Source organism: Dioscorea cayenensis, chromosome 3 (genome assembly GCF_009730915.1).
Source record: "Dioscorea cayenensis subsp. rotundata cultivar TDr96_F1 chromosome 3, TDr96_F1_v2_PseudoChromosome.rev07_lg8_w22 25.fasta, whole genome shotgun sequence".
Taxonomy (NCBI): Eukaryota; Viridiplantae; Streptophyta; class Magnoliopsida; order Dioscoreales; family Dioscoreaceae; genus Dioscorea; species Dioscorea cayenensis.
In genome coordinates, this window is record NC_052473.1 from 5,317,573 (window position 1) to 5,389,661 (window position 72,089).

General features: G+C 32.7%; 4 protein-coding genes, 1 non-coding gene and 2 pseudogenes across 7 annotated transcripts in view; 4 read left to right on the forward strand and 3 right to left on the reverse strand.

The window, feature by feature from the left end:
- LOC120256497 (RNA polymerase II C-terminal domain phosphatase-like 4) overlaps positions 1–1,681 on the forward strand; it is a 7,218-nt gene extending 5,537 nt beyond the window's left edge. For both annotated transcript variants that reach the window (XM_039264183.1, XM_039264190.1), the window contains 3 exons: positions 421–609; positions 719–757; positions 1,258–1,681. In XM_039264183.1, coding sequence (XP_039120117.1) covers positions 421–609; positions 719–757; positions 1,258–1,551 — 522 coding nt within the window. In that variant the 3' untranslated portion in view covers positions 1,552–1,681. The remainder of the gene's footprint in view (positions 1–420; positions 610–718; positions 758–1,257) is intronic.
- Positions 1,682–17,748: 16,067 nt separating this feature from the next.
- On the reverse strand, positions 17,749–27,784 carry LOC120257669 (tRNA-dihydrouridine(20/20a) synthase-like). The gene is made up of 13 exons (XM_039265107.1): positions 27,706–27,784; positions 26,394–26,637; positions 26,180–26,306; positions 21,537–21,664; positions 21,381–21,450; positions 21,162–21,264; positions 20,286–20,403; positions 19,655–19,736; positions 19,334–19,395; positions 19,177–19,249; positions 19,018–19,101; positions 18,618–18,698; positions 17,749–18,099 (listed from the first exon to the last, which is right to left on the reverse strand). Exons 2-13 carry the CDS (start codon positions 26,594–26,596, stop codon positions 17,902–17,904), a joined length of 1,329 nt encoding a protein of 442 aa, XP_039121041.1. The 5' UTR covers positions 26,597–26,637; positions 27,706–27,784; the 3' UTR covers positions 17,749–17,901.
- A 7,258-nt stretch (positions 27,785–35,042) lies between these two features.
- Positions 35,043–37,362, forward strand: LOC120253077 (probable xyloglucan endotransglucosylase/hydrolase protein 23). Its single transcript, XM_039261352.1, has 3 exons — positions 35,043–35,375; positions 35,973–36,166; positions 36,814–37,362. Exons 1-3 carry the CDS (start codon positions 35,115–35,117, stop codon positions 37,199–37,201), a joined length of 843 nt encoding a protein of 280 aa, XP_039117286.1. The 5' UTR covers positions 35,043–35,114; the 3' UTR covers positions 37,202–37,362.
- Positions 37,363–37,577: 215 nt separating this feature from the next.
- On the reverse strand, positions 37,578–39,743 carry LOC120253087 (annotated as a pseudogene).
- A 1,596-nt stretch (positions 39,744–41,339) lies between these two features.
- LOC120283316 (probable carbohydrate esterase At4g34215) lies at positions 41,340–46,743 on the reverse strand. Of its 2 annotated transcripts, none has more exons than XM_039289966.1 (2): positions 46,183–46,743; positions 41,340–41,707 (listed from the first exon to the last, which is right to left on the reverse strand). In XM_039289966.1, the coding sequence occupies exons 1-2, from the start codon at positions 46,705–46,707 to the stop codon at positions 41,501–41,503; spliced, it is 732 nt and encodes a 243-aa protein (XP_039145900.1). In that variant the 5' UTR covers positions 46,708–46,743; the 3' UTR covers positions 41,340–41,500. The 2 variants fall into 2 exon arrangements, with proteins under 2 accessions (XP_039145900.1, XP_039145909.1); XM_039289975.1 differs by lacking the exon at positions 41,340–41,707 and adding an exon at positions 44,937–45,037 and having other exon boundaries at positions 46,183–46,742.
- Positions 46,744–47,730: 987 nt separating this feature from the next.
- On the forward strand, positions 47,731–47,803 carry TRNAA-CGC. The gene has a single exon. It is a non-coding gene; the product is annotated as a tRNA-Ala (tRNA).
- A 9,179-nt stretch (positions 47,804–56,982) lies between these two features.
- LOC120249830 lies at positions 56,983–62,951 on the forward strand (annotated as a pseudogene).
- The last annotated feature ends 9,138 nt before the right edge of the window (positions 62,952–72,089 follow it).

Consider the following 72,089-nt stretch of genomic DNA (forward strand, 5'->3'; position numbering starts at 1 on the left):
TTGCCCTTTCAAGCTCCATCTTAAGTTCTTGACACATTCAGTAGGCATATGAGCACAAGTTAATGAAATCATAATCACCAGTTTATTGAATTTTTGAAAGATTCTTGAATGATTCATGAATTTTGGGACATATGAATTGTCCTCTATATAGTTCTGATGTTCCTTTTTTTTTATTTCACTATTTGTTCATCATGTTCTTGAATAATTAAAAAACCTGTGATGAATTCTCATTTACCTATAAACAATAATATCATACTTAAAAATTCCCTATGTATGTTGGCTAAAATTTTTTTTTATTCCTTTAATTTGTTTGTTTATAGATTCTGATAGGAACATTTCTGGAAACCACCAAATTTTCATACTTATTTTTGTCAGTTCATTTATTATTTTTCTCATGTTTGAGATCGTTTGCTCATGAAGGTGTGGCAAAAACACAAGGATAACCTAATTGTGATGGAAAGATATCACTATTTTGCTTCAAGTTGTCATCAGTTTGGATTCAACATGAAATCCTTATCTCAGTGTAAGAAAGACGAGAGCGATACAGAGGGTGCTCTTGCAAATGTACTAAATGATCTCAAGCATGTTCACCACATATTCTTTGATCCAGTTAAGTTTGGTTTATTTTTGCTTTTTTTTTACATCTTATTCTTGTAGTAGGTGCAATTTTTATCACCTAATATCTATTATATCTTTATACATTTTCAATGCTTCTCAGGCTCTAGATACTGACCTTTCATCCAGAGATGTTAGAGAGGTAAAAACCTTTGCAACCATGTGATTTGTATTCTTTTCCTCCATCATGCCACAACACAATCATTGATGATACATTTGCTAAAGTTCCATTCTTCTCTAATTTGGACATTTTTCATACTTTATATTAGATTTGATCCAATATCAGATTATATCCGGTTTTCACTTTAGAAAATGCAAATAAACATGTTATGCATCACTTCAGACTACTAGATGTGTTTTCGAGATGATAGTCTATCCTGAGTGTCATTAACTTCATAACTTCACCTATAACTGAAGAATGTGAATATTGTTTGCAATTTCATTTAACTTGGAGGTGAAAGTTTTTGCCACCTTGTTTTGCCATAACATGATAATGAGTTTTGACTTTCACCTCATCAGTAAAAACTACCATCTTTAGTTCTATCTATCCATTGTAAAAACTACCATCTTTAGTTCTATCTATCGATTGATCACTTCGAAAAGAGCTGACATGTCATGTTTCACATGGGATTCACTCTGTAGATGCTCAAGAAAGTACGGCAGGATGTTTTGCATGGTTGTAAGATAGCATTCAGCCGTGTATTTCCATCGACAGTACGAGCTGCAGATCAACATATTTGGAGGATAGCAGAGCAATTAGGGGCACTCTGCACAACCGATGTCGATTCATCTGTAACACATGTAGTCTCAACAGATACTGGAACTGCGAAAGCTCGATGGGCTGTGCAAAATGAGAAGTTCCTTGTGAATCCTCGCTGGGTTGAAGCAGCCAATTATTTTTGGTGTCGACAAAAGGAGGATGATTATGTTGTTTGAATATTTTTTTTTCCTAGAATGATTAATTCTGATGTCAAATCTGTAGGTGTTTGTTTTTTAGCCACATATACTTCCTAGAAGTTTTGTCTTTCTGTATATATATTCAGCAAAAAATTGAGATTTTCCTTTACATATGTCCATCATTTATTAGACAGGATCATTATACTAATTGCCCATGTTAGTCTCATGTTAGCCTACCCTGGTAAAATTTTTAGGGAAAGTTTAGCCATTGTCCTTTTCTTTTGGCATTCATGTGGGGCGAAGCTTGTTTTGTTGTCATTTGTCCAAAAAAAATAAAATAAATCAATACATGAAATTATCAAAATAATTTATGAAAATGATTATTATTATTATTTTTTTTTTTCTCAGGGGCGGGTCAAGGATGAGGGTTTGAAAATAGTTGCTTTATGTATTTCTACAGTAGGGGCATTATTAATTAAAAATCTTTAGGGCCCGTTTGGTAGACATGATAAAGGCTATAGGATATGATAGACTATTATATCCTATTATTTTTCTTTGTTTGGTGCGCCAATAAAACATGATAATATTATCCTATTTACTCAATTTATTCTACCGGGACATGATATTAAATCCTGTGGGGGAAGTCAGGATATAAACAAGTAAAATATGATAAAATTTTAAATTTACTTTTTTACCATATTTATGATTTATTAAATTCATTCAGGATTTGATTATATGCTTTCTTTCCATCTTTTGATGCTTGGGACAAAAAGCTTATCAACAACTAAATAGGATGCTAATTTCACTAAGTAGGGTTTTTAGGATCCGAAGTGGTTGAAGAGTTTCTCTGTCGATTTTGTGCTTGAACAAATTATTTTTTATCTAAATATCATTTGTTATTTTGTCTTAGTTTTTCTAATTGGATGATTTTTTTTTTAATTAATTTCGATGCGATGTATTTAATTTGCTATATTTATAGATTTTTGGTTATTTTCCTTTGTGTATGATTTTCTCCAAGAAAATAAGTATGAAGTATAATTTTTGCAAGTTGGTGAATTATGATCTATATATTTGTAGGCATTATTTATAGGTTTTTTAAATAATTTAATAGAAACTCATAAAGATACTGATAAGTAAATCATTAAAGAAAAAAATTAAAACAAAAGTCTATTTTGAAAAATAATATATAATTATATTATAAAGGATAATTTTGTTTATTTATATATCATTCGTCCACTTCAAATATAAAATAGGATAATAAATGCTATCTAATAGCTTATTTGGTGCGCATAGAATATGAGCTTATCATGACATATCCTTTCTACTCCTAAGTCCTCATATCATATCTGTCCATATCCTATGTCCACCAAACATGCCCTTAATTTTTAATAATAATTTTGAAAGCCTCATAATAATTAATTATTATAGTTAATTATGATTTCAATTTTTTTTTACTTTAATGTTTAATTTATCTTATGTTATCTTAACAAACTTTTTTTTAAAATTTAGAATGATATTTTTAAAAATCCAAATCAAGGTAATTGAATCTAGGCTTTTTTAATAAATTTTAAATATACTTTAATTTGGTTGGATTTAAAAAAGATAGAATATATTTTTTCGGCCTTGTTAAACAATTTCTGTCCCTCTCACACAGATATTCTTCTTCTTTTCAGTTTTTCTCCAGATATTGTATCAATGTCCGGAGAAAAAAATAAAGGTAGAGTGTAAAAGAAAGAGGAAAGAATCATCTATGGGCATCGGATATCTATGTATATGATTTTTGTTTTGGAGAAGATCCAAAATCTTATTTCAAAACCAATGCAAAGTGAATCCAAAAAGAAAGAGGAAAGAGGAAGAAAGTTTTAAGATTCTTTTTTGACTTATATATAAAAAAAAAGTCACTACATGAGTGATGGCATATCTGTGAGAGTGTGAGTAGTGGTTGTGTGCGGGTGATCCCAGCTCTCATGTGCGCGTGCGCTCTGCCCCCATTTTGCTCCGCCGAGGTTTGTGCATGCCCCCCTAACAGCTCATCTTAACAAAAAAAAAAAGTAATTTCACAAACTGATTGCACTCAAAGGCATCAATAAGGACTTGATGTGGTGCTTGGAGTTGTAAGTGTAGTTGTGATACTTGATAATACAAAATTTGTAAGTGAAATTTCTTAAAAATTATTGCCGGGCTTTTGTTTCAATAGATTTTTAGGGCCCGTTTGGTGGACAAGATAGGATATGGATGGATATAATATGAGGACTGGATAGAAGTAGGAAAGGATATGGGCATGATAAGCTCATATCCTATTTTATGTTTGATGCGCACCGGATAAGTCATTGGATATCATTTCTTATCTTATTTTACGTTTGAATGAACCAGATAATGACATGATATGAATGATATGTAAATAGACAAAATTACCCTTTATAATATAATTATATATTATTTTTCAAAAAATATATTTTTTTTATTTTTTTCCTTAATGATTTACTTATAGGTATCTTTATGAGTTTCTATTAAATTATTAAAAATACCTAATGCCCACAAATATATAGATCATAATATCACAAACTTGCAAAAATTATACTTTATACCTATTTTTTTTTGGAGAAAATCATACACAAAATCATTAATATGGTAAAAAGCTAGTAATAAACCCATTAATGAAAAACAAAGTCCTCTGTTCAAGCACAAGATCGACGGAGAAACTCTTCAACCACTTCGAATGCGAAAAACCCTACTTAGTGAAATTAATAAGCTTTTTGTCCCAAGCATCAAAAGATGGAAAGAAGACATATAATCAAACCCAAGATGAGTTTAATAAATCAAAAATAGGGTAAAAAGTAAATTTAAAATTTTATCATATCCTACCTGTCTATATCCTGACTCCCCCCACAGGATTTAATATCATGTCACCGGTAGGATAAATTGGGTCAATAGGATAATATTATCATATCCTATTGGTACACCAAACAAATAAAAATAATAGGATATGATAATCTATCATATCCTATGCCCCTTATCATGTCTATCAAACGGGCCCTTAATTTATTAACGTTCATGTCTTGCTATCTATTCACTAGATTTTATTCACCAATTTTTTATTCATACGGGAATATGACTGGATGCAGTTTGTTGGTTGGTTATTTCCTGCTCAAATGATGATATTTGTTGTTTTAAAAAAACATCATTACATGAAATTATAAATTAATTTATGAAATTGATTTTTTTTGAAAAAGTAGTTTTTATGTTTAAAAATTCAAATGAATCTAGGTTTTTTTAATAAATTTTAAATTTTTTATCTTATATTCAAGATATTTCATGATATGATTTTTGCTAGATTTAAAAAGGTTAAACATATTTTTTAGCCTTTTATTGTTAATAAATTTTATTTTTATATCTTAAAGTAGTTTTTATTTTTAAAAATTCAGATAAAATTGATTGAATCTAGGTTTTGTTAATAAATTTAAATTTTTATCTTATGTTTCAAGATTTTTTAGGATATGATTTTGCTGAATTTAAAAAGGTAGAACATATATTTTGGTCTTTTATATATACTTAGATAATATTTAGAATAAACAAATTTCTCTCCCTCTGTCACCTATCTTCTTCTTTTGCTGCCATTGTTTCTCTAAACTCCATATGTTGTATCAATGTCTAGAGAAACATAGAAACAAAAGAGGAAGGCGGAGTGTAAAAGAAAGAGTGGAGTGTAAAAGAAAGAGAAAGCAAGCAGCAACAAGTAATGATGTTTTTGTTGGCTTTTTTTAAAGTTTGCTTTTAAGAATCAGAGCACTCAAAATACCTAGCCAATAAAGCGATCGTTGTCCTCAGCCCAACATCATCCAGGATCCTTCACCAAAAGCTCCCCGGTTTCCCTAAAACTCTTGCTCCTACTCCTTTTCCCTCCGCCATCCACCTTGATCGCCGATCACGAGAGCTCCATTAGTCAGTACTGGCGATCAACGATCTAAACCTCGATCTGAGAGTGGCGAGAGAATATATAATTTAATGAAGGTGAGCCCTTCCAAACTCCATCTCTTTAAGTTCTTGGACACATTCAGTAGGGATATGACCACAAGTGAATGGGACGATCATTGTCCCCGGTTTATTGAATCTTTGAAAGATTCTTGAGAGATTCATGAATTTTTGAACATATGAATTGTCCTCTGTATAGTCAATCTGCTTTTCCTTTTTTTTTTATTTCAGTAATTGTTCATCATGTTCTTGAATAATTAAAAAACCTATGATGAATTCTCATTTATCTATAAACTATAATATCATACTTAAAATATTCCTTATGTACGTTGTCTAAATTTTTTTTTTATTCCTTTATTTTTTTTGTTTATAGATTCTTATAGGAATATTTCTAGAAACCACCAAATTTTCATATTTATTTTTGTCAGTTCATATCATATTTTTCTCAACTAATTTTTTTTTTTTTTAAATTTCACTAGATATAATATCTTAATTTTGAGTAGGTGAAATTATTATCAACTTTTAATTTTTTTCTTGAAAAAAAGTAGTTTTTTTATTTTTTTAAAAAAATACAAATCAAGTTGAATCTAGGCTTTGCTGATAAATTTTAAATTTTTGTCTTATCTTTCAAGATATTTCAAGATATGATTTGACTGGATTTAAAAAGATAGAACATATTTTTTAGCTTAGTTAGTTTGTAATAGTTAGAATAAACAATTTTCTCTTTCAAACACACATCATCTTCTTTTTTTCCACTTTTTCTCCAGACATTGGAGAAACATGCAGAAAAAAAAAGAAGGCGGAGTGTAAAAGAAAGAAAAAGGAAGTAGCAGCAAGTGGTGGTGTTTTTGTTCTTATTTTTTTCTAAAGAATTGCTTTTGACTCTTGGATAAAGAACTGACAACTTTTTCGTTTATGGGCACCGAATAACTTTGTAAATGATTTTTTTTTTTAGAGAAGACCCAAAATTTTATCCCAAAACCAACACAAGATGAACCCCAAAGAGGAAAGAGGAAGAAAGTTTTAAGATTTTTTTACCTTTAGGGGGAATCAAGAACCACTTTGTCAAATCTCTGTGTTGGATTTTTATTTCAGGGAAGACCTAAGATCATACCTCAAAATCCATGTAAGATGAGAGCATGTTTTTGACTTTCCGGATGTTTGCAATCTATTTATAATAAAAAAATGAAAAATAAAATAAAATCCTTTTAGGCGAAGAAAACCAAATAGAAGAGAAGCGATGGCGGGACTAATGTTTGTAGAAAATCACACCCTTTTTGGCTCATCCTCGATGGTTGCTTCAAGAACCTCGAGCTCTTTCATGGCACTGCAGTGAAGGCTTCAAGAATCTCAACTGCTCACGTCAGTCTTTGTTATGTGTGGCACCATGCAACTCCGTTCGACTATGACATGCTTGATCAAGCTCAAGAACCAAATTCAACTCTTCATCTTCGATTGTCTCGACCTCTGTGAACTTTGTATCTGAAAGGGATTGATTTTATTCATCAGAAAAGAGAGCTATAAATAGCCTTACAAAAACAAGAATAACAACCCACGAACAACATGAAGAAGACAATTCACTCTATCTTTTCCTAAAGACTAGAACTTCCTCGAGACAAGGACAAACAACTCAAAACAATTTATTCAAAGTAAATAACCAACATTCAAAGTAAATAACCAACAATCCCTCCCTTAAGCTAATTCGTCTGAACTTAGCTTACTTCAGCAACATCAACCACTCCAAGCATATTACGAAGCCGCTCGAATTGCTCCTTTTTCAATGGTTTTGTCATGATATCTGCAATTTGACTCTCAGACGTGCAGTAGCTTAGCTTGACAACTCCATCATTCACCAGATCTCTAAGAAAATGAAATTTCACATCTATATGCTTACTCTTTCCATGGAAGACTGGATTTTTGGACAGCTGTATGGTAGAGCTATTATCACACATGATGACAGTTCCTGACTTCTCTGCAACTCCAATTTGTTCTAACACTCTTCTGAGCCAAACACATTGACATGCACACAAAGCTGCTGCTATATATTCTGCCTCCGTAGTGGAAAGAGCGACTACTAGTTGTTTCTTTGATGCGCAAGAAATAGCTCCTAACCCCATCTTAAACACAAATCCAAAAGTACTTCTTCGATCATCTAAATCTCCGGCATAATCACTATAAGTGAAGGCCAATAGCTTCAAATTGCTTCCTCCTTTTCTATAAAAAATTCCCATATTAATTGTACCTTTTAAGTACCTTAGGATTCTTTTTGCTGCAAGCCAGTGCGACATTTTGGGACTAGCCATGAACCTGCTTAACAAACTGATACTGTACATTAGATCAGGTCTAGTTACAGTTAAATACATGAGACTTCCAACCAATTGTTTAAATAAAGTTTCATCAACTCTAACACCATTTTCATCTTTACACAACTTTGTACCCGGCACTATTGGATTTTTCACAGCATTACAATCCTCCATACCAAATCTTGTTAATACTTCTTTAGCATATCTCCTTAGACAAATAAAAATACCATATGGGCACTGCTTCAACTCCACTCCAAGAAAATGCTTCATCCTTCCCAAGTCAGTCATATCAAACTCCAACATCATTGATTTTTTAAACTCTTCACACATGCTTCTATCATTTCCAGTAAAAATTAAGTCATCAACATAAAGGCTGACAATTAACAAATTACCTCCTTTTGACTTTGTGAACAATGTATGTTTACTGGGGCATCTTTCGAAACCTCCTTGTATAAAATAGGCTTCAATTATGCTGTACCAAGCTCGCGGTGCCTGTTTAAGGCCATAGAGGGCCTTTTTCAGCTAGTAAATTTTATCTTCTTCTCCTTTCTTTATAAATCCCTCAGGTTGCTGCATAAACACTTTTTCTTTGATCTCTCCATGAAGAAAGGCACTCTTTACATCAAGTTGAAAAACTGCCCAATTAAACTCTGCAGCTACAGAAATAATTGCACGAATGGTGTCAAGTCTTGCTATAAGAGCAAACACTTCAGTGTAGTCTATTCCATGGCGTTGAGCATATCCCTTTGCTACCAATCTCGCTTTAAACTTTTCTACATCTCCATTTTCATGAAGTTTCGTTTTGAATACCCACTTGACTCCAATGGGTTTGATTCCTTTAGGCAAGTCGGCGAGCTTCCAGGTTTGATTCCTCTCAATGGCTTCAATTTCTGATGACATTGCTTCTCTCCATTTTTTGCTTTTTACTGCCTTTTCAAACGAAGTTGGGTCATCTTCAATCATCATCATCATCATCACATTCAAATTTTCTTTTTCAGAAAAAACTTCACCTGTTTCATAATCTTGCATCCATGCTGGTGCTCTTCTTTCTCGCACACCTCTTCCTAATCCGTTATCATCAGAGTCTGGATCATTTGGAGTTGAGTTGGAGCTGCTGTATGAACTGCTTGAGCAGTAGTTTGGATTGCTTGCAATATCTAAACTACTGCTTGAATTAGTTCCTTCTTCATGCTGGTGATCAGCTTCATTATCATCCTTTCCCCATTCAAGTATTTCATGCCTTATTTCTTCATCAGATCTGCCCCAGTCCCAACTCTTTCCTTCCTCAAGAACAACATCTCTGCTAGTAATTACTTTCTTCAAAACTAGATCATACAACCTCCACGCCTTAGACTCATCGCTAACCCCAAGGAAAAGAATTTTTTTGCTTTTGTCATCTAGTTTATTCCTCCTTTGATCTGGTATGTGTACATGAGCTACACAACCAAAAATTTAGAAATACTCCACTGATGGTTTTTCTCCACTCCATGCCTCCTCTGGGGTTTTGTTTACAACTGCTACAGTTGGGCTCCGATTCTGAATATGTACACACCATCTTGCAGCTTCGGACCAGAAGATTTTTGGAACTTGCTTGTCATGTAGCATGGATCAAACAACATTCATAATTGTCCTGTTTTTTCTCTCGGCGACTCCGTTTTGCTGAGGCGTATAGGATGCTGTTAATTGCCTACTAATGCCTTGTGATTTACAGAATTCTTCAAACTCATTTGAAGTGAACTCACCAACCCTATCTATCCTCAAACAGATAATAAATTCACCTGTCTCTTTCTCAACACTAGCTTTATAGTTTTTAACATTAACAAAAGCTTCTGACTTTTCATGTAAGAAATAAATCCAAGTTTTATGAGTAAGATCATCAATAAAACTTAGAATATACCTCTTATTACTGTGTGATGCTGGTTTGATGGGACCACATATATCTGAAAGTACCAGTTGCAGTCGTTTTGATGCTCTCCATAAACTCTTCTTTGGTATGGATTCTCTGTGTTGTTTTCCAGTCAAGCACATAGTGCAGATCTCCTTGGTAAGTTTTAGAGAGGGTAGGTCCACCACCATCTTGTTGTAAGACAAGGTTTTTAACCCCTTGTGATTCAAATGCCCAAATCGACAGTGCCATATATGAGCTTCTTTCTTTGATACCTCTTCAGTCTGTAAACACATAGAATGCTTTTGCGCCATGGATGCTAGCAGATAAAACATACTATTTCCACTCATATTTGTTTGCATTATTAATCCCCTCCTAGAATGAAACACCTTACAGGTTCCATCTTGAATCAAAATGGCTAACCCCTTTTCTTGAAGTTGTCCTATGCTTAATAGGTTACTTTTAAGCTCAGGAATATAGTAGACATCAGATATTACCTGGATTATGCCATTTATTTGCATCATTATACTTCCTTTTGCTACTACTTCCATCCTTGTATCATTTCCAATCTTCACCATCTAATTGAAATCTTCTTGTAAATGTGAGAACCATTCTTTGTTCCCTATCATATGATTATTGCATTCCGAATCAAGGAACCAAATTTCTTCTCTCTTACCTTGATGGAGCTCTACATAGGACATCAACAAAAGCACTTCCTCTTCTTTTACTTCAGCATAGTTAGCCTTCTTGTCCCAATTAGGACACTCATATTGAAAGTGTCCTAAGTTGTGACACTTAAAACATTCAATGGTTGCTTTGTGCAAGGGTTGTCGTCCTCTTCCTCTGCTGCGTTCACCTCTCAACATGTTTAGACCCCTTCCTCTGCCTGATCTAATGTATTGAGTCACTTTTAGCACTTGTTCCTCTTCTTGGTAGCCTCGCATCCTTTGTTCATGAACAAGGAGACTCCTATGTACTTCATCAATGCTCATGGTACTTAAATCATTTAACTTCTCAATCGAGCAAACGACGTAGTCAAAGTCTAGAGTTAATGATCTAAGTACCTTGCTAACGACCATACTTTGCTCCATTGTCTCACCATTTGACTTCATCTTGTTCACCAAAGTCAAGGTACGCCCCAAGAAGCTGTCTATCTTCTCTCCTTCTTTCATGGTGAGCAACTCAAACTCCCTTCTCAAGGCTTGGAGTTGTGCCCTTCTTACCTTTGTGGACCCTTGATACTTTTGTTTCATTGAATCCCAAATTGCCTTTGATGTTCTCTTGTCAAGAATTGTTTCCAGAATCTCTCTATCAATCGTCTGGAATAGAAAGTTCTTGACTTTCAGGTCCTTGAGTTTGGCTTCTTCCACCGTTTTCCTCTGTGCTTCACTTACTGCTGATGCCCCAATTGCAGCTGGAGGAATTCCTTCATTCACCAGACTCCACATCTCCTTGCTTCTCAGGAAATTTTCCATTATCATCGACCAATGATCATAATAACCATCAAACTTTGGAATTGATGGCTGCACAAGATTCTCAGTGGTGGTGGACATTTTCCCTCGTGTTTAACTCACACTTTCTCAATATCACTCACCCAATTTGGCCTTTTCCTATCTCTGATACCAAATGTGAAATACAGAAACTTTGTATCTGAAAGGGATTGATTTTATTCATCAGAAAAGAGAGCTATAAATAACCTTACAAAAACAAGAATAACAACCCACTAACAACATGAAGAAGACAATTCTAAAAAAAAAAAAAAACTCTATCTTTTCCTAAAGACTAGAACTTCCTAGAGACAAGGACAAACAACTCAAAACAATTTATTCAAAGTAAATAACCAACAATTGATCAACTGTGACATGCTTGATCAAACTCAAGAACCAAATTCAACTCTTCATCTTCAATTGTCTCGACCTCATCATATGCTTCCATTAAAATTCCTCACAAGTGATAAGAATTTGAATTATGGGTGAGGGCACATCTTTGAGATTGTGAGAAATAATTGTGGACGAATGGTGTGCTGATGGTTCCAGTGCCTACGTATGATTTTGTGCGGATGGTTCTAGTGCCCATGTGAGCTCCGCTAAAGTTTATACATACTCGACAAAAAAAAGATGAACCTCTCCACAACTAGAGGGGGCGCAGGCTGACTTTTGGCCCGGCCCGTCCAAACCCACCGGGTCAGTCAACCCGCTGGGTTGACCCGGTCAACTCGGAGGGTTGATTCATTTTTAAAAATTTCAAACTTTTTATTTTTATTAAAAAATTATTGGTTATTGTGTTATTCATGGGATCTGAACCCATGACCTTTTATTGGAGATACAAAACATCAACCACTTGAGCTATAACTTAATTTGGTGCTTTTAGAGGGAAAAGTATATATATATATATATATATATATATAGAGAGAGAGAGAGAGAGAGAGAGAGAGAGAGAGAGAGAGAGAGAGAGAGAGAGAGAGAGAGAGAGAATGTTATTTGCACACTTTCCATTTATTTAAGCTCATATAAATATCAATTTCAATGTTTTAAATACTAGTACCTGATGAGACTCACACTATATTTATTTTGATTAATTATAAAATATATTTTGGTGTTCATGTTGAAAAACCTTCCGTCTAATAATTTTTTATTTAATAACAACATAATGAGTACAACGATAACAAATTTTAGAATTCAAAACTAAATTTAAGAACAAAAGTCAATCTCATTTGTAATGGATAAATAAATAGATGACAATTTTGATCTAAATAAAAAGAGAAAAAAAATATAAATAAACCTCATTTAATTTTTGCAGCAAGTTAACCACTAGACCCTTTAGTCTTTTTTGAAAAATAATAAAACTATAAATCTCTAACAATTTTTATTTTTCAAATTTTCTTATAATCTATGTGTATGCTCCTCTTGATCCAATTATTTTATATTTAATATTATTTTATTTACTTTAATTGTTATTAACATAGAGAAAATATTCATCATTCAATATTAAAATTTATTAATCATCTCCATTATTGAAATTATTTAAAAAAATATAATTTATATCAAATTATTTATGAAAAATATAATTATATAAAACGACATAATTTCATTTGATGTGATGTACTATAAAATGATCCTAGAAAAAATTAAAATTTAGTTCCATATCAGATAATATTGGTTTTAAAAATATTGCCAACAACATTTAATAATGAACATTTAACAAAATAAATTAGCAACTTTAAAATTTTTTAATAATGTAATTTTTTAAAAATTATCTTAAATATTTATTGAATTTTATAAAAAATGGGAAAAAAAAAATTGGTTGGCAAGGATTGAACTTGAGACACGAGCATTGTTTTGAATTTTAAAACGACTACTTTAGCCAACCCACCTATAAATAATTTATAAAAATGGTTTCTTTACAAAAATATATAATTAATATATAAATCTTAAGTTATTGACATTTAGTCCCACATCGACTATTTTATGAAAAACAATCTAATAATTGCCTATAAAATGAGTGATGGTCATCCTGACCATCTATTTGAGTTTTATTTATTTTAAATTATTTTTAAATTATGTTTCATAATTTAATTTTTTAAAATAAAAAATTAAAACAAAACCTGGCGGGCCGACCCGAAACCGGCGGGTTTCGGCCCGGCCCGCCGGTTTGGGGGAGTGGCCCGGGCCGGGTTCGGGTCAGGTTCTGAGTGGCTCGGAACTGCCGGGTTTGCCAGGTCAACCCGGCCCGCCGGTCCGGCACTGTTGGTCGGGCCTGTTCCGGGGCGGTCTTTGGCCTACCCGGAACTGCTGGGTCGGGCCCGGCGGGCCCTACTAACCGGGCCCCCCCCTCTCTTCTATCCACAACCGCAACTGCATTTTGTCATTATGTGTGTACACATGATAATTATAATATTATTAACGTATTTTAAAAAAAAAATTGTGGGATCATAGGACCCCAAAAAAAAAATGTGGATCCGCCCCTTATAGCACCTAATCTTGACCGTTGGAAATACCATTTTATGTTTCTCAATTTTCACCATGCTGGCTATGAAATTTTATGCATGACAATGACAATGAGTTGACTTTAGATATTGCAGCTGGCCAAGCTTTCTTTTTTCATTCAGATGATCTGTTCTTTGGATGAATGAAATTTCTCCAGTAACACTTGGGCCTGAATTTCATGATGTTGTCTTTGATTTATAACCTACTTGACCTTCTAGAGATCCAATCTACACTTATCATTCAATCATTCATGTACCCTGTTTTCATATATGAAACAATTCTGTTCTAGACTTCATCATATTTATAATAGTTTGTTATAGAATAATATCAGGGTTTTTTTCTTCATGTTATCTAAGAACTTCATTGTAGGAGATACTACACAAAGGATATAACCCTAAGAATTTGGAGTATGCAAAATTACTTTACTGAGTTCTACGAGGACTTGAATATTGGAGATATTACTAATTAAAAACCATAGTGTATTTTTTTTCCGAGTAAATATTTTGGTGAGCACTATACTATAGTAATTTTTCATTTGGAACATCAAACTTCCATTTGTATCATTTTTATTACTCAACTTTAATTTTTGTTTACCGAGAGAATACCAAGGGGATTCCGGAAAGAATTTCAAGACATAAGTTAGGTTTACTATATCAATACTAGTTTATTGGTTTATGCACTTTTTCAAAAACACTAATTTTCCGCGTCATTAATATGCGCAGACATAATATATGACCGAAAAGAACTACGTCACTACTCTTGTTGACACAACACATGCCGACTAAGTGATCAATAAGAGTGTCCATGTGGCTTTCTTTGATGATGTAATATATTTGCATATGACACATCAAATTGGTGTTGACTTGGCTAATCCGTTGTATATGTTATTAAATTATCCCAGGATCTTTCTAATATCCTCTCGGTGAACACAAATTAAAACTAAATGACCAAAATGATAAAAAATAAAATTTAATGCTCAAAATGAAAAATGACCATAGTATAGTATGATACCACTTAAAAATATTACCCATTTTCTTTTAGGAAGCTAACTGAAGCTAGTAATGTGCCGATTCATAGCCCAATACATCTCTGCCATGAATGTGACAACCAAACTTGGAAAATAATCTTGCATGTTCTTTGAAAATAAAGGAAGCCTAATGCAAGTATTCTAGTTATGCCTTCTTCTCAAAAATTGGAAATTTATGAAAGTATTTGAATATTTTAACATGTAACAAACTTTTATTTGTTGGCAGTAAAGGATGGAATGCTAGCTGTAAAATTGTTGGCCAAACCTATTAGGGTATCTTGAATATATTGCAAGAAAGAAAAAAGCTTATTCGGATTAATATACTGTTAAATTAACACAATCTCTTGAAAAATAACCCAATAAAAAAAAAATAAAACTACATGGAGGTTAGATAATATTGGCTACTTATAGCAATACTATAACAGTCCATATGATCTCACAAATTCAAAATGTGCCCCATATCCAACTTACAAATGTAATTTCTGTACTTCAATACACATGAAAAATTCATGTGAGAGATCAAGCATGTGCATGATGCTTAACAAGGCACAGAAAACAAACTTCATAAATTAGGGAAATACTGATAATCACTATATAGATAGTTCAGATCTATCTGATCAAGTTTCTTATAGAAATAAACTTGAAAAACTCAAACACTTGATCAGGAATATCACTGATCAAACTTATGCAACTGCTTTAACAGACTTTCAAACATGGGAAAATACTGACATACCCTCTACTTCTTATCAAATGACACCAGGACACACTGAGCTGCAACTTCACTGCTTCTTCTCTGCAATTGTACTTGATCTTCAATCAATTTCAACAAATACAAGAGAAAAAAAATGGATATTATCTTTATATATTCTTTTTCACTTGAGAACATATTTGGAATTCAATAAATTTGACAAAAGTTGCAAAACCAAATGAAATATGTTATCACATGTACAATAATCATATGGAAAACTTGCATGATCAATAGTGAATCCGTTACAAGCCAAAACTGTGTAACATATACTTCTAATAATGTTGAATTATAATGTGAAGGAACATGATTCCAATGGAATTCTGGCTTTATAGCAAAAACATGAGAAAAAAAGAAAAGAGTATATATTTTTCCAAAAGTATCAGCAGTACTTTAAAGGTATAATACCCGAATTGATCTCTCAATTTTTCTCTCTCTTCCCTTTTGATCCCTCTACTCAGAAATGCCACCAACTAGTCCCTTAACTCTTGAAAATTTAGAGACTAGTTGGCCTATTTTCAAGAGTAGAAGGGACTAAGTGGGCCAATTTTCAATAGTAGAGAGATTAGTTGGAAGCAATTGTGAGTAGAGAGATCAGAAGAGAAGAGAGAGAAAAGTAGAGAGACCAATTAGAGTATTAAACCTACTTTAAAGTGAGCAAAACAAATTGGAGACAACACTCTAATAAGTAAGTATTCCTTCTTATCAAATGCAAACTTAGTGCAACTTAATAAAAAAACATAAGGAATTAGACATGCAACATATAATCTTTAAGGTAATGCATATTTCTATAGAGAACAACTAATCAGCAAGATTTACTTTGCAATTAGAGTAAACTACAAAGTGAGGTTGTTTACCTTTAACTTGCCTCAAAAACTGAAAAGAGAACCCTTTTGAGTCAACTGTAACTACAATGTGAGGTGGAAATGAGATCTCTGCTTCAACCTCTTCTGTCACATCCAAAATCTAGTATTACAGTTAAAAACCAAACATGCTCAATTAGAAGGTTCTTATGCAAAGAATTCCATTGACAATAAGTTCACTCTGATTTTGTTAAATTATGGCAACAACTGACATAGACCCATAACTGAGATATTCTCCATTGGAAACAGAGACTTCAATCTTCTTTGTGCATCAAAGCTGTAAATAAGAACGGTAAAGTTGATACAAACATCAACAAAATTGAACATAAAAAAAAAAAAGAACAAGAATAAGCTAGTGAATTTGTATGAGAGGGTCTAACAAGAACGAAGTAAATTACAAGTATGATAGTACTTAATATGGTAACTTGTATTTCGAATCCCTTAAAACACATGGTTTCAGAAAAAAAACAAAAACTGCACAAAATGCAGAAACATAAGCTATGGATATGAATCTGCCAAACAAGAAGAAGTAACTTACTGTAATTATGGTAACTTTGGTTTCCCATCCTTAAACAAATATTTAAAAAAAAACAATAGAAATATTCACTAAAAATAAGACTCTGCAAACTACAGAAGCATGGACTATGTCTTGAATGTGCCTAACAGGGACAAAATGAAATATAATAATTATAAGAGTAAATTACAACTGATCCAAGTCTGGCTAACATAATTATAATAACTTACCATTCCAATTCATTAAAACACATACAAAACAATACAAGCAAATCAATAAAAATGAAGACTGTTCAAAATCATCAAGAAAATGAGCTATAAATCACAAATGTGTGCCTCATAAGAACTAAATGAAGTACATAACAAGAATAATACAAAGATTCGAATGCACGTGCATGAACTACAGATTTGAATGATCCTAGCGCAAAAAAACAAAATGAATTATAATCATTCAGCATTTCAGTTCCTTGAATCAGACCACTGAAGAGCAGTGACAACAACAGTAATAGTTGAAGTTTCCAAGTCCTCCGTTCATATGGGATTCCTCCTAGCCAAGCAAACAATTCTCATTACTCCCCTCCAAACAGGATGATGTGTCCTTAGCAATAATTACCTTCATCCAAACACTCATAATCAAGGCATACCAACTAACAAAGGTTGATCCAAGTAAATAAATAAATCTTAATTACTTAACTAAGTTTGAGTTCAAATCTTTATATACATGCAAGCAAATAAATAAATAAATAAATCTACTGAGAGAAATTTACCCCTTACGGGCCTTTCAGTATCTTGTGTAGACTCGTTTTTAGCTTGTACTCCTTGGAAACGAATTGGTCAAAAAAAAAGTCATCAAAGCATTCTAAGCAGATCCTTGCCATTATCCACTATGACTAAAAAATAATAATAATAGAAAAAAAAATCATGTCATCAGCATACTTCGGTTTCGAAGTTATTTTTGGTGCTGCCTCATAGTGCAAATTGCTTGAAATTTAAATTTTACACAAGTATTCTAGCAATTAAAATATTTATAATTTGCTTAATCAATGAAGAAAGATGAATTAATACAGGTAAAAAAAATACAAAATTCATATTTCTTTAAGCAGTACATAGTAATGGAGAAGCTTTCTGGTCATTCAAACTATGCAATTGTTGTTCACATCTGTAAGGAGGTGGCAACAAGCCATCAAGATCAACAAAATCACCGTCAGATTCGGGTGTGTTTCTTTCAGGGACTGAATCCAACACAGTGTCGGGAATCTCCGACAATGTCTCCTCCAAGAAGGATTTCATCGTCTGCATAGAATACAAGTTTCCCTCAACTTAGAACGAGAACATTACGGTTCAATAAAAGATAATACCATGTGATTTTAATTAGTTAATCAAAAGCGTTTAACTTGCAAGCAAGTGAAAAACTATTTATTTTGCACATATTCTTCGCAGGACCTATGACAGTGGTGCTTCTGAGACAAACAGTTAAAGAGATTTATAAACGTAACATCGTTTTTTGTCACACAAAAAATCGTAATACTTGCTCACAGGGAACATCGATTAACTTAAATTTTTTTCGCAGGAAGAATTCACAGAAAACTTCGTATAAATGCTTCTTTTACGGAAGTCAATCATGAAAACAGGCTCTTACGGTCTTACTAAGCATTTATCGATCTAATAAGGTAGGCGAATGAAGGAATACCGAGTAGGTTGTGTAAAGCATTTGCTTTGATGTTTAAGCGACAATCAAGAACAATTTGTTCACGAGTGAATGTTAAGAAAATAATATAAAATATGTGCTTAATAATTGATCTTTAGCATACCGTGCAATGGTGTAATGCGGTATCAGCTTTGCGCTTCCAAAGGCCATTTCCCCGTTCCCCGTGGAACAAGTTCAACAGTGGCTGCATCAGAAAGTCGGTAATAACAAAACAATAACATATCAAACATGAACAAATCATTTTGTTTTCAAGCTAATTTTTCAGGGATACAGGCAGACAGTCAGTTTCAGTAACCTAGTTCATAGTATTAGCTAAAAGACGAAAAATCAAGAAATGAGAAACAATTGCAAAGCTGATCCTATAGTAGACATCAAACAGATTTTTCACTGAACTGGAAGTACACAAAACGGACATGAACTGACTCAATTTTGATAAACCACTGATCTAACTTGTCACTGAATCAATTGAAATTATACAATAATTAGCTAATGTAATAACAAACCTTAACAAGTTGTCTGACATTTGGCTTTTTGCGTCCATCCTCCTTGAGAATTGAGTCACCATAAATCTGAAACTGTTCAAGGACCTATACCAAATAAAGACTTGTCAGAAGAAAAGAAGTGAAACTCATGTATTTAAGTTATTTAACATGTGACAGGACCTGTCGGCGTGAAAGAACAGAAGGCGGCAATCCATATATTGCGCTATCGACATGGCCAAGCATATGCCATGGGCTGAAAAAGGTGTTTCTTAACAATATTTAAAACCAAGACATATTAAAGGGTTTCGAATGTATGATAGAGGATAACAATTCTCACTTATTATAAGCGGCACGACCAACCATGACATTGTGAGCTCCTTGCCTTCTAGCAGCAGCAACCTGTTAAGACACAATGAAACATGTCTTGATGAAGAATTTCAGTCTGAAAAATAGAGGCAGACAAGCTTAATAACATGATCACATGCAGAAAAGGAGGAAATCGGGTAAACAAAGAGCACTGATCAATGAAAAGTATATACTGCTTAAGCAAAAGATCTTGATGATTCTAGGTTCTTAACACAGGCTTCAAATATAAATTGAAGTTCTGAAATCATGTTTCATTTCTGCATGAAATATTGGTGATGGTGCCCGTGGTTACCTGATCAATGCAAGTGATGCCCCCATTTAGAGTGAATTGCAGATCTGGGAAGTCGCGTAATAATGCAAAGTAATATTCATATCTGTAGGAAAAAGAAACTAGATCTCAATGCTAAATCATATTTAATAAACAAGTGGAAATAGGAAGAGAAAACTACTTGATGACCAAGGAACCTAAAAACAGGATATTCTACCACATATATCGGCATCATATGCTCACCATACATGAACCAAAGTGACTTTTAACTTTAAATGGTTAGCCTAGTTGTATTGTTTTATACAAAGAAATCTACTTACATTGTCGATGAAAACTCCGCACACAGATAATATCAGCAACAATATTGTATCATGCTAAAATTATACAGGAATTAATTACAATAACAGGCTGATAGAAAGTGATAAAAAACTTCAACAAACAAAACCAGACAAATTGTACATAAAAGGAACATTTAAAAGTTGATAATTACAGCAAGGGTTACAAAATTACCATCCCAGCCTAAAGAGAGAAGATATTCATTTTAACCAAGAAGAAAGTAGTGTGAATCACTAAGAAAGCACTTCCTTTGAATCATGTATGGCAAATTGCATAGAACCAAGAATTAAGAAAATGAGAACCATGAAAAGAGACTTACTTCAAAGGGGGTATCGTCCTATTCTCAGCAGGACTAAGACCATTAAGCAATGCCTTACGTGCATGAATAATGAAATGCTTGGTCGGTGATTTTGAAGAAACAGTATAAACAAATTCACCTGCAAAAACAAAATGACTTAGCCCACAATATTTCAACACTAAGATTAATATATATGCTGGAGAAGACATCAAAGTGTAAGAATTTCATCAAAAGTGAGGTACACGTGCCCTACTTTCTTGGACAGGAAAAAGCCAGATGCACATTTAAGCTCTAATATGAGCATCAATATTTATGTTATCAGGTCTAAGACTAATCGTGATAGCTCATAACATTTCTTAGGACAAAATAACAGATATATAAAATATAGAACTATCCATACATAAGATATCTTCTAAGTGACATGCTGCATTAAGAGAACAAATACACAATGTGTTTAGGCATTTAGTGCACCAACCAAAGTTGATTATATACCTGGAATTTTCATCACACCACACACTATTTCAACATTGAAAGTTTCATCTACAAAATTAATGATTTACTTTTATTAGTTTTAACAAGACCAAGATGTCACTCTACAAAGGGATCGAAGCAATACTAATTTTTATGTTGTTCATAGATAATATAGTCAATTAGCAGACTTTCGCATGACAATAATAAGATGCGAGAAAGAAGAGTGTTAAGGAAGAATATTAGAAGCTATTCAAACAAGAAACCTAACATAGATTCCCTCAATATGAACAGATATCATATTTCCTGTCACAGATAGTTTTATTAAAGGACTCAAAAATTAACATCATCTGATGAACTCGTTTACATTTAACTAAATCAGTGCCCTCAAAATTATATAAAAGAAACAAGGAGTGCGTAGAACCTCACAAAGTTCATTATATGAATCACGATCATCAACCCCTATTCGGCATTTTACACTGACTGGAGCATCACAATTGGTGGCAATGGTTGACATGGCATCCCCAACAAACTTGTGAAAGTAAGAGGTCAATTCAGCATATGGTAGAAAAGAGAAGCTCCTACTGACAACAAGAACTAAGCAAGTAAACAGATAACAGAAATTGATTTTTGTAATATCAATATCACCTTTGGATCAAACATGAGGCGTGCACCAAAGCATCCATGACCAGCAACTTTTCCACTAGGGCATCCGCAACTAATACACATCAACAAAGAATTCTCAGACAATCATAATAAATGTACTATAAACTACAGATTTTCAAAGGAAGGTATGATATTGACTTGAGGTTAATTTCATCATAATCATAAGCATTTGCAAGTTCAGCAGCTTTTGCTAGGTTATCCAGATTGCTCCCACCAATTTGAAGAACAATAGGGTGTTGTTCTGGAGGAAATGCCAAGAACCTGTCCTGCAAAGAATTTTCAAAATTATCAGTGCCCAATGTTTTTTAAGTGCATATTGTAAGAATAAAAGGGGTTTGATTTGGTCCAAAGCACATTTATATGTTATCTAATCCTCACAATTTTACCAAAATAATGTCATCACCTTTTAAAGGTTTGTGCTTAGCTTCTTATTCCCATGCTCAAACCCATAATCAAGAAATCAAATCTGAAAACTCAAGATAAGAGCAAGTTTATAAAAAAAATAATAACCTATATGGTCTTTTCAATCAATTGAAGAAAATGAGTTTATTCAAGATCATGATAAAACCATGGGAGGAGCAGATAAAATAAACAGACATGGTGAAGTGAAAAAAGGAAAATAATATTCCACACATGTGTGACACAAGTCACTCATGCTTATAATATCTATGATGGAATTTGTAAATATCAAGACCTAAACAAATTGTGCCTGACCTTTCCATCTTGATTTGGCATCTAGTTATATGGGGTGTTATATATACTTTAAACACAAACTTTTATATCTTCACAATTTTTCAAATTTGGCTAAACTTATCAAATTTGACACAAGTATCAAGCATATGGTGACTTTTACTAATTAAGAAGACATGTTCACTGCATCCACCAATTATCATACATAGTTCAACATACATAAGGCAAAAGATCCAAGACAAGATATCACTGGATTACCAAGTATGATTATGGCCTTATTTAAACCTATTAATCAAAATTTGTAATTGGTATAGGAAACAATCATGAACCAATAATGTAAACGTTTATATATATATATATATATATATCTACACAACTACGCACATTTACATTCCTTTGTCATCAATTATATTCTTTTATTTTCTTACCTCTTCTTATGTTTCTTTACCCTCAACCACAACATGAATGCTAAGCAATCAAAACAAAATAGTGAAGGGACTACCTATCATGAGTCCTAAAAGTTATAGCAGAGCTCTCAAACATTATTTGTTGAATAGTCAGAAAGGTAGAATGTGCTTGATAAATGATAATACTCAAAAGAACTCTCTAAGTTCTAAGATAGACCTTCCAAGTGTTTGATGTAAACTAAACATATTAATTGGGCCCAACTTAACCAAAAGTTTAAGGTAATTGGATAGGAGATCCAAAAATATACTCGGGTCTATATTTACCAAATTAATCAATGTGGAACTATTAATTACCCTAATACGCCCTCTTAATATGTATTAGTCTATTTAACAAGTCACATTGCAAACAAATCAAGCTCTGATACCATATTAGATGCATATATTATTTGAGCTCGATTCAACCCAAAGACTTAAAAGCTAACAAGATGGAAAATTGCAATTTATATATTCAAATCTATTAATTACCTTAATATGCCATCTTGATAAGTGCTAACTTATTTTAACTAGCCACATTGCAAACAAACTAAACAAACCAAAACATTTGCTTTTCTTCTTTTCATTGACATTCTCATCTTTTTACAAGAAACACTACGTTGTCTTTCTTCGCTACCGGGAGCTCCAAACCCTTCTTTAATGGCAATTACCATGACAAAGCTTCTCAAGAACTCTTTTCTTGCTAGCCGTAAGAACGGTCCCTTCTCTTAGCCCCATTAACACCACCTTTACTTCACTAACACCTTGCTTGAATGGGGTGTAATGAGGGTTCATAGAGTAAGGGAAAGGAAGGGAAATGGTGTGTTCAACTCATACCTTACTTGGGGCAGAGGTAAGGTAAAGGAAGGTTATTAACCCTTTTGTGTTTGGTTTGAAGAAAATGGAAGGTAAGGTTATATACTAACATTACCAAAATAGTCTCAAATGTTATATAATGATAAACAATATATCAATAAACAAAATATGATCTTCTGAGAAAGGTTTAACAACAGTGCCCTTGATAAATTTTGATTTTTAAAATAAAATATATTTATCTTGAATTGTTTAAACTAGTTTGACATATAAGTATCATGTGATCTAATACAATTTTGTTTTATAAACTAATTAATATTGCAAAAGCATTCATATAGTCAAATGTTCAAATTCATATAGTAAAAAGAAATATTGCAAGGCTCTTTATTGATACCACACAATTGAACTCCCAATTAATGTTAAAACAAGGATATTTGTTTTAGCTTACTAATACTACCCAAATTGCAAGTGTTCTTATCATGTAGTTTAGGAACCACAAACGGAATGGACCTTGTCATTATACTTAACAAAAGCCGCTCCCTTGAGAATTTTTATCTAGAAATTTACAACCATAAGCACCTAGTAATCATTGTCATACAAAGTAAAATTGCAAGGCTCACAAAGTATAGTGTGTTGTTGTATACTCACAGACAGAGAAAAAGCATAGAAATCAACATTATATGTGAGGAAATGTATGTCAGCATTTTGACTTCCCAAGTTAGATCATCACATGATAAAGCATGTATCCAAGAACAACATATTGCGGTGTTAAAACACAAATCCAGCTACCAACAAGAACATAAAACACAAAACAAGATATGAGAGAAGCTATTGAAAAGTACTAAATACCATTCAGCACGCCACAAAATGCACCTAATTCAAAATAAAAGAATATATAACCATAAACAATTAGCTTTGTCCCTAACCAAATTATTTCTTAATAATTCATATTTCTTCAAAACATTCTCATACAATATTTTTTTCAACTACAATATAAATTCATCTAGCCATGAACAACCAAATGAAAAATAACTGCAGTATAATGACACTTTGAGAAGATAAGCAACCAAATGAAAAATAACAAAAACCTATGATTTTAGCACTAGAATCTCAACATATTTCAGCATCTCTCTCCATCTAGCCTAAGCTTTATCCACTTTAACCAACAGAGACCTAAACCAAACAAAATTCCAAGATTTAAGAAACTAAATTCCAACAAATCCAACCAGCAAAGTCCTTCTATTACACAAGTTTCACAAAAAAAATATCAAATAGAGAGCAAATCAAAGAATCAAGCAAAAGAAATCCCACACACTCAAACAACAATGATGATCATTAATTCATATCCGCAAGTGTTGAGCAACAATCCCCAATGAAAAACCAACGCACAGATCGAGAGTAGTGAGTGTGAAAGAAAATGGGAATTTGGGATCCTGAGAGGAGAGGAAGCTTAGGCTAGGTTTTATTTTCATTTCACCCTGAACACATAGTAAAATGGGTAAAGGATATCATTGGTCATTAGACAATTAAAACAAGGGTAACGTTGTCCAATAAAACTATCAACCCTCCTCTTTTACCTCCCAAACTCTTACCTCTCCCTTAACATTTCTCCCCAAGCAAAGGTTGAGGAAACCTTTACCTCCTAAACCCTTCAAAACACCCCCTCAACCTTTCTTCCCAAGCAAAACCTAAGGTAGTTGCAGTGAAGGCCTATGAATATCGGAAGTCTCTTTATGAGGAGATCACTCATAGGGTAGTGTTCATCAATGTTGTTAGCACCTGGCCAATGACTCAGATTTATAAAAAAATTGGAAAGAAATATAAGGTCAAGTACTTTGAGGATAAGATTCTAGATCGGTATCAACAAGCAGCTTTAGAGATAATCTCAGCTTAGGCCTACTCTTAATGAAGATTATTTTTCCATTATATTCAAGTCCTAGATAAATCTTGCCTTAATTCCTCACTCTTAGTTCTAAAAGTCTCATCCAAACTATTTTAAATTTTAGTTTTCAATCATGGGGCCATATTTTGCTCATTGGCTTGTCATAAGTTGTTGAAGAGCTTGGTCAAACTATCTACATTATAAACAAACCTAAAAAACAAATTACCAAGCTCTGATACCATGTTAGATGCAAACCAAACATACTATTTGGGCTTGATTCAACCCGCAAACTAAAGATCAAAAGATGGAAGACCTAAACTTACATTTTCATATCCATATTTGCCAAATTAATCAAGGTGAAGCACTCAATTACTCTAATACCAAGCAACCCCAAAATCACTCAAATTGTATAGTGTTAATATTGTGAAAAATATGAGCAAATCAGTCAAGGAGAAAGGTCCATATGATCCTAAAGGATATTTAGAGCTTGTTAGTAACGCACATTAGAGGCGCCACATTAAAAATGAGGTTAAGCAGTGAATCATCCTTTAGAACCAAAGAAAAATATAGGGAAAGATAGACTATGACATGATGTATCTTTCCATGCCCATTCTTAGTCATGATAGTGTGTTGTTTAATAAAACCCATAATAGTAATTGGAGGTACATAGATAGTTCAATGTTGAAACAATGGCAAAACATGCTCAAAGATTATCAATTCATTAGATAGTATAGTGATCTAATTAACAAAAGCAACAAATTATGTGAGGGGAACTTTAAGGTTTTGAGGTTTTGAGGTTTTGAGTAGTGGTGTGAGGGTTTCTAATTACTTGAATATCAAACCAAAGAGAGAACAAAATAGAGATAAGAATTGCCCAGTATATACAAAATTATAGTATGTATCGACAGTATTTTTCCTATACACTGGCTCATTATAAGGCACTTTAAATTTCTTACCAAGTTGTCCTTTTGGTGAACAATGGTTTCTGCTACAACCATCTCTGTGAAAAGCCATGCACGCTTTGATATTAATCGGGCAAGAAATCTATAATGATTATCTGTCCAATCCATCATTGGAGCAACACTGCAAAACAAAGTCACCATGATTTTGTTAAACTGAAAAAAATTGCATGCCACTTGCTTATTATTGACCTATTCTTTGTACAGCTACCTGAACCAAGGAGGAGGATACTGTCCATTAACCTTATCCTTTTCGGAGAAAATTGGGCCTTTCCCATTAGAAGAATTAAATCTTCTAAATTGACTAGAAAAGGTACGTAATCTACCAATGGATTGACTATGATGGTGGTTCAAGCTCCCTTGTTGAAGAGGAACCAAACTACTAAGCAGGTTATGTCTTGCATACTTCATCATGATAAAGCTAAGCTAAGATAATGACATTTTTTCAGCAGAACCTGCAGCAACGAAACCAATAACAATTACCCAAATAGAAAAATGTAAGGGAAGTGATTATTATATATATGAATCTAAAGCCAGCAGCTAAAATTGTTTCATAAAGCTCTTTAGTACAGACCCACTTGTCCAGATTAGTTCAGCTATATAACTATGCAAACCACAAGCCATAAAAAATCTTATGTGAATGACAGATAATATTGAAAGAAAACCGAGGAAGAGAAAAAGAAAAATGTTTACAGAGAAGAACACGAATTTTAAGATTAAGACTAAACCAAAATCAATACTTAAATCTAAACAGTGAATCACCAACAGAATGCACAATTAGGTCCTGGAATTAGAAAAGAACCAAATTAGAAGAAAGATGGAAATCTTGATATAGAAATCCATAAATATACAAGAAAAAAGCAAGCTTCAAACATTGTTGCATGTCTTCACAATAAATTATCTTCTAAAGAATACAAATTACCAAAAAGTAAAAGACTTCCACAGAAAGAACACAGAGATTTAAAGATCCAGACTCAACCCAAAACCAACATGCACTTTGCACTAAATGAGAAGAAAGACAATCTAATACATGAATCTATAAAGACATCAAAATACACAAAAAAAACAAATACAAGCTTTAAACTCCAATGCATATCTTCATAAGACTCTATCATCTGCTGTCACATTGCCAAGCTTTTCAACCAGTAAAAATCAAAATCCAGACTTCTCCCCAACAAGCACTATGTCTTTCAAAACTAAGCTAGGAATGTATGAAAAATCAAATTAACATTCTTTTGCACAGATGAACAATAGCAAAATTTTGTGTTCAAAATTATGTTTTTTTATAAAAAAATCAGTACATCAACACAAACTAAAATAAATAAAGAAACAAAAAGAAAAAAAAAACACATTTTACTGCATGTCAATTACTTCCATATATTGTCAAAAAAGTTCACAGGAACTTGCTTCAAGGAAATGGACGCAATAATCAAACAAGCAATGAACGAACATGTATGATTTCAAGGATGGAAATCAAAAGGCAAGGAAAGAGAAAAGAAGATAAGGAGGAGATTAGAAATCACCGAGATTGGATGGTGCCGTCCCGCCGTCAAACCGGTCGGCGGCGGCTTCAGAAACAGAGACGGAGGGAATGAAGCTAAACCAAAGAACACAGATAAACTTTGATTTATTTATTTATTTTATTTATTCAGCATCTAATTAATTAATAATTTTATTTAGCTTTAATTGATGTACAAGTCCCTATAATTGTGTACTTTCTGCCCTTTTAATCCTTGTAATATTTTTAAGCACAATTAAGTCCTCATACTTAGTCAAGTTGGGTCATTCTAGTCCGCGGTATAGATGGACAAGTGTAAATTGTAAGGACTTAATTATACCTAAAAATATTGTCGTGGACTATAACGACCCAACTCGATCAAATATGAGGACATAATTGTACCTAAAAATATTAGAAGGACTAAAAAAGTAAAAATACATAATTATAGGGACTTGTACGACAATTAAACCTTTTATTTAATATCAATTATGTGTTTAACATGGGAAAATTTTTTCTAAAAATAGTTGTTCTTACCATAGTTTTTGAAAGTAATATATTATTATTATTAGTGTGGGCAAATAAGAGACAACCACCTCCATTTGAGGGAAGTTTGGAATGAAGTCAGGACTAGCACAGATATAAAGTATAACTGCAAACTCAATAAATACCATCATCTAGCATGAGTTTTCTAGTTAATTTTTGAGTTTTTTTATAAACAATTTACTCAAAATATCTAGTGTCAATAGGTCAAGAAGTTGTAGGTAAATTAGTATATTAATAGATAATATATGTTAAAATATATAATTTAAATTAAAATTAATAATTTTAAAATTTAATGTGGGTTTTCAATCTTAAAGTGAATTGGTTTGATTATTTATTCAAATATATTTTTTCAAGAAACACTTTAAATTTTTGAAAGTAAAAATATATGTAAAGAATTTAATTATGTTATTTTATTATTATATATTTTTTAATATGTGAATTTTGTAGTAAAAATTATTGAACTAAAAAACCCTTACATGTTCAAATGCTCTAATGAACCTACCACTTAGCTTAATACTTTAATAACCCGACCGGTATGATTATGTGATTCTAACAATTCGAGTACATTTGTATGTATATATATTTTATTATTATTGAAAAATTCTACTTTAGTTGTGAAGATTTTATTTATAGAGCGTAAAGTTTATAAATATTGAGCCCACTATGTTCGGAGACCAATCAAGCATTTGGAAGGAATACATTAAAGTAATTCTACCATTACGTATGTTTTAATTTTAATTAATTTATTTATTTATTTGACAATAGATGATAATCACCACCTCATTTAAAGGTTTATCAATAAATAGACAAATATGAATATACACCAGTTATGATAACTTATTAACCTCCTAAAGACTTGTTAAATTAGTTAGACGCCACATAAGGCAATGAAAGTCAGCCATATGTAAACCTAGAAAATTTGTAAGAATCATATCAAGCTAATAAGTCTTCCTTGTTATGCAACCATAGAAAAGAGAGATATGACTTTTTTCCATAGAGACCCATTTAGAACTCATTTAAATAGTATCATAAACAGTATATGATGACAAAGAATAATGGGTGAACAATAATACACCATTACCATGTGCAGAGCTTTAACCTTAGGCCTATTCACCCACTATCATGTGACAATCTACTTGGCTATACAGTGGTTATCTCAACTTATTTCAATGCTAGATATTTTAAGATAAAAAGGATTACAAATAAAGTTTATTTTATTAATTAAATATAACTATTATTAAAGTTAGAAAAAACTATTGAATTAGGCTGTGTTTGATTGGCAACATGGAAAATTGCTGGAAAAGAAAATTTTTTCATGGAAAAATTTTATATGAAAAATGAAAAAATCATCGTTTGATTGGCATTATTTTCTAGTTAAAAAATCAAAAATTTCCTATAGAAAATTCAGATTTTGTTGTTTGATTGCTCTTCTTTTCTACGGAAAATGAAATATTTTCCATGGAAAAAAATCTCATTTGTTGTTTGATTCAATGTTGTCAAACCCGGACCGCCCCGGCCGGTTCGACCGGAAAAACCGGGAACCGGTCTTGAGACCGGTCCAGTTGCACCCTATGAACCGCCCTTGAAATAAACCGGTCAAAAATTGAATGACCCGGCCGGTTTACTAGGAAGCCGGGTGACCCGGCCGGATCTAACCGGTCAAAAAAAAAATTATAAAAAAAAAGAGAAGATTGAAGGTAAAGAACGAGAGGAAAGTGACCGGCGGGCTGTAAGAAGAGTGAGGAAGCAAGGAGAGAACGGGAAAAGAGAGAGAGTGTGTTTTCATTTCTTCTGTGAGTCCGAGAGGGGGTGAGAGTAGTGGACGGTTCACGTGCTTTGTAACTTTGTTTTGTTTCTTTTTATTTTTTATTTTTAAAATGTTTTATATTTTTAAAATTTAATAATAGTATATAAAACTAAAAGTTTAAATATTAAATTAATTGTATTTAGATATTTTAAAAAAATAAGAAAAATATATAAAATTAAAATTTTAAAAATGATATTTAACTAATTGTGTTTTTAATTTTTAAAAATATATGTTATATTATTTTTTATTATTATTAATTTATTATAATATATTTTTTAATATTTATTATTGACCCCGGTTCAACCCCGGTTTGACCCAGTCGAACCCATCGACCCCTGACCCCTGGGCTTGACCGAGTCGATGCCCGGGCAGGGTCTGACTACCTTGGTTTGATTGCATCAATTTTCTTTGGAAAAAGTCACATTTTCCATGAAATTTTTTTTAAAAATTATTAAAATTATAAACAACGCTACGTGGAATTGAATCTTATTATCAAAACGCAGCGGGATTTGTTCACTGATCTGGATAAATTTATTTAAAGTATTATCAAGTTATATAATTTATCTTTTTTAAAAAAATATTTAAAAAAAAAGAAAAACTTTTCTTTTAAATTTTTAAAAGAAAAGATATTTTAAAATTATAAATAACGATACGTGGAATTGAATCATACCGTCAAAAAAGCCGCGGATCTGTTCACTGATCTGGATAAATTTATTTAAAATATTATCAAGTTATATAATTTATCTTTTTTAAAAAAAAATAAAAGAAAAGAAAAAACTTTTCTTTTAAATTTTTAAAAGAAAAGATTATTTTAAATATTTTAATCGCACGTTATTTTTTACATAGCCTCTTACATTTTTCTTGGAAAACTTTTCCTATGGTGGAGGTAGAAAAAATTTTCTATTGATTTGAGGGGAAAAGGTCAGGTGATAGAGTTTGTAAAAAAATTTTAGCAAATAAACAACCTATTTAGCTGAAAAATGACCCATAGAAAATTTTTTCATTGAAAAAAAACAATCAAACATAACTTAATTAAATTAATGGTGGCATATTTGCTTTCCCCAAAACCAATTATATATCATAATTACCATTTATTTATAATTCATAATAATAAGATCACATTTGGCATAAAATTCTCTGCCCAACCCCAATTTATTATAGCATCTCCAATCAAACACATAATTTGAAAGGTGAGACGAGTGAACAAGCAAGAAAAAATCAATTCGGCATAGAATCGCAATTATAAAAACAAAAAAAAAAACTTTCAATTTCAACTTATCCAGAGAGAGAGAGAGAGAGAGAGAGATTGAAAAAGAAAGAAACTTGCGTGATGATATGAGTTTGTCTAACCAATGATAGAGTCTCTAAATGGAACTCATGCAATCTTTATCTCTGATTATTATTATATGGCAAAAAAAAATTGTGTTGCATACAAGCTGTCTTGTGGTTGGCAAGCAATAAGTGTTTTATATTATCTATTTATTTATCTATTTATTTTTAACGAGAGTGAAAAATGTTGCTAATCACAAGATTGATAAATATAGAAGTGAATCAATCATAATAATTTACAAATATATTAAAATAATATAAACATATATTCTATTTTTTTTAATTTATTTTCTTTTAGTCTAAATGTATTACAAATTTAAATTAATTTTATAATAATATAAACTTAAGTAGATGTAAATAAATATAGTAGTCTATAACATTAACATTATATAGAGTATTAACTAATAATAGAAGTTTCCTATCCATGTCAATATGAAGACTTTACCATAAAAGGAAAAATGATATAGACTGATGCTATTTAAATATATATGCATCCCTAGAAAATGTCACACTTAATTAAATTTTTTAACACTTTAAACACCTAAAGAAAGATAGATTTGATATTAACAACTATATAAATTGTGTCGGTGCTTGTCTATGAATTGAAATGTGTAGGAAAAATATAGGAGACATGAATTGAATCCATAGATGTGATATCATAGTTATCTTAAAAAATACTATTAATGTAATTTATAATGTAATTTATAATGTAATATACATATTTTTTTTATCCTTGTTGTTATTATTATTGATTCAACATTAGCATTATTATCACTTATTATTTATTGACCTTTTCCAATATGCCAAGTTATCTATTTATCTTAGAGAACCAAGAAAAAAAAATTGAGTCATATGTAAGTGGGTTAATTTCTAAATTTCTAAAGGGAAGGAAATGAATCACTGATACTTTGTTATAGATATATATATATATTAATATTAATTATATAAACTTGTGCAAAATAATAAGTAATAAATGGGTATTTTAGACATTAATTAAATTAAGTTAATTTCTGCTTAGAAAAAAAATTGCATCATATGTAAATGGGTTGATTTTTAAATTTCTAAAGGAAGGAAATGAATCACTGACTCTTTGTTGTATGTATATGTATATATTAATTATATAAACTTGCGCAAAATAATAGGTAATTATTTGGTATTTTAGATATTAATAAAATTAAGTTAATTCCTGCTTAGATTTAAGTTTGAAGAAATAATTATTTTTTAAAATAATTTTGTTAACTCTTACAAATAGAGATTTAAATTAAGCCTATTTAGTGGTTATAAAATCATAAATAATCTCAAAAAAAAAAAATGAAAAACATTTTATAAAGAACTAATTAATAAAATATTGTTGCCTCCGCAAAACAATTAAAGGAAAACATTATATATAAAAAAACAAAAACAAGTGGGTCATCCCAAGCTAAAAAACAAAAACAAGAAATTAAAAAAAAAATTGATGATTTTTAGGATTCTGTTGACTTGAAACATGAATGAGAAGGGCCAAGCAATGGACAGCTACCAAAGTATCATCAACATCACAACCCTAACCCTAACCCTAACTTTGTAAAAATCCACCCCCATAAATAATTGATCCAACTCATCGCACTCCACACTATCCACGCTGACAAGTCATCATCTACTTGGCTGAGTTACAATTTAGGGAAAATTTAAAAATTAGTTAATTTATAAAGATCTATATCTAAATAATATATTTTTTCAATACTATGGAATGATCATTTCCTGTAAAAAGAATATATGTATATATAACCTTATTAAAATTTGGTTAAATTGTTAAGTTCAAACTAAATGAATTCAATTGAAGAAATATGAATTATTCTAACGATTTAGATGAAGCAGAATAAAAAATTGGTCAATTTTTAGCTGAAGGTATATATGTTTAATCGAATTATTGCATTTTTTTTTTTTTACATTGAACATTGGACTTTAATATTCACAAAAAAAAATTAGGCCTATAATTAGAGTGTATGTAGGTGAAATTTTTTTTTTTTTTTTTTTTTTTTTTTTTGGGTCCTCACCTTTATAATATTAGGGAGCACGATTAAGAGAATTGAATTTAGATCTCCTAAGCGAGTGGACCTGAGACCAAACTTTTGTAATTTATTAAACATTTAATAAAGAGTAGTTATTCATCACATTCTTCTTGTATTTGTGAAGTTTTTGTTTATTTATTTATTTTGTTGCTCAAAATAAGGCACTCATTTTTGAACTTTGTACTCAAGTTGCTGTGGGTTGGTCTAAAACAGTGGCATGGAAACATCATCACAACTGATGTTGAAAAGCAAAAGCTTCTTGCTTTATAAAATAGGAAACTCACGTTCACAATAATTATTATGAACATTTAGAAATAGTTTAGATTTGAAAATTTGGATCTATGTAATTCATCATTCAATCCAGTCACTCAATAAGTTGAACTCATATATTAAATTGAACTTAACAGATACTCTGATGGAAGTAATTATTTTGTTTTTAAATGTTCATGTAATTTGTTCTATATATTTTAAAGACGCATATTCAAAATTCCTGTTAATGTTCTAATACATACACTTTGTTAAAGTGTGTATATCCTTATATAAACCTATTTGTTTATGTATATACTTTCACATAATGCTTTTATTTTTTTAAGTTTTTTAGTTAAATTTTAGTCATAAACGTATATAAACAATTTTATAATTTCACAGCAGTGTGAAAAAAAAAAAACCTATATATAAGCTCAATATAAACAGTGACTTTGTTATACATAAAGTAAAATAAAAATTTTTTAATTGACTTCAAGAGGTAAGAGTATATAAGCAACTAAGAATGATTTATAAAAGTATACAAATAATTTTCTATTTTTCCAGCTGTAGTTTTTTAAAAAAATTATATATATAATTTAATATAAAAGTATTTTTTGGAGTTATACTACATAATGTAAAATAAAATCTTTTAACTGACTCTTATATGAAATGGAAAAATTTTATAAATAAATAAGAATGATTTGTAAAGATATATAAGTAATTAATTATTGTCATAGTATTATACAAGTAAAAACATCATATACATACAAAATATCAATATAAACGTGGACTTTGGACTTAGGTAAATGCAAAGCTTAATAAAAGCAAAGTATGTGTATTAATGAGACATAAAACACTGCCCATTTAACTAAAAAAATTGAAAAGAAAGAGGGAAAGAAAGACAAAAAAATACAATGGGTCTCATTATAGGTCCCTTAAAAAATTAGCTATATTTTTCAACCTCTTCAAAATTATATAGTAAGAAGATTTATTATAATGGGTTTATTATTCCTGATATATTATTTTAAGCTAATATGACAGATCTTTACTATGCCTCATGCTAGCCTGTCCCTATATAGTAAATCTCTAGGGGTTATTAAGTCACCATAATTAGTGCACCTTTGTATTTAATTATGTATCGCTAACTTGTGTATAAAAAAATTAAATTAAAAATACCGACAAAAGATAAGAAGGAACAGAAGTAGTCAAACGAGCAACGCATGTAAATCATTGGTCTCATCCTCATGAAAATCAAGGCCCACAAAAGGCCAACCAAGTTAGAAAATTCTCTCCAAAGAAGACAACCTTGATTCATAGAGGCCAGCTAGCTAGCTTCAAACCATCATCGTCATCATCATCTCAAATTCATCTCTATATATAAACCATATAGATATCTCTCCCTTCTCCATAACAAAGCACACACACACTCTTATTGTAGTCATACTAGTAGTTCAAAAGATGTCAAGAATGTTAATAGTTCTAGTGTCATACTTATTAGTTGGAGTGGGTGTTTCAGCAATGAATTTTTACAATGATGTTGATCTGACATGGGGAGGAGACAAGGCAAAGATAATGGAGAATGGAAGCCTTCTTGTTCTAATTCTTGATAAGGGTTCTGGTTCTGGTTTTCAATCTAAGGCTGAGTATTTGTTTGGCAGGATTGATATTAAGATCAAGGTTGTTCCTGGTAACTCTGCTGGCACTGTCACTGCTTACTATGTAAGTGCTTTTATTTGCTTTTACATATGTTATATCTATTTCCAAATAGTTATTTTTTGGCGAAAATGAATATTTATATGAAGGGTTTTATTTAATTTGTCATATAAGCAGTTTATTTATTTTTTTAATGTCTTTTTCATTCACCACAAACTTTTACATATATATATATATATATATATTGGTATTTTGAGTCGCTTGTTGGGAGCCTATAAAAAGATAATCTTCTCCCAATAAATATTTTTTTGTATACACAAAAATTTAAATTTGTAATATTTTTTAAGTGACTCAAGTGGCTATCAACATTTATACAGAGCAGATAAGCAGTTATTGAATTTGAATTTAACAGTCAATTTATGGACATTTTTAAAATTTTTATCTTTAGACGTTTTTAAAATTTTTATCTAAAGACATTCATAGATGATTGACCCTCTATATATTTATATGATCAACCTACTCTAAGGTATTATTCTTTAGTATTTATATTTTAAAAATATTCATTATAATATTTATACTTTGGGCATAATATTTACTTTGGTTTCTTATTAAAGTTATAATTTGTATTAAATGGTAATAATTAATTGTATTATGTTAATGTAGTTATCTTCACAAGGATCAACACATGATGAGATTGATTTTGAGTTTTTGGGGAATGTGAGTGGAGAACCATACACACTTCATACAAATGTGTTTTCTCAAGGGCAGGGCAACAGAGAACAACAGTTTTGTCTCTGGTTTGATCCTAGATTGGATTTCCACACTTACTCTGTTATTTGGAATCCTCAAGCCATAATGTATGTTTCTTATATCCTTCTATCTTGTTTTTTTATATATATAAATATTTATTTATGGTATGAAAAGTTAAAATTTTATTATTATTTTTTTTTTAAAAAAAAACTAAGAGATGTTTTACTTTTCTAAAAAAAACTAAATGTTAATTTATTATTATTATTATTATTATTATTAAAAGTGGATTAATCCGGAATCCTTAATCATTAAGTGGAAGAGAGCGTATAATATTCGATCTTCTATTTGAGAGAAAAATAAACTACAACTCTTTTATTCTAGAGTTGGTAAAAATCTTAAATTTTAATATAAATAATATTATTTATTTTAAAAATTGTTTAATTTATTGTTTTCTCTGCATGCATGTTTATATTTTATATATATATATATAAAGTCCCCTCTATCGTATTTTTCTAGTACTGTTTTTATTGATAATACATAAAATTTTTTTACTCAAGCTTAATAAATTCTAACAAACAAGTTAAACCCATTAAGTTTTATTTGAAAAAAACTACTTAACTCTCAAATCATCTCTTCATTAAAAATTTTTACAAAACGATCACAAATATTCCAAATACCATGTAAATCCTAGATAGCAACAAACCTAAACTTTTACATGCATGCATGCATGCATGCATTGAAACTTTTCATGCAGTTTCTACGTAGATGGAACTCCCATCAGGGAATTCAAGAACCAAGAAGATAAAGGTGTACCATACCCTAAAAACCAACCAATGCGGCTCTACTCTAGTCTTTGGGATGCCGAAGATTGGGCTACACGCGGCGGCCTTGTCAAGACTGACTGGTCTCAAGCTCCGTTCACGGCCTCTTACCGTGCCTTCGCCGCAGATGCATGCTTATTCTCTAATGGAAAATCATCATGCACCGATGACAATAGACCAAGTGGAAGGTGGTGGGATCAATCTTTGGACTCAATTGGTATGAAGAAGCTCAAATGGGTTAAGGATAACTATATGATCTATGATTACTGTCAAGATAGCAAAAGGTTTCCACAAGGTTTTCCTCCAGAGTGCTCTTATTGAATCTTGATCATTGGTTTTGTTTTTATAATTTTGATATTTGGAGTTTGGTTGAGTGAATTAAGTATAAGTTTGTATGTAAGGTTTGTGGTGGAGATTTATGTCATAATGTTGTCTGTTTATTTGGTTTATCAATAGTGTAAAAAAATGTTTTGGTGTTTTTAGTCTTTTGTTGCCTTTGGTTTGATGACAGATCAAATATGATCCTTAAAATTTACAAGGATAAATAATACAGGGTGGAAATTTATAAGGGTTTGTATGTAAAAGCTCATAAAATCAGTAAATCACTGTGAGATTTAAGCATGTTATATAATACAAACATATTAATATGATCAATCAACTGAATTCTTGAAAATTATACAAACTTAATGGTTCAAATACCCAAAAAAAAAAAAAAAAAAGAATTATATGACAAACATACTTTACAATCAATATACATGAATAAGGAATTGATTGATTGATTGACCAAAATGATCAAGCAAATGAGTTATTAAATTGGGAAAACCAAAAATCAAGAGTAATTTGAATACATGTTGTATGATATCTATGCATGCAGAGATAAGAAATGGTTAATGTAGGCCTCTGCAAGCATGTTGCCAAGCTTGACTTGAGCTTCAGTACAGAGATGTAAGTGATCTTCCTTGAGAGGCAATCCCTTGGCATCAACACAGACAACATTCGGCATATCGATTCCCAGCTGAGCCTTTCGGACTTGTTCTATGTGTTGCTTGTCACCTGAAGCAAGAGCAACCTGTAGATGATGTAAAACAAATAAAGTTGAGAACCATGACTAATGAATCTACCAATGAAGTGAAGTATTCAATGAAATTCTAGATAATTTGTACTAAAATTTTCAATTTGTACTCTGTTTGTTGTTAATTTCAATTCTTAACTGCTATTTTGGACTGTCAATGTTTAATCAGAACGGTCAAGTAACCAAAATAGCAATCCTAACTATCACCAATAGACTTAGACAATAAAAAGCAATTGAAGTTCAAATGGGAGTCCATTTGTGACGATATGATGTGTCATCGACCTTATCTTGCCTACCAAAATTTTATCAATACGGGATTAATTGATGTGATTTAGGGACCTTACGACAGGATTATATTTGCATCGTGACAGTAAAATCCTAATTTTCACAGTTGGATATTAATTCGTGCTCATCTTACTTCCAATGACAATTTCCACAAAACAAAATACAGAATTCCACATGATTCATCGCAGGATCTAGTCAACAAGTAAATGCAATAACATAACAACCTTACAAAGGTGATAGGTTCACAATCCAAGAGATTAACTGTTTTCTCAACATACCATGCATTCAATCCTTGACCAAAATTTCATAAGTTGATTCATGCAAGACATTGTTTAAAATATGGAATTGAATGTGCAAGTACCACCCATGGTCCCAGTGGCAAACATTAGACACAATGATCCTTGTATTTTGGTACCAAAAACTTACAAGATTCATCACAAATCCCACTCTAAATAATTTACTGAACTGCAAAAGCTTTCCTCAAGTTCACTCATTGACAACAAAATTTACAATGATTCACACTGCTGCACACTTATGCACTAAAATTTCAATTAGTTTAGCAAATGCCACACCACCGATACAACAAAATTAACACATGAAAAACATAGGATCAAGTGATTCAAAGGACAATTTCACATGCATAAGCTTAAAAAGTTTTTAACTTTGACACAAAAATCTCTACATATGATGGAAAATAACAGCATAAATCAAACAAAAGTTGTTTTTTTTTTTTGGGGAGAAGAGAAGCATAAGATCAAGTGAATCATAGCACAATGTCACATAAATATGCAACAATAATTTCACATTTTGGCATACAAATCACTAAAAATCATTGAATTGAATAGCATCAGAAGCAGGAAATCAAACCAGATCAAATTGAGAGCAGGAATCAAGAAGAATGAAGCAGAGAAAACCTGGATGAAGGGCAGAGAGTGAAGCTGGAGATCATCCCTAACATCTCCAATGAATCGCTCCAAATTAAGCTTGTACGAGAGCGCGGCATGCTCCGATGAGGTATCGCTCTCACCCTGGTACCACAACACGGCCTTGATCTCCCCATCACCGGCGGCCTCCTTCGATCTCCTCACCATCTCATTGTACAGCTTCTTCCCGCGCTCCCACTCTCGGATGGCAGTGCCGCCGATGGCGCACGGCACGAGGGCGATCGTGGATCCAGGAGGGAGATGAGGGAGGACGGGCGGTGGCGAAGGGCATGCCAGGGCCAACGCCACAGGTCTTGGTGGCATCGATGTCGAAGTGGAGGGGATCACGGGCCTCTTCCCAGGAGGAGGAGGCGGTGAAGCGGAGGATGGAGGTGCAGGGGTGGCACGCCGTGGGTACGGCGCCGTTCCAGTGGCCGGCGTGGACGCCGCCGCGGCCGGACATGTTGCTTTGCCCGGAGAGGATGAAGATCCACTTTTTTGAGATCGTTGGAGCGTTCTCCATTTTTTTTCGTTTTTCGTTTTTCGTTTTCTGTTTTCGTTTTGGTTTGGGGACGGAGAGAACGTTTTCTTTAGACATTGGTTTTGGGTCGGAGTGTCTTCTAAGGATGTCACTTAACACAAAGACAGTGAAGTGGTGACACGTTCAACTTGACATTTACGTTTGTACATATAATAGGAGTAGACGGGTGTGATTTATTATATTATATTTATAATTATGGTCATTATGCATCTTAACTGTTAACGTTTCTTAATATTTAATACTGTTCATCTTACTTTGCATTGTTGACAACACTGTTTATAAATCACTAATCACTAGAATAAATGATCTGAAATCGTTAGATTCAAATTCTATAGTTGGTAGATAGACTTATTTAGATAAAGTTATTTACGAACGTTCGTAGATGACCAGTTCTTGCTAATATACCATTTGTAGAATTGAGTTGGAATTTAGGAAGATGGAGCATTATGGATCACAAGCAGACTCAACTTCTTTGATTATTTTATTATCACTATTTTTTTTTAAACTCAGAATGACCCAGCTAAATTGATTGAAATTGGCTAGATTTGACTAGGTCACCGAGTTGATTCTTATAAAAGACCGATTTAAAACTTGGATTTGATCCTATTGATTTGGTTGGGTACTTAATGAGACGATTGACCAAGCATCGAGTCGACAAGATTTATCCAAATTACTAATTTCTTTATTTATTTTTAATTTAAGCTATTAAATTGGTTTTTATAAATTATAAAAAGGGCTTTTTATTTGTTATACTTTTGTATTGTTGTTTTTTAAGTTTTTAACAATTTATAATACATTTTTAGATGTTTACATACAATTAATATATATATATATACATTCAACACCTATAGATTTATTGGTTTTTTGTTGGTATGCTAGATTATTTTTTCTTTATTTTAATAATAATTCAAACAATAACATTGTCATCCTTTTTAATTAAAATAGTGCTTCATCCATTTTTATTATTAAAAAAAATTGAAACTTATGTGAATATTTTCACAAATTTAATATTTTTAGAAATATACCTTAATGGTTTAAGATTGAATTTTACGTGTGAGAATAAAAAATAAGAATATCATAAATTTTTTTTTTTTTTTGAGTTATTATAAATCTCTCATAAAATAATACATAATAAGAATATGGTTCATCATCATAGATGTATATATACAATTATATTATTTATATATTTATATATTGCTTCTGTGTTGTAATTCTTTTCTCATAAATAAAATTGTGAGTTGATCCCTTACCCCTTTTTTAATGAGTGATTGAGGATTCTATTATCTATCTCATAGGGTGGTTTATCACAAGAAGCACTCAACCTAAAATAATTAACATATTAACATAAACTAACATAACTTGTATTCATAAGATTACTAAAATTTAAAGGATTGTGTTCCTCTACCCTCAAAATAGTCCAATTATCTTCATCAAACCTCCACAATTTTTGTCATATCTTAATTTCTATTAACTAGAATTTCAACCAGAAAACAATTGAGTTAACCAATACAGATAACTAATAACTTTTGGAGTCATACAAACAAACTCTAATTTGTATAAAAGGAATTAATATTACAATTTTTCACACATAGGCACCAAAATTATTTACATGTATAATACATAGATCAACAGTCAACACTAAATTGTTACATAATAGATTAACAAGAAAGTACTACATCATAAATGAATTGAGGCAAGAACAGCTTCAGTGATCATGGTTCTAATGAGTTTGGCACAGGCATGATTAACTTGCAGATTTATTAAAGTTTAATAAGAGCATGAAGTAATAAATAAATTAATTAAGCAGAAACATAGAAGTTATCAAGGTATGCTTGTGCAAGCATTTTACCCAACTTGATTTGAGATTCAGTGGTGAGATGCATGTTATCTTCATTGAGTGAAAAGCCCATGGGGTCCACACAAACAACATTGGGCACTTGTATTCCCAATTGAGCCTCTCTAACCTTTTCAAAGTATTGCTTCTCGCCTCCAGATGCAAGTGCAACCTGCAATTAACGTTCACAAATAAAGGATTTTAATTAACTTAAGTAAACAATATTAATGATAGGAATTATTTCTAAATTTATTAATTATATTTAAACATGATATAATTAACCTGTAGATTTTCCACCTTGAAGGAATAATGTGTTATTTAATTTAGACATTCAGTTATTAGCAATTCGTAACTTTAGTACTGTGTGAATTACAGTTCATGACTTAAACATTTTTTTTTCTTTCAAATATATACTTGAAAATATAAATATCAGAAAGTAAAAATATATTGCATCTACTTTTACTTATTATTAAATGGTAATAGACAGTTAATTAGAGATTACTGCTATTTAGGAGGGTTAATTGATAAAGAATTTTAATTTTTCAAAATTCCAAAACTTAACTAAGCATGTCAGTTTCTCAATATATAAATATATATATATATATATATATATATACAAATAGGCAACAAACATTCCCTCATCCAAGGGAAATCATGGCATGTGCAGATATCGAGTTTTCACAGGTTTTTTATGAATAAAACACTCAACCCAAATAACTTGGTGCTAATAGGTTATTTAGTGTTTAGACTGCCAAGCCTGTGTTGCCTGTTCCAGCCCGATTAGCTGCAATATTTTTAGTTATATAGTTAAAATCGGATTAAACCAGACCCGGAAGTATAGGTGTTTTGGTTCACTTAAAAAACTGGCCTGATTAAAAACCGGTGCTCAACATGTGAGTCAAGTGGTTCAACCGCAAACTGGATGAACTGGGACGATTGACAAGGTCGAACCGGCCTAATTGGATACCTAATTTTACATTTTTTTAATTGAAAATGAAAGGCTAAACTTGAAAGCAAGTTTTATGCGGAACCAAGGAGAGCCATAAAAATAAAGTAAAGGGCTTCTATCTAAGAGCTATTAAAATAAATTTTCATTGGAGCTTATGAGCGCTCATTGAATCTCCTTCATTGAGTTCCGTCATGATCTTTTTCTCGAGACTTTATTTTTGTTTAATGTGTATTTAATTTTTAATGTTCTAAGAGCTTCATGAGATTTGTATAATATTCATGAATTTAATTTATATCTTATGAGATTTTGAATTTAAATATGACATAAGACTTATCTTATATACATTTGACTTAAAAACTAATTTATTATTTAAAATTTGATATTATAAATTCAGGTTCAACCATGATCAAACCACTTGACCCTTGAACTTTACTCTTGTCCGGTTCAATAATCCAGTCCGGTTTTGACTTCCTAATTTTTTAATTACTAAAAATTCCAGCCAAATTTGATTTATGTAAGGGCTTTTTAATAAAGTGACCTTACTTTTTTTATTTCATCAAATGGCCAAACCTCTGACCATTTTAATTGACAAAATAACCCTACGACCATCACATCACCCACATGGGTGATGTGACTGGACACTGAGTCAGTGTTTTTTAAATAAAAAATCATGATTTTTGCATTTTAACCCCTAAATTGTAATATAATCAATAAATTAACTTATTCATGAGTTTTTTTAACAATTTTTTTTTAAATTTATTAGTGTTTTAAAATTTATTAAACTTTTAGATAACTGCTTAAGAAAAACACGTGTTTTTATTTAAATCCTTCATTTGATTTATAATTAAGAAATTATTTTTTTCTTTTGATTATTTAACCAATTTTTTTAAAAAAATATGTACTTTTTTTTAATATATTAAAATAATTAATTTTAAAAAAAATATTTGAATATGAAAACACAAGGGGATTATAATTTATTATTTAATTAAATCATGAAATCAATAATAACTTTTTTGCTTGAATGACATACATGCTTGTATAATTAGATATGACATATATTAATTGTCCAAGAAATAGGTTTCAGATGTAGGGAGAATATGATTCCATCTACAACAAAGGTGTGCATGATTGTATACAGTGGCGGTGCCAGGACTCGTCAGAGGGTGGGGCAAAAGTTGACGGAAAAAAAATTTCCAGCCGCCGAATAAACATTCCGACCGGTCAACAAAAAATTTGGCATACAAACATGAAACATAAATACATAAAAAACATATCAAAAGTTAATTGATCTATTCAATAACAAGAAAGACAAATTAATTCAAAAAAACTTCATTATTATACATAAGTATATGAATAACAACTAATTTTTCCTAACCAATGGAGTACTTCAAGCACCGGAACCTTTGAGAGGTTTCAAATAGTTTTTTTGCGAGATGCCAACTTTTTGAAACCTTTGCATAATTGTTTCTTCATCAATACTAATGAATATTTTTTTCTCAATGTAACACACCAAACAATCGACGATGAGTTCATCCGCAAGTCGGGTTGCTCAAATCGGTCTTCACAACATTCATTCTCTGAAAAAAACATCTCTCAACGATGAGTGCGTGGCAACTGGTAACACCAATGCTAGCTCAATGAGTCGATACACCAAAGGAAAAACAAATATGATATTTATGCTTCACCATCTTTATTGCAAGAGCTCCAACATCAACAAGATTATAGAAATCGGATCCCCTCTTACAGACATCAATGTAGAGTTCAAGTTGGTAGTGAAGCTCGAGAAGCTCGAGAATAGAGAAATCTTCGAGTATAATCTAGTAAGATGGAGTATTTCATGATGATCAAAACGAGCAAAGTTGTTGGAAGGATCAAGACTCAATACACCCTTAAGCAAATTAGTGTTTGCCTCATTGTCTTGGTGTCTTTAGTTTTGAGTAGAAGGGTAATAGGTGTTTTAAGGTGTTTGAATGGTCGTTTTGTTTGTTGAGTTGTGACCAAGAATCAATCAAGAGTCGTGATGAATTTGATCAAGTGGAATGGCATTAGTTCGAGGGCAGTCTACGAAAAGAGAATGAAGAGAAGAATGGATGGTCGAGATTAAATCATCATGGATGGATAGCTTTAGTTCGAGGCAAGGCAAGTGGATGGTCGTTTTGTTCGTTGAGTTGTGACCGAGAATCAATCAAGGGTTGTGATGAATTTGATCAAGTAGAATGGCATTAGTTCGAGGCAGCTACTGAAAAGAGAATGAAGAGAAGCATGGATGGCTGAGATTAAATCATCATGGATGGATAGCTTTAGTTCGAGGCAAGGCAAGTTGATGGACTTTTGTTCGTTGAGTTGTGACCGAAAATCAATCAAGGGTCGTGATGAATTTGATCAAGTGGAATGGCATTAGTTTCGAGGCATACTCGAAAAAGAGAATGAAGAGAAGCATGGATGGGTCGAGATTAAATCATGAAGTCTAGATGCACAACTCAATCCTCAGGGTTTTTTTTCCCGGTGGAGGGTGTGGCGGATGTCCCTCCTCGCCACACCCCGGCGCCGCCACTGATTGTATAATTAGGCATGCCATGTATTAATTATTCAAGAAGTAGATGGAAGGGAAGATATATAGGGTTCCATATATACATGTCATATCATGTCTAATTATACAAGTAGGCACACCTTTGTTGCAGGTGGAATCATATTTCTCCGTACATCTGAAACCTACTTAGCAATTAATACATGCCATGGCTAATTATACAAGCATGCATGTCATTCAATCAAACAAGTTATTATTGATTTCATGATTTAATTAAAAAATAAATTATACGCCCTTTGTGTTTTTTTATATTCAAATATATTTTTTAAAATTATTTTTTTAATAAATTAAAAAAATTACATAAATTTTTTTAAACAAAATTTGGGTTAAATAATAATTTTTTTTTTGCTAATTATAAAACAAATAAGGGATTTAAATAAAAAAACACTTATAAAATTCTTAAAAGGTTATTTAAATTTTAATAAATTTTAGAACACTATTAAATTTTTGGTAAAAAAAAACCAAAAAAATAAATCAACTTATTGATTATAAAACAATTAATGGGTTAAAATGTAAAAACTCATGATTTTTTATTTGAAAATATCACCGCAACTCATTTAGACTCAGCGCCCAATCAGCACATCACATCACCCATGTAAGATGTCACAGAGGTAGGGACATTTTATTTAATTAAAAATGTCCATAGGCAGAGGGCTATTTGGTTAAATAAAAAAATAGGGTCACTTTATTATAAAAAAAATCTCTTTACATAATAATTTGAATATTTTCAAAACCATTGAAATAATTACTTAAGAATTTTACATAAACTTTTTCCCTCCAACAAAATCAAAATTCTCAATCAAACATTAAAAAATAAAAATTTAAAAAATTTAAAAATAAATAAATAAATAAATAAATATATAGAGGGTTTCATAGTGGTAGGGCCATTTTGTTAATTAAGATGACCATAGGCATAAGCCGTTTGGTTAAATAAAAATAGGGCCACTTTCTTAGAAAACTCTTTACATAATAATTTGAATATTTTCAAAACCATCCAAATAATTACTCTTAAGAATTTTACATAAACTTTTCCCTCCAACAAAATCAAAATTCTCAATCAACCATTAAAAAAAAAAATTAATATATATATATATATATATATATAGACTACCTGAATGAAAGGAAGAGATGGAAGCTGGAGATCCTCCCGGAGATTCCGTATGAGCTGCTCCATCTTCATCTTGTAAACACTCGCAGCATCATCGCTAAGTGAATCGCTCTCCCCCTGGAACCACAGCACCGCCTTGATCTCCCCCTCCCCGGCGACCTCCTTCGATCTCCTCACCATCTCCTCATACAGCTTCTCCCCCCGCTCCCATTCCTTGATCGCAGTGCCACCGACGGCGCACGGCACGAGGCCGATCGTTGATCCAGGAGGAAGATGTGGTAGGAGCGCGGTGGCGAAGGGCATCCCCGGACCAACGCCGCAGGCCTTGGAAACATCGATGTCGGCGTGGAGAGGTTCGACGGCGGTGTCCCAGGAGGAGGAGGCGGAGAAACGGAGGATGGAGGGGTGGGGCTCGCATTCGGTGGGGATGATGGTGTCCCATTTGCGAGAGTGGACGCCGCCGCGGCCGGCCATGTTGCTCTGGCCGGAGAGGATGAAGATCGATTTGGATGGAGGAGTGGAATCCATGGATTAGGGTTTTGGGATTTTGAATTTGAGATCGGGAATTTGGGAGTAGTTTTATAGTGGATGGATGGACGGCTGTGATTGGATGGTGACGTGGAATTCCGGTGACCGTTGGATATAATTGGCTTTTTCACTGACAACCGTACAATGATTTGTTCGGATGAGACAAAACAAATGGCACCTGCGATTATGTTATGTTTGTGGATTTTTTTTTCATTTAATTTACATGAGCTCAGATTTATTTATTTAACAAATGTTTTATTATTTTTAAATGAAACGCATCTCACATGATTTATTTTTAAACCAAAGAAACATTTTTTTTTATTTTACATTAATTTGTAAATTATGATCACGTGTATATTTATATTAGATTTAACATTTTCATTGAAAAGATTAATAGGAAGAAAGGAACAGTAGAACTAGCCTTTATTATTAATTACTTAATCATGAAATAAAATTATATATGTATATATATATACATTAGTTTTAAAAAAATATATATTTTTATTTGACTACCGTAAGATACAATCTTAATTATAATTGTTCTGCATATTCTTAAAAAAAATATAGCCCACAGTTAAGTGGAGATTCAAATGTTGTTAAGTAGGTGACTATTATCATTGCATTTTCACTAAAGAATAAAATTTCCAAAATTATTTTTAGAAAAAGAATTTTGAAATTTTCATTCTCAATCAAATATTTTTATGAAACAAATTTTCTAGTCTCTAATTCATTAGTTTTCTGAGGGAAAAAATTTGGAATCTAGAAAAAGTTGTTTTTTTAAGTAGAAGTGTGTTTGCATAAAAATTCAAACTTAAGATCTTTTGTTCAAGTGGCCCAAATTTCTATCACTTAGATCCGCACCCATTGGTCATGAAATATACATAAAATAAATAAAATAATTTTTTTTATTTTTTATAAAATCTTATTTTTATTTTTTGAAATAAAAGGTCTAGTTGTGTAAATCATGACTCATGAATTTACAAACATATTTATTAAAATATATTTAAAATTTCCACCACAAATGGGGGTGTAGCTCATATGGTAGAGCGCTCGCTTCGCATGCGAGAGGCACGGGGTTCGATTCCCCGCACCTCCACTTTATCAGTGTATGTTTTTCTTCACTTATTATAATTTTTTGTTTTTAAATAATGAATTTTAAGCAGAAAAAATAATCTATATAAAACAAAATTATTTAAATAGACATAATATAAATATTCATTTATTTAGCCAACAATACTCCAAATCTAGTGGGACAAATAAGCAACAATCATCCACATTTAAAAAAAGTCAGTCATATGCATAGTATTTGAAGCTAAATAACAGATTTTTCTTAAAACAATCACTCTACATAATAAGGAACCTGATATTCATAGATCGAGAATTGACTAACTATAGTGGCGGAGACAGAAATTATAGGATATGGAGCGAATTGTAAAAGACAAAAATTTAATTAATAACATTTTTATAATATTTTGAATTTATTCCTATGTTAATTTATGGTTTAGTTTATAAAAATTAAGTGTTAAACAATAATTATTTTAAAATTTATGCTAATAATATAATTTTATATATTATATAGATTAATTTATTAAAAAAACCGAAACCAATGATGTAGTGCACCCTAACGTTTTTGGTACAGAACATTTGTAAAAAAAAATATATTTAAAAAAATATACTGCGTGGAATAATTTATAACATATCAATAGATGAAATAATAATTTTATAAATATTTTTAAAAATTATTATGTTTTAGATTATAGATATTAATTTGTAAAAAAATGATTTGTTTTTAAATTAAATAAAACCCTAAAAAATAGATATTTAAAAAATAAAACTAATAAAGCTATAAAAAAGATATATATAGAGAAGTAAAAAGGAGAGAGGGTCGGCCAAAAAAGATATTTAAAAAATAAAAATAAAAAAACCGATATATATATATATATATATAGAGTGAAGTAAAGGGTGAGAGAGGAGGATGCCCAAACCAGGGGCAGAGAGAAAGAGAGAGAAGTAAAAGGAAGAAGAGAGGGGGTTCGGCCGACGGCAGGGGTTGGCCACAACCCCCGATAGCTATATTATTTATATTTATTAATTCTAAATAAATAAATCAAATAAATATTATTAATGAAAATCTCAAATATCCCGCATTCGCCCACTGCTCAATCTCGTTTTTACTGATGCCTATAAAACTATTGATATTTGGTTATGAATATATAAATTGTGTATTTTGTATCTTTCTGCTATATATTAAATTTTTTTTTATAATTGTATGAATTATATAGGTTTTACAATCTTATAGTATATATAAAATATAAATTGTATATTGAAATTTGTTATTATGTTATGCACGTGACATAATCACCGGTGCCAATGCTAGAGTGTTTGACATGAAATCAAGAGAAAATTAGACACAAGTCATTGAATACTTTAAAAAAAAGACACGCATATTCTCATAATTTTTTATAATATCATAAATATTATATGTATAAATAGCTATTTATTTTTTTATTCATATTCTTTTTACTCAAAGGCGGATCATGTACAAGGTGGCATGGACCTTGACAAAGCTCCCTTAGTCATGCTCGAGCTTAGTATACCCTAACAAATTGGTAGGTGTAAAAAGAGAAATAAAATGAACGTGAGGTTAAAAATGTAATTTTAATTAAAAAAATTATTAACTTAAAATATAAACAATTTAAAAATATAGTTTTAAAAATGTAACTAATATGTTATTACAAACTGATGGTTCCGGTTGGGGGTGCGATGTGTTAAGTTCACTCAAAAATCAAATACTCACACACAATCAAAACAAGATAAAGGAGATAAACAAATTGGTAACCCAGTTCGGCACAACCTTGCCTATATCTGGGGGCCAGGCCCAGAGAAACAATCCACTAAAAGAGGTATAGGAACAAGGAGTACAACATTCACTCACTCTCTCAATACAAAAGAATATCCTCTCAAGATTGCCCGACAGCCACACTCTCAACTCTCACCGAAGAGTCTCTCACTGTTTGGCTCATCCTAAATCTTCAAGCAGGATCTCTTATATAGACGCACCGACGCCCACAAAGTTACCTCTTTTAGAATTCTCAGCGGCTTCCTAACTTGGACACCTTCCAAAGTTAGATGTTGCAACACTCAGTTGCAACATGGCCCACCTTACTGAACATGATTGAGTTCTAGCCAGATGCACCCGAATCTGCAACCTTCAACCTCCCGGTTCCTTCAGTCCGCCTCGTAGCAGTTGACTCGACCCGAGCTCCTCCTGCCTGCAGCTGCTTCCTTCCTCACATCACTTCAGCAGGTCTCCCTCTCCCGAGGGATGTGCCCACCGAGGCACACATGACCATCTCACCAAAGATAGCCACCGAAGATCTCTCGATCTTCTTTCCAAACTTGGACCAAGTTTGGTCTTCCAAATGATCTTCTTTTGGCACATGAAATATTATTACTAAACTTGATCTCATCTTCATCCAAGTTTAGCCTTCAATATCTTCAAGCATGATCTCCAATCATCCATGCTTGGATCTCCAAATCTCTAATCATATCTCATGCAATCTTCAAACAATCTCCACACATGACTAGTCTCCATGAATAGTTCTGCCCATAGATAGCTCTTAGATGATGCTAAATATGGTCTTGATGATCTCCTTGGCTTGTCCTTACCTTATTTAGTTTGTGTCTTCAAATAGCTTCACACCAAACTAAATCTTTGTGTCTTCATACCAAGTTTAACTTGTGCCTTCTAATAGCTTCATACAATCTTCATAATCCTGAATACTTGCCAATGATAGAATATTCCTCTCTCTTCAAATAGATCTTTCTAAAAAGAGCTCTATCAAAAATATGGATTGTCATCCCAGATCTTACCAAGGATAGACAATCATACCTAAAATAAAACTTACCTTTCTTGAAAAGATCCTATAGTCTTAATGCACTTTCCAAAAATAGTTTATCATCAAATGATTGTATTGAGAGGAATATCTACTAAATAAAATCTTCAACCTTGATCTTCATAAAATCTCCATCTTGATCTTCATCACAAGTCATGACAACGTCCTTTGCCACATCATCATCCTAGTCACCTTTTCCTTTGATGACTCATCTCTAGCCACGTCATCATTCTCTTGCCATGTCACACCTTGGCTTGTCATATAATGCCAATCCACGTTATCAGACTTAACAATCTCCCCTTTGGCATTATTTGACACAACCCTCTTGATTCTGCTCCTGTCAGCCTGATGCCTATTACAACACCATGTTACAACATGTATGACAACTGGACATGACTTTAGGACTATTACAGGATTGAATGAATGACTTATTACAAATAACTTGTTGATGAATACATGACATAATAGACGAACAATCAACTAGATATTTCAAACAGAAGTCAGTCCAGTTCAACAAACATAAAGACATAAGGTCAAATAAATTATTCACACATGAATTGTTCACACAAAAACAAATAAAAGTCAGCATCAGTCCTATCTCCCCCTTTGTGGCAGAATTATGGCAAAGATATCTTGAAAACTCCCCCTAGGTTGCTGCAGTGTTGCTGGAAGCTCCCCTGTATGGCAAGGAATGATAAAATAAAGCACACCATACACTCTCCCTTTCAAGGACAGACTTAGTGCAAACGAAAAATAAGCTGTAATAGAAACACACTCGTTTGCAGAGCCCGTCGTTTAGCAGTTACATTTGATAGAGGCCTAAGGCACCCTTAGATATTCATATCGGGGAGCCTCAAGTGGTTTTGTAAAAATGTCAGCCAATTGCTTGTCAGTTGGAACATGATCTAGCATGATAGTCCTGTTTTCCACTAAGTCGCGTATGAAATGATGTCGGATATCAATATGTTTGGTGCGAGAATGTTGAACAAGATTTTTGGAGATGTCAATTGCACTCTTGTTGTCACAAAAAATAGTTAGCTATCCCTGCTGTAGACCATAATCTTCAACCATCTGCTTCATCCATATTAGTTATGTGCAACAACTTCCTGCTGCTATATATTCAACTTCTGCAGTAGACAATGAGATTGAACTTTGCTTCTTGCTGTACCAGATAACCAGATTATTTCTCAGATAAAAACAACCTCCTGAGATGCTTTTCTGATCATCTACATTTCCAACCCAATTAGCATCACTATAACCAGCCAAGTGTGTATTTGAGTCATGAGAATACCAAATGCCAAACTCTGCTGTGCCACTGATATATCTAATAATTCTTTTAACAGCTGTCAGATGAGATTCCTTTGGTGAAGCTTGATACCGAGCACAAACTCCTACGCTGAAACAAATGTCTGGTCGACTGGCTGTGAGATAAAGCAGACTGCCGATCATACTTCTATACAGGCTGGGGTTTACGTCTTTCCCATGCTCATCCTCGGTAAGTTTCTCAGTGATACTCATTGGTGTCCTGACATGTCTTGCTTTTTCCAACCCAAACCTTTTTACCAGATTCTTTGCATATTTACTCTGAGTGATGAAGATACCATTCTTGCTTTGCTTGATTTGGAATCCTAAAAAGTGACTGAGCTCACCTATCATACTCATTTCAAATTCTTGCTGCATGTGTAACACAAATTGATCAACTTGACCCTGTGATGTAGAGCCAAAAACAATATCATCAACATATATTTGGGCAACCATAATGTCGGACCCAATCTTCTTAATAAACAAGGTCTTATCTACGCCTCCTCTTTGATAACCCTTTTCAAGCAGGTATTTTGTGAGACGTTCATAGCAGGCCCTGGGAGCTTGCTTTAGCCCATACAGAGCTTTTTGTAATTTTAACACATGATCAGGATGTTGATAGTCTTCAAACCCTTTTGGTTGCTCAACATATACTTCTTCATTCAGAAAACCATTTAGGAAGGCACTTTTGATATCCATCTGAAAGAGTTTGAATCCCATGCTGCATGCAATGGCTAACATTAGTCTGATGGATTCGAGACGTGCTACTGGGGCAAAGGTTTCATTAAAGTCTATCCCTTCCACTTGGGTGTAACCTTGAGCAACAAGTCTTGCTTTGTTTCTGGTAACATTCCCTTTGTCATCGGTTTTATTCTTGAAGATCCACTTTGTCCCAATGACATTCACATCTTCTGCCCGTGGAACAAGAGTCCAGACATTATTTCGGTCAAATTGATTCAGTTCTTCTTGCATAGCTATAATCCAGTGCTAAATATGGTCTTGATGATCTCCTTGGCTTGTCCTTACCTTTTTTAATTTGTGTCTTCAAATAGCTTCACACCAAACTAAATCTTTGTGTCTTCATACCAAGTTTAACTTGTGCCTTCTAATAGCTTCATACAATCTTCATAATCCTGAATACTTGCCAATGATAGAATATTCCTCTCTCTTCAAATAGATCTTTCTAAAAGAAACTCCATCAAAGATATGGATTGTCATCCCGGATCTTACCAAGGATAGACAATCATACCTAAAATAAAACTTACCTTTCTTGAAAAGATCCTATAGTCTTAATGCACTTTCCAAAAATAGTTTGTCATCACATGATTGTATTGAGAGGAATATCTACTAAATAAAATCTTCAACATTGATCTTCATAAAATCTCCACCTTGATCTTCATCACAAGTCATGACAACATCCTTTGTCACATCATCATCCTAGTCACCTTTTCTTTTGATGAGTCATCTCTAGCCACGTCATCATTCTCTTGCCATGTCACACCTTGGCTTGTCATATAATGCCAATCCACGTTATCAGACTTAACAATCTCCCCTTTGGCATTATTTGACACAACCCTCTTGATTCTGCTCCTGTCAGCCTGATGCCTGTTACAACACCATGTTACAACATGTAGGACAACTGGACATGACTTTAGGACTATTACAAGACTGAATGAATGACTTATTACAAATAACTTGTTGATGAATACATGACATAATAGACGAACAGTCAACTAGATATTTCAAACAGAAGTCAGTCCAGTTCAACAAACATAAAGACATAAGGTCAAATAAATTGTTCACACATGAATTGTTCACACAAAAACAAATAAAAGTCAGCATCAGTCCTATCTCCCCCTTTGTGGCAGAATTATGGCAAAGATATCTTGAAAACTCCCCCTAGGTTGCTGCAGTGTTGCTGGAAGCTCCCCTGTATGGCAAGGAATGATAAAATAAAGCACACCATACACTCTCCCTTTCAAGGACAGACTTAGTGCAAACGAAAAATAAGCTGTAATAGAAACACACTCGTTTGCAGAGCCCGTCGTTTAGCAGTTACATTTGATAGAGGCCTAAGGCACCCTTAGATATTCATATCGGGGAGCCTCAAGTGGTTTTGTAAAAATGTCAGCCAATTGCTTGTCAGTTGGAACATGATCTAGCATGATAGTCCTGTTTTCCACTAAGTCGCGTATGAAATGATGTCGGATATCAATATGTTTGGTGCGAGAATGTTGAACAGGATTTTTGGAGATGTCAATTGCACTCTTGTTGTCACAAAAAATAGTTAGCTATCCCTGCTGTAGACCATAATCTTCAACCATCTGCTTCATCCATATTAGTTATGTGCAACAACTTCCTGCTGCTATATATTCAACTTCTGCAGTAGACAATGAGATTGAACTTTGCTTCTTGCTGTACCAGATAACCAGATTATTTCTCAGATAAAAACAACCTCCTGAGATGCTTTTCTGATCATCTACATTTCCAGCCCAATTAGCATCACTATAACCAGCCAAGTGTGTATTTGAGTCATGAGAATACCAAATGCCAAACTCTGCTGTGCCACTGATATATCTAATAATTCTTTTAACAGCTGTCAGATGAGATTCCTTTGGTGAAGCTTGATACCGAGCACAAACTCCTACGCTGAAACAAATGTCTGGTCGACTGGCTGTGAGATAAAGCAGACTGCCGATCATACTTCTATACAGGCTGGGGTTTACGTCTTTCCCATGCTCATCCTCGGTAAGTTTCTCAGTGATACTCATTGGTGTCCTGACATGTCTTGCTTTTTCCAACCCAAACCTTTTTACCAGATTCTTTGCATATTTACTCTGAGTGATGAAGATACCATTCTTGCTTTGCTTGATTTGGAATCCTAAAAAGTGACTGAGCTCACCTATCATACTCATTTCAAATTCTTGCTGCATGTGTAACACAAATTGATCAACTTGACCCTGTGATGTAGAGCCAAAAACAATATCATCAACATATATTTGGGCAACCATAATGTCGGACCCAATCTTCTTAATAAACAAGGTCTTATCTACGCCTCCTCTTTGATAACCCTTTTCAAGCAGGTATTTTGTGAGACGTTCATAGCAGGCCCTGGGAGCTTGCTTTAGCCCATACAGAGCTTTTTGTAATTTAACACATGATCAGGATGTTGATAGTCTTCAAACCCTTTTGGTTGCTCAACATATACTTCTTCATTCAGAAAACCATTTAGGAAGGCACTTTTGATATCCATCTGAAAGAGTTTGAATCCCATGCTGCATGCAATGGCTAACATTAGTCTGATGGATTCGAGACGTGCTACTGGGGCAAAGGTTTCATTAAAGTCTATCCCTTCCACTTGGGTGTAACCTTGAGCAACAAGTCTTGCTTTGTTTCTGGTAACATTCCCTTTGTCATCGGTTTTATTCTTGAAGATCCACTTTGTCCCAATGACATTCACATCTTCTGCCCGTGGAACAAGAGTCCAGACATTATTTCGGTCAAATTGATTCAGTTCTTCTTGCATAGCTATAATCCAGTGCTAAATATGGTCTTGATGATCTCCTTGGCTTGTCCTTACCTTTTTTAATTTGTGTCTTCAAATAGCTTCACACCAAACTAAATCTTTGTGTCTTCATACCAAGTTTAACTTGTGCCTTCTAATAGCTTCATACAATCTTCATAATCCTGAATACTTGCCAATGATAGAATATTCCTCTCTCTTCAAATAGATCTTTCTAAAAGGAGCTCTATCAAAGATATGGATTGTCATCCCGGATCTTACCAAGGATAGACAATCATACCTAAAATAAAATACCTTTCTTGAAAAGATCCTATAGTCTTAATGCACTTTCCAAAAATAGTTTATCATCAAATGATTGTATTGAGAGAAATATCTACTAAATAAAATCTTCAACCTTGATCTTCATAAAATCTCCACCTTGATCTTCATCACAAGTTATGACAACATCCTTTGCCACATCATCATCCTAGTCACCTTTTCCTTTGATGACTCATCTCTAGCCACGTCATCATTCTCTTGCCATGTCACACCTTGGCTTGTCATATAATGTCAATCCACGTTATTAGACTTAACACAAACTATTTAGATTGCTGGGTAGATTCACTTGAAAACTGTAAAAAGCATATTTTACAAGGCTGAAAAATTTGTCCATAAGAATGTCTTTCATTATCTTTCAAAATTATGTTAAAAAAAAAAAATTTAAAGCTATAAATAGATGTAAAATATAAAAATAAGATTAAAAAAGCACTTTTCATTGATTTTTAAGCATTATTTTGAGAGGATCTATTTAAATGGTTTAGTTCTTTTGTTTTAAATGCATGGCATACAAGTCGGTATAATTTTTGTTAAGTTATTTTGTTATATATATCTATACAAAAATTATTTATATATTTTTAATTTTTTTTGGTATCATTAATCACACTATATGTGTATTTTCATTTCTATAGAAGGATTTTACACTACAAAAAAATTGTTTTATAGTGAAAGTAAAAAATCCGTCACTAAAACCTCAGTTTCTGTCACTATAGCCATTTTTATGCTATAGCGACGGCCATGGACCCTATTGCAACAGTAAAATTTTCGTCAAATTATCCCTCTACGCTATAGGCTTATATTGACAAATATTAAGCCTGTTGCAATATCTCATCGGCATATACTGACAGCATAGAATATGTTAAATACCTATTTTTATAAATATATAATCATGCTTGTTTCTTTGTAATTGTGGGCCACTTGCAAGTATATGCATTTGTCTTGCAATGTTTTTTTTATAGTTTTTTCTTTTCATGTCCTGCTACTATTAAATTTGATAAATTTGGTTTTATGTTATAACTTATGAGCACATGATGGATTGTTTTATCATTAAGTTATTCTAATGAAGTAATTTAACTATAAATTTTTTTCATTTTGCAAGTAATGTGTTAAACACTGTTGAAGAAAAAGAGTTTCTTTGATACCTTGAATAGGCAATGCACATATATGTAAAATATTTGGTCGATCTTCTTTCAACAAACACCTAATTTTATAAATATGTAAAGTTTTTATTTTTTGCAAATGAGGAGACAAGTTATTTTGCAGAGAGTAACCCCTTGGAATGTTGATGAACTAAGGGCTGTTGTTATAAATGGCGCTGATCTTCATCCTGGAGTGACACATTACAAAGACAAAGATAGGATGTACAAGTTGCAAGTTACTAGAAATCATCTCATGGCAATTGCTCGAATATTACCGACTTCACGAGCTTCTGCACAAACAGGGAAGTGACCCGAAACTGATTTTGAGGGCAAGATTGTCAATGTTCACCTTCGCAATGGTGATGTTGTCCTTGTCAATAGGCAGGTATGACAATATCATGTATCAAATTTGTCATTTATTCTTTGAACAATTTAAACTGTTCTTTTGTTTATCTTTTGTTTATCTTTTGTTGCAATATTGATGTGTAGTGATATATATTGGACATGGAAGTCCTACGATGCCGTAGGAAATTCACTGCATATTGGCCTACATTACATAATGTTATTATCCTGTAACTGTAAGCACATGTTGTTAGTTATATTTGCATTTATGATACTACAATAACAAAATTTAATTTTGGTTACGCCATGTTAAAATATATGTTCTTTGGACATTAGTTGATATGAACAGTATACTTTTTTTAGATGCTGTCATTAAACTCATAAATAATAGATCTTCAAAATTTCTGATTTCTGGATCTTTTAAATGTTATCAATTAATTTGTGTAGCGCAGATGCCCAATTTGTGGTTTCTGTTTATGAACCTTGGGACTATTGAGTGAAGTTTGGTTTCAGCCTCCCTCGATGTATTTGATTTTTGTGTTGATTGATCAATTATTCAATTTTTTTTCTGCAGCGATTGCATGAAGAAAATGAAAAGCTTTTTGACAGGCTTACTGAAAAGGCTTCACTTGGTGGATCACCCCAGGTTCTGTGCAGAAGTGGTTATTATTATTATTTTTGTGTTGCTGTTATTATTAATATGCTAGTATTAGAACACTTCCAAGATAGATTACTGGCCAAGGAAAATCCTCACATCTAATTACTATACTAAATTATTCTATGTTCTATTTTTTTTTTATTGTTTTCTTACATTGTTCTTGTCTTTAAAGTCCAAATTGTGTTCAAAATGGAATTTTCTACTTAATAGCTCAGAAATATCTCAAAGAACATAAAGGTTGGCCGGGACATCAAGTCACCTGTATGAAATATGAACTAGAGGCTGAAGCAATTAGCAGGGCTTTATTTCTTTCATTTCCTTTTTTTTAATCACCTTTTCACATTTATTATTATGGTATATTTAATGCCCCGATATTGGATTGATAATTCACATGCCATTCAATAAGCTACTACTGCTGTTTTGGTTGCATGCTCTTGTGTTGGTGAATTTTAATATCATTAAAGTCAGTTAGCAAGGTAAAATGCGGAGCTTTTTGACCAATATTGGTGCGGCATTATAAATTTCCGTTGATGTTATGTATTAATTTGTGAGTTACAGAATATTTTCTTGGTACTAGAATGCAGTATTGTTTCTTGAGTGTGTGCGTGTAGAATACAACTATGTTCAACGACTTATGGTTTTGATTTGTAAGTACTGACCTTTTGGTCATCTGCAGGTATCTAGCCCCTCTATCAGAAAAACATCTGGCCTTCAAGCGAAAGACCTAAACGGGTAGATCATGTATCTGAAAAAAAATTAAAATGTTAAAAAGAGCTTTAATTGTTCCAGTGTTTTTGTGGTTGCTCATTTATCATCTTGTAGTCAGGCTCTGAGAAGGGAAAGACAACTCCTGCTAGAGAATATCTGACAGCTGCACTAACAGAGTTTGATCCCGATCAATTTGAGAGCTTTGCAGCTATTGCTGATGGGGCGAACAAGCTTTTGATGCTGGTATACTTTTAAGGCTTCAATATTATTCTGTACGGGCCATGTATGGATTTTATAGTCTGTCTTGATTCCTGATGTCTTACATTCTTACTATATGGTTTTCTCCCCTTAGGCACATATTTTCATCCTTGTCATAAGTTCATTGTTTCATCATTAGATGTTTGATAAAAATTATAATCCTAGCTTTTGGTTCACTTGCTTAGGACCCTTTATTGAGGCGTATTTTTTGAATTTTCTAGCTTTTTAATATGCGCACTCTGTTTCTTTGTTTTAATTATTTCATTAAGTGATGAATACTAAGCCATTAAAGGAATCTTTTGCAGGTTTTGGCTGCTGTCATTAAAGCTGGTGCTGCACGGGAGCATGAAATACTTGCTGAAATTAGAGATGTTGTTTTTTAATTTATTCGTAAAATTGAACCAAGAAGGGTGATGGGTACTATGCTTGTTTCTCGAGTTAGAATCTTGTACATAAGATCTTTGCTTGCTAGGTCTCCAGAACTGCAATCCATAAAGGTAATGAGCTCCACATACAACTTTTGCCTTGGTTACTTTTCTTTTGTATGGATAGGAGTTACCACCCTTCGTGTTTTCTTCTGTTCTGTAAGTTTCTCCGGTTGAACAATTTTTAGAGAAAGCTAATACTGGCCGAAGTAGAAGTTCCAGTAGGAGCAGCAGTCTCGGTCGATCTCCTGTCTATTATGATTCTAGTACAAGGAATGCTATAATTGATGAGCATGTGCAAGGTTTTAAGGTCAATATAAAGCAAGAAAAGAAGTCCAAATTTTCTTCAATTGTGCTAAAGCTTCGAGGGATTGACCAGGTACAGAGTTTGGAAATGCTCACATCATATGGTTTTTATTTTTATGTTATTAATATTCCTTTCTTCCTGATTATTGAAAAGAAAGTGGGTATATGAAGCCATGACTATGCTACAGAACTATACTATGTCATATTAAGTAAAATCATTCTTATGATCTTGGTGCATTGTTTTGGCCGTTCGTAGTTCCTACTATTCCTGTTTACCCTGTTATCCCCTTTCATCTTCTACAATGTTATCTATTTTTCATTCATCTATGGCATGATAGGCATCTAATTGAACATGAAACATGGAGGCAACATGTAACTGGTGGAAAGCTCCGGGAAATAACTGAGGAATCTAAGGCTTTTGCGATAGGGAATAAGGCTCTTGCTGCTCCTTTTGTTCACACTCCGGCTGGTGAACTGCAACGCCAAATTCGTTCATGGATCACTGAGAATTTTGAGTTTCTTTCAGTAACAGGTAGTGATGCTAATGCAGGGATGACAGGGCAATTAGAGCTTCTATCCACAGCCATTATGGATGGGTGGATGGCTGGCCTTGGTGCTGCACAGCCTCCAAATACTGATGCTTTAGGTCAACTTTTATCTAAATACACAAAAAGGGTTTACACATTGCAGCTGCAACACCTAAAAGTGCGCACTATTTGATGTTGGAGCTTCTCAATCTTGTTCTTCAGCATGCCCGGTTGTGTAATGGTTTGGTTCAGATGTTTGTCTTTCAACTTAGCATATTTTTTTCATGACTTAACTATGCATACCTGTTCTTTTTAATATCCATGACATAATTATTGCATTAGTTATTTTTATTAAGAAATCGCATTAGAACATTATCTTCAACAAATTAAGTGGACGACAGCTTTTTTGCATTTGCTAAGCCAAGTTTCCTTCCACCAATCTATTTATTGACCTAGGGAATGTAACCTAGAGTGAAAGACATGCTTATCAGTTCTTTGTGGATTCACAATCTATAATTGCTGAAAATTGAAATTTCTCCCTTTCATTCAATAACGGGTAGATAATATAATAACAATTCTTTCTAGTGCTCATTTTAGTTTTCATGACAGAATTTTCCAAGTTACTTGTAATTAGAAACCATGTTGTTTTAATTAGTCATAGCTGCTTAATGAAACCATTTATGGACCACTTAATGGAACCATTCCTGAGTTATTTTTCACATTCTCTGCTACGAAAAGATACATGATGATGCCAGATGTTCCTACACCAATATGCTAATATGGTTAGGTAGAAGTGATTTCTACTTGATTCCACTATATGCATTACATGATTACACGATATATATCTATAGGTATAAACCAAGAAGAGAAGAACTGATGAAGTATCAAATTTATTATAATCAAATTAACTGGAGAAGGTTTTTATGAAATCTACTGAACTAGGACAAAGTCAGCTAAATTTGGATACAGTCAGCTAAACCAAGATGAGATCATGCAAACAAGTTTTAATTAAAGTTAGCAGGTAGTGGCAATAAAGCATAATCACCATTCTAAACTTAGTTGAAGACCACTACCAAATTTGCTGCCAAATTGCTATAGCTGCTTAATAAAACATTCCATTTTTGTGAATAATGTCTGTGATTTTCTTTCCCCAAGGAATTCAATATTTAATATGCAAGTCATGCACACTGCCTTAAGTCTTCTTTTATTGATTGGTTGCGGGGGCCATGTATAACCCATGTGGCTTCTAACAGATATATTTTAAGCAATTTTAATTTTCTGCATCTTTGCTTGAAATACAGAGTATTATTCTTTTTCTGTTATCTTTGATTAGGATATAGCAGGCACTTTGGCAATGGAGAAAGCTGATGACCTACCTCATGTAAACAAATTGCGATTAGCTCTTGAATCAGTTGACCATAAGATAAGAAAGGTAGATGCAAGCATGTCAAACTTGCATTTATAAAATTGGTTTTTTTTTTTTTAAATCTGGTCAGGTATATGCATGTTTAGAGAATTTATAACATGCAATGCCCCTGATGGTATTTCGTGAGAGCATTTAGGCATGGCATACTAGTTTCTTGACATATTTTATATTTGCTGTTAATATCTAATTATGACATTGTACTTTATTGCCATTGATATTTGTGTCAAAATGAACAAAAAAGATTTTTACCACATTGTCTTATTCAAGAAATCTTTCTTGTATAAGGGATGCCTGTGCTCCAAAGTTTGCTTTAAGCAAAATGAGATCCATTTGGAGCATTAATTGTTTAATATGAGATAAATGGGAATAATATTGATGAAATAATTCACATTTTATGACATCAATTAAGAAATGGTTAACCTATTGTTGAAAGAAGAGACATATAATAGACTGTTAGTTTGTTGAGCTTTTTGTCACATTGATTTCATCTATCCATTGCTTATTGTATGTAAACCTCAGTTGAAAACTGCACATATTGGCTTTTACAATCCCTATTATATTGATTTGTCACTGGTAAAAACATGCATAGCAGCAGTATCCCTTCCATCGTGTGGTAGAATTTAACTTCAAGTACTCTACTTGTGACTTTGAAGACTTAAAAATTTGTTACCTTAAGAGGTGAAAATCTAATGCTTTGTGAAAGATTATTACATGCCATTGGATTATTTATTATCTCTTTTTGACAGTCCTACCACTGGCTATTTGACAAGATATTGGTATTCATTGTAAATATTATCTTGATTTCTTTTCAATGTCAGATATTACAACAAATGTGAAGTGATGATGCCTTAATAACAAAAGAAGAAGGTGGTTCACCAATTCACAATCCTTCAACTGCAGCTGAAGATACACGATTAGCTTCTTTAATATCTCTTGAGAGCATCCTCAAACAAGTAAAGGTCAGCCATTATCAACTCTACTTTGTGTCATTCATTATATTGCCTTCAGATAGACCAAAGCTAAATGTTTGGTTTTACCAACTTAAATTTGCTTGCAGTTTGGAAAGGACCACTAAAAGAGAACAAGTGTTTCTTCCAATCATACTCTAGATTTTCTACTGACATGTAATAATATACATATATCTATGATTTCATATTTCATGATAAGCTATTGTACAAATGCATTACTTTTCTAAATTTATCATATATGAATTTATAAATTAATTATACTGCTTTTATTATTGCAGATAAAGGTCAGGCATAAGGACCTGATCCTCAAAATAAGGGTTTTCTATATTCTCTGTTCTTGTTCTTAGTTAGGATTACGTTTTGCAGTGAACCAGTGATTGAAATCTGCAACAAGAAAGCACAAGCTGCAACAAATGATGATTGGTTCACAATCTTGGTAAGTTTCCAGCATTTATAAATCTTGAATGACAAACTTGAGGTCAGGCATAATGTAATACTCTGAACTTGTGATTAACTGTTGGAAATTATATTCATGGTATTACTACAGTTACAGTAAAACTTTTCTACAGAGTAATCTTGTTGAGAAACCCCAAGTGGAAAGAATAAGGATCTAAGTGTAAAAGTTTTTAAAAGATTTTGGGTTAAAGAGTAATAGGAAAAGGATTGATATAAAATGTTTCTGGAAACCAAGGACTGAAAGGTAAGATGAAGGGATCTTTTTGAAATGTTGTTTTATAATCCAGGAACCATTGGAGAATTTAAAAGGACCATTTGAGAATTCTATTTCATAATTCAAGGACCATTGGGGAGTTTTTCAGGGATTGTTTTGTAAGAAATTATGTTTTGAGGGACTAAAAGTGAATTTCGGCTGAAGAGTTAATTGAGAGAAAAATCTAGAGCTTGAGTGTTGTTCATCTTCTCCTCCATCTAACTGCTACAGTACCGAGAGAAAAAAAAAAGAGGAGTGAGATTTGGAGAGAAATTGGAATAGATAAAGCTTGGTATTTGGAGAGGAGAATGGATGAAGTATTATTTGGTAAGTATTTTGATGATTTATTTGTTGGTATACTTGAATGTATGTGTGTGTATTTTGGATTGAGAAATCTAATTTTTCTTGAGAAAGAAGAAGGATTTATGATGAAAAATGATGAGTTATTGTTAATGAGAGTTGTTGCTTCAATTTTGGTTGGAAAAACACTTGTATTTGAGTTGGAATTTGCTTGAAATGGAGGTGAGTTTGCCGGATTCACTGTAGTATTACTGTAGCACCGAGATTAGGGTTTGTTTTGGTTAATCAAGTTGATGATGATGGTTAAGAGAATAATGATGATAGTTGGATTGATTTGGTTCAGTTGGGCTTGATCAAATCAAGTTGAGATGGTTTGGGTTTGGTTCAGTTGATTTTGGGTTAAGGGTTTTGCCCTGAACCAAGTTGGTTCAATGGATTTTGAATAAGAATTGAGTTGGTTCAAGTCTGGTTCGAGTGAAATTGAGTTTGGTTCGATGCAATTAAAGCTTGGTTCGATTGGAATGAAGGTTGGTTAAGATTGGTTCGAGATGTTTAGTCTAAATTGAGTTGGTTTAAATACAATTAAAAGGCCGATTGGATTATGCAAGGTCGGGTTTTTAACCGATTGGAGTGAGTGAGCTCGATAGAGTCTATTATTGTTTATTGTATTTTTATTTTTGGGTTTAAATGTGTTATTTATTTTTTTATTGTATTATTACATTAGGGTGTTATTCGAGGGCTTGGGAGGGAGTTCGGGCCTAGGGAAGGAACCCAAGGACACCAGATGAGTTGGTTGTGGCTATTATTTTAAATAAATAAATTATTATTATTATTTTGAAATAATTGTTTAATGGCTAGTATTTTGGAAATAAATGTTTAAGTATTTCATTTTATCATGTTTAATTGTGTATAAGGTCGAAATATACTTAAATTTATTTTCCTACGATGTACCATGATAACCGTATTAATACATCGGTTTTGTATAATTATACGTATTTGTAAATAGTGGAAATACATATATATATATATATATATATATATATATATATATATATATATATATATATATATCGTGTGTGTGTGTGTGTGTGTGTGATTCAAGTATTCAATTCATGTATTTATTTTTGGATGGTTACATATGCTTTGATTTGGAATGATTTGTGAAACCATGTGAGCATATTAAAATATTTTATCGGCATTGTTAGTGGAATTGGTTTTCATTCCTGGTATAGGATTGGTATCGTGGATCTGGGCTTTACTGGTATTATGCATTGTTATACTTTTGGCATTGGCTTTGTGGAAAATAATGTTTATTTACGAGATGTGAATGCTTGTCCTGGATAAGGATCCCTGTGATATGATTTATACCGATTGTATTATTACTTTGTATCTACTTGATGATTTGGGACGGTGACGGGCTAAGGCCCCGACTATCTGCGATGAGTGGATCCCCACGGGCCGACCCTTTAGAGGTGGCGTGGTGGACTGAGTATTGATTTCTACGAGGGCCGGTTCGGTGGGAGCGGAGAGCCACGATTGGATATTCATCGGTGGCCGGGGTCACCGAGCGGTGAACCAGATGGGTCAACGTTAAGGACATGAGTTCCTTGACGGCTCTGAACCTAGCCGCGGCCACGACGAAAGTTTAGAGAGTTTTCTAGACCATGTTATGCTGGGTGAGTGTTGGGTATTGCTTTATTTTTGAATTTGAGATTTATGTTATTTTTGAATTGTGATGAGAGCAGTCTCTCACAAAATTTGTGTTTTCTGAGAAAATCAAATTAATGTTGATTTATGTTGAATTTATATTTCGAGAGTTCTTTAAAGATTGTATTTTGCTAGAATTTCAGTATTTTGGAAAAGTTGGAAAATTATTTGAGAAGTTGGTATTTATATACTTTATATATACTATATTTAGGTATTTGAAATTATTAAGCCACTACCGACCAATTGAATGTGCTGTAGCTGCAGGAGCAGGACCCTAGATTGCCTGATCGAGTATAGAGCTAGTCAGGGTTGAGTCCAGAATTGCAGTGGGTCCCCCTTCCTTTGTTTCTATTTATTGTTGTTGTGATCTTGTAGCGATTGTACCCGTAAATTAGAGTGATTATATTTATTGTATTTATGTATTTGAACTTGTACTTGGTGAAAAATTATAAATTGTGATTTGTAGGTCTGATTTCGTTTAAAATAGGGTGTCAGTTTCCAGTTAAAAGGGAATTTTAACTGATGGGTGCCACATTTACCTCGGTAGAAGGGGTGGGTGTGACACATAAGGACCTGATCCTCAGAATGGCACTATCTCTTAACTTCACTCACATACAAGTTGCTAGCTCTGGCAATTAAATTATATGGTTGTTGGTCCCTAGATATTATAGATGAGAGACATATTATACTCTAAAAGATTGTAAAGCACTTTCTTGATATTTAAACTACTGAATCATTTTATTATAACCTGATCTAACCTCCATTGATTGCCAGAGCTTTGTTATCGTAGTACTTGTGATTGTGATGGCAACTTTTGCTACAGGAGTGGACTCCAATTGCTTTCAGGTTAGATTCCATAACAATGTTACAAGACTATTTATGACTTGTAATCTCCATCTCCATAGATCATTATTATTCAGTATGTTACTCCATTTCATTCATTTTGGACATTTTGCTGAATGCTAGCAACTCAAGAAGACTGAACCTGAGTCAGAAGATAGTGTTCCATATGGATATGGTTTTTTCCATTTTGTTTTCTCGGTGGGGTCAATGTATTTTGCGATGCTTTTAATCGGATGGAATTTGCATAAAACCATGAAAAAGTAAGTTCCCACTATCATCAGGGAGTTGATTAAACTCGTCATATTACTATTATTGTTGTTGTTTTCTCCTTTCATCATTTCATGTTGGTGTATTAGTTTGACTAAGATTTTGTGTTATATTGCAGATGTACAATAGATGTTGGAGACAATATTACCTATAGGGCTGTAAACGAGCCGAGCCGAGCTTTGCCTTGTTCAAGCTTGGCTCGTTACTATTTAATCGAGCTTGAACTCGAGCCGAGCTTTCTTCGAGCTTCATTTTTTATGTTCAAGCTTGGCTCGTTACTATTTTAACCGAGCTCGAGCTCTAATCGAGCTTCTTTCGAGCTTCATGCTCGAGCTCAACTTGTTAAGAAAATTTGAAGCTTAGACTTAGCTAGCTAACTTGATTAAGGCTTGACTATTTTTTTTATATTTTATTTTTTTATTTAGTAAACTTATTTAATGAATCATTATCAAGTGTGACTCAATTCGATTTGAGTTTGATTATATTAATGATTGTTACAAATAAAATTGTAAATGATACTATAAACGAGCTTTTAATTATACAATAAACGAGTTCTTCACAAGATTTAATGAGCCGAGTTTGGTGGTGTTCAAGCTTGGCTCGTTTATCTTATGAGCTCATTTAACTTAATGAACTAGTTGACCTGAGCTTTTAATGAGCTTTGCCTTCGAATAGTAGTTTATAGCCCTATATGTGTAACTCAAATTGACAACAATGACATAGTCACATATACACCTTAATATACATATATATATATAAACGAGCTCACAATCGAGCTTATAAACGAGTTTGTTCATGAGCTTGGTCACGAGCTGTGTTCGCGAGCCAAAACGAGCCGAGCTTTTGGCTGCTCAAGCTTGGCTCGTTTATTAATCGAGCTTGAAAATGATGTTCAAGCTTGGCTCGTTTACAATATGAGCTAAACACGAACGAGCCTTTATCGAGCCGAACACCGAGCTACTCACGAACGACTCGGCTCAAATACACCCCTAATTACCTACATTGCCAAATTGACTAATATTATATTTGTATTCTCTACATTGCCTAGTATTTCTAGACAATCCATCAGCCATAGTGTTTTTATTGTTAGTTAGAAGATGTTGAAGAAGTTGATTAAAGGAATTTGTATGTATTGTTAATTCAATAAAATAATTTTTGTTTAGCAATTCAAAAAAAAAAAAATTGATGGGTGTAATTCAAGAAAATTTAAATAAAATTAATTTCATATAAATTATTTTTTTATAGAATAAAAAAAAGAGTGCCAAAAGTCGTGACAAATTTTTTTTCCAAAAACTGTGCCAAATATCGTGAAAAAATATAATATATAAAATCGTGCCAAAAAACCTTACCAAATACTGAACCAATAAAACCGTGCCAAACCCGTGCCAAATATGGAACCAAAGTCCGTGTCAAATATCAATGTCAATATTTGGCACAATAGTAGAAAAAGGGTGCCAAAAACAGTGACAAAATTTGGCACGGTATAAAAAAATGGTGCCAAAATTTATTTGTGACCATTCTATAGACATTGTTAATTTTTGGTGCCAAATACGGTGCCAAAATCAATTTCGCATGGTTTTTAAAGTCATTTTCGTGCCGATATTACCGTGTCGATTTGAGATTTTTCTTGTAGTGTAGTTAAGGAAGAAATAAGACAGTAGAAGTGAGAATAAAACAAGTTATAAAAAAATATTATGAAATTATAAGGGCATGAATGTAAAATTATTTTTTAATTTAAAATATTGATAGGACCCATGGTTTTTAAAAAAATAAAGTTTAATATCATAAAATAATGGGACCCATGATTTTATAGAAAAAATAAAAGTTTAATATTAAAAATAATGGGACATGCAACTTTAAAAATATTATTAAAAAATAAAAATGCGTATTTCTTTAAATAAATAAGGAAATGCGTATTTTTAAAATTAATTAAAAAATATAATATTAAAAAAAAAAAACCATATTTCTCACTTGAGACATGTATATATATATATATAACATATACTACTGCTGTAAGGAAGTTATTGGTATTACCTTATACATATAACATATACTACTACTGTGAGGAAGTTATTGGTATTACCTTCTAAGTTAGCAAGGCACGTAAGTGAGAAACCAGACCAAAATATATGTCACCAATAATATAAGCATCGATTTATTTTTATCAAATACTGTAGTTTATTTTTGTATCATTTCTATTGTGCTGTTTTGTCATTTTTCTTGCAGTGGGTTGGAGATTCCATAGTTTATTTATATTTTCAAAAAAATTAATATAATATTATTAATATATTTTGGTTTAATTTAGTTTTTTTTTTTTTTTAAATTTAAAGCCGAATCGAGTGAATTAAATGAGCTAGATTTTGGCTCATACTATATTTGTGTATACTTGAACTTAATGCTAAAATTATGGTTAACTTAAATGCAAGGCAAATAAATAAATAAATAAATAAACAACAAACTCTTATTATTTTTGTAATAACAGGAGAGTTGACATTTTATTTATTTTTACAATATCAGACGGAACAAACTTCTTTTGTTGATAACTATAGAAACTTGGTAAGATAAAAATTTTGGTAAGAAGTGCTCTCTCTCTACAGAACAAGCTCCTCAATTGGATTTTATTCACCTTGATTCATGATAATCCATTGGCTAAAAGATGATTTTTTTTATTTTTATCTGAATTTCTTTTTTAATGTTTATTTTGAGAGCAATAGTGATTTATTTGTTATTTATTTCAACAATTATGCCAACCATAATTGTTGATTTTATGCTTATTTTATGCTCTCAACAATTGATCAAAAGTAAACAGAATTTAATTCAACTAATTTGGTTTTTCTTTTCCGAACTCATTGTTTAAAATCTTGAATTGTACCACCTGAATAGTAAGTTGACTAAAATTTCATTTAATTAATACTAATCAAGTTAAATATATTTAAAACTAACAATTATGTTTATTACCATATGTTAATAATTTAGTTTTCTCAAGTACCGATTTCAAAGCCTATTTTGACCAAAACCATGCTAAAGAGATTTGTCTATTTGTTTCTTTAATAAAAACTATGAACAATTGATATGAATAAATCTTAGAAGGACTTAAAGTTTTCAACTCTCTAGAACAATTCCAAGTAACCTTGTCTGGTGTTTTCAAACTTTTAATTATAACTATGCCTGCAATAATACATTTCGCTTTGCTTAAATTAGAAGGTTTAATTATAATAGTTGAACTTTCCCATTATCTGTATCTTTCAATATATCTGATCAGTTGTCGTGTTGAATTAGGTTGGATAATGAAGTTTTGGAATGGACATGAAAGTCGGATAATTTTTTTCCTAAAGTTGCTAATGATGATCATTCTAAAGTACAAGATCTAATTTATTTTCCTAACTAGGTGGCCAATTTATTACCAACTTATTGCGCAAGGCTTAGGTAATGCATCCCAGCTTTATTTTCCAAATAGATCATCTAGACTAAGTATGTTTTGACCAAAGTTAACAATCATGTAGAAATTCTTAGGCAAATAACCTAATATATATATATATATATAAGGTAAACTACACTAATGGTCGCTAGCCTATTTGGGAAAATTTATATATTTTGGTCATCCAATTATAAAAAAAATTCAATTGTGCTCTTAACTTATTATTCTTTTCCAATTGAGTCACTAAGATCTAAAACGTTAAAGGTATGCTAACAACTTATCACTTCAGGATTGCCTTAAGCACCATGCGGCTTAAGAAAGCTCATTTTCCACCCTTTCTTTTTCTCGCTAGTGCTTAAGCTCCTTTTGCTGTCCTCCAAAGCTTTAGAAACCCTAAATTTCTTCTTCTTTCTTTCCCTAAAGCTCCTTTTGCTTTTCTCCAAGGCTTTGAAACCCTAAATTTCTTCTTCTTTCCTTTCCTAAAGCTCCTTTTGCTTTCTGATGCGATCTCGAGATGGCTGGAGAAGGATTTTTGGGTGGAAGTTTGGGAATAAGGAGGGAAATCTAGAAGAGAGTCAGAGAAAAGAAATAGGAGAAAGAGATAGGATAAGAGAAGAAGTGGGGAGCATACTCATTCCCCTTTTCATTCACTTCTAGGCCTTTAAAGCCTATCAACACACGGCCATATTTGCCCATTGGCCACCTGTTAGTTGCCACACTGACATTGACTACACTGATTCCCATAATATTGTTCTCAAATTCACCGCTCATCACGTTATGGAATCTTTAAATCTGGTGTCACATGTCAAGCGCTTGTTCGTGCGGTAGGCTCTCCCTGATTGCTTCTCTATTGGGTCTTCTTCTCTTCCCATCTGTTTAACTTGGTCATCCTTAATTGTGACAATAGCCTCCCCTTCTGCATTGACCTTGTCCTCAAGGTGAAACATAAGGAAATTTTTGCGCTTGTTGTTTGCATTTTCCCAGGTAGCATCAGTGGTCGCTCCATGTTCCCATTGGATTAAATATTGAATGATGGGTTTATCTTGCACTAATATTATCCTCGTGCAAAGAATAGCGAGCGGATGAAAAATTGGCTGCTGATCTTGGAAGTTCACCGGTAAGGGAAGGTGTTGGACAGTTGGGTCGCCGATGCACTTCTTGAGTTTAGAAATATGGAACACATCATGGATTTGGGCAGGGGCCGGTAGAACGAGACGATATGCGACGGAGCCAATGAGTTCGGTAATTTGGAACGACCGAAACAATCTTTTAGAGAGTTTGTGAGTATGCTGGCCATGGAGTGAAGTTTGTCAAAACAGCTGGAGTTTCAGAAAGACCCAACCACTAGGCTGAAATTCCACATCCCTGCGTTTAGCATCGGCTTGATTCTTCATGCGCAACTGTGCGTTTAATAAGTTTTGTTTTAGGGTTCGAAGTATCCGGGATTGATCCTCGAGTACCTCCTCAACAACGGTTACCCGTGAAGTGCCTTCGATTTAGTCCAGTAGGGTGTTATGTGGATGGATGAATCCACGCTGTGTTATAATGCCACTCGGCCCATGGGAGGTAATGAAGCTACTACCGGGGTTGTTCACTGATGAAGCTGCAGAGTTAGTCCTCCAAATAATAATTCAAGACTTCGGTTTGGCCTTCTGATTGGGGATGATAGGCACTGCTCATAGCCAATTTGGTCCCCTGCAATTAGAATAATTCTCGTTAAAAGAGGCTTATAAACAAGGTCATGGTCGGAAATTAGAGAAGTTGGCACCCCGTGCAGGCGAAATATCTCTTTGACAAAGATTTCAGCAACTTGTGGTGCCGTGAATCATGGTGCAAGAGTAATGAAAATGGGCCTGTTTTGTTAGGCGATCGACAACCACCAATATCACGGTTTTCCCGGCCAATGGCGATAAGTGTGTGATGAAGTTGAGCAAAGTAGACTCCCATGCATGCCCAGGAATTGGAAGTGGTGTAGAAGACCTTGGGGGGCCAAATTGAAAGGTTTTACTGATTGATAAGTAGCACAGCGACGCACAAACTCACAGACATTTTTCTTTAGTGTCGGCAAGAAAAACATGCCGGCAATGCGGTGATAGGTATGTGTGGTACCATATCCGGGGAGATAACTTCTTGCTGAAATACGTGATAGGGTGATTTTTTTGGAGAAATACCGCGCCAATCCCCGTCAACAAAGCATCTCTTTGGATTTCGAACTAACAATTAAAATTCGGCATTTGTAGTATCAGTGTCTGGTAAGTGCTAATTTCAATGCCCCAACCGCTTTTGTCGCCTAAGGTGTCTAAACAAAAGTGTTTTCGTAGAGAAGCTAGGTCAAGGAAGATGAG

Bases quoted from the DNA above. Each gene is read 5' to 3' on its own strand.
- LOC120257669 (XM_039265107.1), bottom strand. From the start codon at position 26,596: ATGATGAAGTATGCAAGACATAACCTGCTTAGTAGTTTGGTTCCTCTT. The intron at 21,265-21,380 runs GTGATATTGATA...TACTTTCACAAG, and splicing joins GCCTCATGTTTGATCCAAAG to TTTGTTGGGGATGCCATGTC. The intron at 20,404-21,161 runs GTGAGGTTCTAC...TTGTTTTTGCAG, and splicing joins TGATTCATATAATGAACTTT to GTGAATTTGTTTATACTGTT.
- LOC120253077 (XM_039261352.1), top strand. From the start codon at position 35,115: ATGTCAAGAATGTTAATAGTTCTAGTGTCATACTTATTAGTTGGAGTG. The intron at 35,376-35,972 runs GTAAGTGCTTTT...ATGTTAATGTAG, and splicing joins GCACTGTCACTGCTTACTAT to TTATCTTCACAAGGATCAAC. The intron at 36,167-36,813 runs GTATGTTTCTTA...CTTTTCATGCAG, and splicing joins TGGAATCCTCAAGCCATAAT to TTTCTACGTAGATGGAACTC.
- LOC120283316 (XM_039289966.1), bottom strand. From the start codon at position 46,707: ATGGATTCCACTCCTCCATCCAAATCGATCTTCATCCTCTCCGGCCAG. The intron at 41,708-46,182 runs GTAGTCTATATA...CGTTAATTGCAG, and splicing joins CATCTCTTCCTTTCATTCAG to GTTGCACTTGCATCTGGAGG.